Source organism: Sphaeramia orbicularis, chromosome 9 (genome assembly GCF_902148855.1).
Source record: "Sphaeramia orbicularis chromosome 9, fSphaOr1.1, whole genome shotgun sequence".
Taxonomy (NCBI): Eukaryota; Metazoa; Chordata; class Actinopteri; order Kurtiformes; family Apogonidae; genus Sphaeramia; species Sphaeramia orbicularis.
In genome coordinates, this window is record NC_043965.1 from 38144837 (window position 1) to 38201561 (window position 56725).

Genomic DNA, 56725 nt, shown 5'->3' on the forward strand with positions numbered 1-56725 from the left:
TATGTTCGATTAATATAACAAAAGCTGCAAATATGTCATTTTTACACTTAATATCAAAGCTATTATATGTGTTTTAGTGTAACTTGCCTGTGAAGCCCCCAGTTCTCAAAGAAGAAAGAGGAGCAAAGCACACTGGGATAAAACAAAACTCTAACCTACAAAACATTCACTTTCCGCAAAAGAAGCAGTTAGTGTTGAAAGACGTAAAAGGCGGTTATTAATATTATGCCTGTCACTCATCCAAATCCTAAGCCAAAGTTTGCAAAGCTTACTGAGACATGATCGATGAAATGTGTGTGTGTGTGTGTGGGTGTGTGTGTGTGTGGGGGGGGGGCAAGTGGGGGGCAGCATTTGGGATTCTGGGAACCAGATGGCGCACCAGTAACACCGCAGTGATGTAAAAGTCTGTAAAATAGCAGCATGAGCTTCAATCACTACAATTTATGAGATCAGCTGAGGCAAGAGAAGGATGAACATGGACAGAGGTTAGAGACTGACCAGTAGATAGGTCTTAAAAATGAAAGAAAAAGGCAATTAATTGGCCAATGACATTGTTCAGTCGACAAAAAAAATCAATAAATGTACTATTTGTGGCTTTATTATGAGCAAAGTAAAGTTCAGCTGAACATCTAAGCCAAAGCAATCAATATGTGAATAAATCAATCAATAATTAAATGAATTTGGATTTGAACATCAAACTTTAAAAAAAAAACTCCTCAACTCCAGGTGTATCATTCTCTCTGAGTTAGTAATTCTACTTGAGTAGTAAACTGACCATCTCCGATTTACAAAAATATAATTATTCCAGAAGTCAAGAAATAGTAGTAAGACACTGAGTGCACATATTAGTTCTAGTAAAGAGTATAATAGCTGAAAGCAGATTTTAATGGCTGTTGATAAAATTTAAAGAGATGCTATAGAAAGACCGTGCACATGCAGATATTTGGCTCAGTTTTTTTCTGCTCAATAAAAAATGTATCTCCATGGTGTAAACATTATATGAAAGCTCCTGTCATTTTAATTCAAGATCAAATGTTTCTCTAGTGTAAGGGAAGGTTTAATAAATCATCAAAAGCTTTAACATCGCTAACAGAAGCTTATTCTTGATCTGTAAAAGCTACTTCCCCTATCGGCTAAAATTTGCTTAGAGGTCTTATTTATGTCTTTGTGCATAAGAAATCAATATAAGTGAATCCCCAAATGAACTTTGTGTTGGTAAATGCAAATTATGCAAATTGACTGGATTTCAGTTCTGTTGCAACATATTGATGGTCATATGAACTTTGTTTTCAAGTCAAAAATGTCTAGTTTCACCAAAATTAATGTTATATTTTCATGTCACAAATGGCCAAGTTATATTTTAACTGAATTTACCAGAAAAACAAATATTCTATTCTTTTAGTTTCATATATATATATATATATATATATATATATATATATATATATATATATATATATATATATATATATATATATATATATATGGTGTTGATCCATCCAGCTTATGTTACGCCAATACATACATTAAGAATGTCACACATCACTTTTTAAATCAACAGTTTTCTAATAAGCATTTTTATGAAGAAATAAAAATCCTATATTGTTATTTACTCTTTAGTATGATGATAAACTATACAATAAATAATTCTGATCCTAGTTTTTGCACAGGGATCATTTGTGGAAACGGTGACATGGCTGCTGAGCATCAGTATGATGGGATCCGTAACAACCATGTCACATCCGTCCACTGCCACATTTTGTGTTTTTGTTCAGCAGTTATTGTTTTAGATCCACAATACTAACATTTATGAATAAGAGGAGAATTAGCAATAGTAAGTATATAAGTTTATTACTAACAAAGTACTGGTACTGACCAGATCATCATGGGTAATGTCACGTCCGTCCACCAGCAAAAGTTTTCACATACACGTGCTATTCAAAATCCAATATTTCTGAAAATATAGCTTCCACTGTCAAATAATATTGGTAGCCTGTGCACAAATGGATTGGCATTATTTCAACACAGTTCTATGCATTTTCTTACAACTTTTTTTTTTTTTTGACAAAAATGGCCACTCATTTGACCCCCTAAGTAAATTTTAGCTGCTATACATTGAGAACTTTTGTTCCCATTTTAGGTGCGCAACAGCAGTTGGCTGTGCCCACACAAAACAAATTTGTTGGTTCAAGGAAAGCATGAGATGTGCATTCAGTTTCACAAATTAATCATTTTAACATAATGGCACTGAGACGGCAGGGATACCTGAGAGATAAGAAAACCACTGAGTCAGGTTACCTTTATTTTGACAATTCTCAGTTCAGAGTTAAACTGATTTCTTTGAAATAGATGTGACATAAAAAAGGCTAAAACGAAGGCTAGGCAGGTTACCTACTGCAGGGAGACTCTATCACAGACCCTCACTAGACACCAACACGTGAGCACCGTATGAGAAAAAAAAACACACAATATACACTCCAAACAAAAGTAACAACTCACCCATGTAATCACCACACACACACACACACACACACACACACACACACACACACACACACACACACACACACACACACACACACACACACACACACACACACACACTCCCCAGACATCATCCTCCTGCCCAGGAGAAGATAAAACAGTGTCAGTTTTAGCTGGTCCAATAACAGTGGTGTTCAGTTTAAGACTGGACTACAGTTTGACAGTGGGTTTGGTGTAACAGTGGGATAGAACAAAATCCTGAGTTTAGCTCATACAGTATGAATGCTCACAAAGACAGAACATAAGCTCTCCTATCATGAAGCAGAGTAATCCAGTTGATCACACATGTACAAATGGCCGGCCCACTAACACAGGCCACCAACACAGATGGATTATTTCTTACTCGGCCTGATTAAAGGGTCCCTGGCAGGTCAGCGGATGCCTATTCTGGCTCAACAGGAGGGTGAATAGGCTGAATTTTCTATCAGGTTAAGCCACATGATTCCTGACAGGCCTGTACTGACACAGACAAGGTAATTGTGTATGAGGCTTGCTTTTTTTTAACATGGGCCTATAATGCAAACAGCAGGGATCAACACCATATTAAAATATGCAGCTGTCATATGAAATATCTTTTCGAGTTCCCTTACCTGCCACACACCTGACACTCACCCTTGAAAACTACCCAGACCCACCCACAGAGGGCAGGGCTCTCACCTTACCACTCTCACAAGTGGAAAGGAATAATTTGTCCTGCACAACTATATCAGTATGAATAAATCAGTATATTTCACCAAGGGTGTTAGACCTTGTTTCAGCTCCCCATGACTCTTAAATAATGAACCACATTAATCCTTCTCTTTCAGGAAGGGCAAAGGAAAGGAAACACCACCAATTACTCTTAAAATGTGACAATAATAAATCACAACTCTGCCTTGGAAAGACAGAATAAATGGCTTCTAACAACATACCAGAGGTGTCAGAAGTATCCCCATTCATTCCTCAAGTAGAAGTATAGATACTAGGGTTTAAAAAGACTTCTGTAGAAGATGAAGTATCAACTCAAGCTTTTAACTCAAGTAAAAGTGTAAAAGTACTGGTTTAAAAACTACTTAAAATATAAAAGTAAATGTAAGGAGGAAAATTGCCATTAGAACAAAAGCTTATGCGGTGCCACAGGGGCCTGTAGTGCACTACCCCACCTCCCCAAAAAACATTTTTCTAAAGGCCATAATGACTGTAATGTTATATTACAATGTTAATGTTGAAACATTTGGGATGCACTAGTCTACCTGTTTCAGCCACATATATGCCCATTGAAAATGAATGCATTTGAGTCCAATGTAAATGTATTAAAGAACCCTACATGTGTACTGCTAAGCATTAACGTGTGTTTCATGGAGCTGAAGATATGATGACTAGTTGAATGTAAGTATTGGAATGGTGCAGAAAGTCTGGTGCGGTGGATCGTGTACAAACCAACACACTTTTCACCCGTAATTTAAATGTTCAAATGAAAAAACAAAACAGAAACGACAGCAAGACCGTGAGATCTTAAGGAATCAAAAATGCAGTAGGAAAGTTCTGTTTCCTGTTGTTGTTCAGCCAATGGGTGAAGACGGCAGAAGACAGTCCACTGTCCACATGGACGTATGCTCATTACTAACCCTAACCCTGCTTTACAGAAGCTAGTTAGCATGATCCCTGAGATCAGCAATGACAAGGTAAGCTAATGTTCCTATAACTAGATAGAATTCTTTATCAATTGTGGATTTATCTACCAGTGTCCTTGCCACACCCCGTTTGAACATGTAAAATGTTAAAAAAAAAAATTAAAAAAAATGCAAGCATTCCTGCTGGGATTTGAACACTGTAAACCGTAGCGTTACTTACTGAGCTATCTGTCCATATGTACTTTGGGGCACAAATTTATGTGTGTGTGTGTGTGTGTGTGTGGGGGGGGGGGGGGGGGGGGGGGGGGGGGGGTTGGTGGTGGTGGTAATGGATTACTGTTTGAAAGTAACTTGCACAACACTAATGATAGCTGACTAATTGGTTGATATCATCTTCACCCCTTTCCCCCCAAAAATTGACATTGAAAATATACTATGCATGTCAGAAATAAACTATCTTTGACTTTAATAGAAACTAAATAACTGGTAAACTGAACATTAACCTGCCATTTTATTAGGTACGCCTCTTATAACTGTAACCGACACAAGTACAATGGAGGACCCAAAAGCAGAACCACTGCGTAAAGTCTTTAACAGTTTTATTAACAGGCAAACTAGCAACAGACAGGGGACAGGCAGCAGGTGAGTCAAAGACAGGCGGTGGGTCGGGAATCCGAATGGGACCAGGACGACGAAGGCCGGAGACGTGGTCGGGGACGGAAGGCGGGTCGATCATCTGGGGCTCAGGTGGAGAGACGTGGTAAAACAAAGGCTGGTCGTTTACCGGGGAAGAAGACAGGCAGGTGAGGTCGGACAGGCAGGCGGGGTATGTTATGACCCTGGGTCATAATTTGCCTATTTTTGTGTATATGTATATATATGTTTTCTGTTTAGTGTGTGTTCTCCCCCCATCCTGTAGGTGTGCTGTGCCCTTTTGTGTCTGTTTGTGTTACAGGAAGCTGATTGGTGGAGTGTGATTGCCCAGCCCCTTTAAAAATGGCCCTGGATCCTCCAGTTCTCTCTCTCTTGCCTCCTGCCAGCTCTCAACCGTGTGTTCTGTGTGTGGGACCATCAGCCGTCGTGGGTTCCTGTGATAATTCGATTGTATATAGTTGTAAATAGATGTTTTGTAAATTTGATCCTTTTCCTGGTAGGGGAGGCTGGCTCTTTTATTTTCCCGTTTTCTCCTGTTTTTTTGGTTAGGAAGTTTAGGTGAGTTTTCTGTATTTTATTTCTTCCATTTATTTTGGTTAGGTAATTTAGTTCTGAAGTGTAAAGAAGGTATTTTGTTTGTTGTTTTAGCCGTGCCCTCCCCTAACCCTCCTTTAGTTGTTTAAAAAATAATAATAAATATTGTGAATTTTAGTTTCGACTGACGTGTGTGCTTGGGAGCTGGGAGGGGACAAAAGTGATCAAATATTATGTTCGCCCTGGTGAACCCGTAGGCTGGGGCGTAACAGGTAGGAATACAGGCAGCAGGTGGGTCAGGTCAGAACGAGCAGGGTCAGGATCTAGGTTCAGGCTGGAGAATAATGCTGGAGAGTACTCACGAAGGTACGACAATCTGGCGAGTGACAAAGAGCAGAAGAGGTGAATATATACACCCCAGCTGATGGGCTGCAGCTGGGGAACGCAAGTGGGCGGAGTTAGGCTGATTAGCAGGTGTGGCAGAGAGATGAGGAGGTGTGGCCGAGTGAGGGAGAAAGAGAAAAAAAGAGAACAGAGCAGATAGGGATGTGACAGTAATGGCTGCGAACTCTTCGGCAAAGCGGTTTATACTGCGACTCTGTGACACATAAAAACACACTTATTTAAGTGTCTTCACAATTAGCAGCACACCTGGTTCCCCTCATCAGTATTTCACTGAACTGTGTGGGAGGAAGTCAAGCTAACAATTTATTATACACTGGCTGTAGTGTGATATTACACATGTATTACAGAGGATATAAACCTTGTGAACTCCCCAAAATGTACTTTACATATTCTGAACAAATATAAAGAATTAGAATTTTATACAATTACATTTGGCGTACAGTGGATGTGACTAATATAGTGTCTTAACAATTTGCAGCACGCCTGGCTCCCTACAAGATACAAACAGCACCGTAAAATGGCTGTTCATTGCACAGTATTAACCACGTTGTAACACAAGTGCAACAGTTAGCTTACTGCAGTTATTAGTAGACTTCACAAAATGAATAAAACGCAAAATTTGCGAAAAAGTTTGCATGAAAATAGGTCCATAACATCACAAAATGTCCTGTTATCAACAAATACTAGAGACAAACTGTAATCCATGCCTTATCACCACTCGGCTGAACTACTGTAATGCATTGTATTTGGGGTTTAGTTAGAGGGTCTTCCATCGCTTGTCTCCAAATGGTACAAAATGCTGCTGCGCGTCTTTTTGTTTTAGCACATTTCTCTGGTTTTAGCGGTGCTCTGTTGGATGCCTGTTCATTTTAGAATCCAGTTTAAAATAATTTCATTTGTTTTTAAATCCCCCCATGTTCGTGCACCACCCTACCTCTCTGAGATCCTTCACACTTTAGTTGATCAGCTGTTCTTGGTGGTGCCGAGAACAAAGCGTTAACTCCAAGGAGATGGGGCCCTAGCTCTTGCTGGTCTCAAATGGTGGTATGACCTGCTTTGCCTGTTTTTAAATCTCTCCTTAAAACCTACCTGTTCTTTTTGACACTCTTGCAATATTGACATTTTGTTTATGTGGTTATATTTTAACTTGTTTTATTTATTTGATTTTATTGTTCCTTAATACTTTGATTATTTTATCACTGTGCTTTTAGTCTTCTGTACAGCACTTTGGTCCACTGTGGTTGTTGTTAAAGTGCTTTATAATAAATACAGTTGGATTGCATTGGATTGGATTGGATTGGAAGTAATGTTCATGATTCAACAGATGTAGAACATTGGGTGAGAAACACCAGTGAGCAGGTTGGCATGACAACCACAGTTACATGACTACCATGCTCTCTTACATTGAATTCGTCAATCCTAAGCTGAGTCTCTAATAAAAGCTGGTGCTGAAGTCAACACATCCAATTAAAAGTTCTCAACTATAGGTAGAGTAAAAATCAACATGTGCTGCCAGTTAAGCACAATGTTCACTTCATTTATTCATTCATTTTATGGTCTGTGTAGTCCTCGAGGAGATCATGGGGATGCAGGAGCCTATCATGGGCTACCAACACCATCTATGTGTCATCAGTTCATCACAGCTGACATATACAGAAGAACAACCATTCACTCTCACATTCACATGTAACCCATAAAGACCTGGTCCTACTTTTGTGGTAGTTTAAAAATGATTTTTTTTCTTTATATTTAACCATATTTAAATGATTTGTCACCAGTTATTATAAAATAATCCTCTGAATTTTGCATTTTTCCAGTAAAAATCAGGTATTGTCCAGTATTTTATGTACTGATCATATAGATGTTCATAAAAGCTCATATGAAAGTTACAGGTTGTCATATCAAAAAACTGAGAAAACTGAAAAAAACCTGACATTTTCATCAAAATATATCATTAAATGAGCATAAAACAAATGTGTCTATCCACTGTCATTGATCCAACTCCATGGGTTTTACTGGTGAATCAATGCTGTAGAAGGTGACGGTGTTCCCATGGTAACTACGCAGCCTCTGAATGTCCAAACGGGTCATATCTGATGACCATGAAAAGATGACAAACCGCATTTTACACCAGTTATTTACATGTGTTGATAGGATTAGTGGATCAAAAAGTATTAAACAGTTTAGATCAGTAGATGGTTTTGGTCGCTGGTGGATGTTTGGGTCTTTATGGGTTGAAGATGATTTAGATCAGTGGTGTCAAACACATTTCAGTTCTTCAGTTTGCTCAATATTGTTCTCAGTCTCTTTCACTCATATACCTGCTTTCAATTTGGCCCAAGTCATCCTCATCATCATAAGGTGGGAAAATTAATCACTACACTAAACAATAGTAAAGCCAAAGATATACATGGGCTCGACAGTGCTTTCATAAAACACCACAAGGAACTTTAGTCCCAGTCCTCACCAAATCCATAAACCAATCCATCAAGGAAGGTGTTTTTAACTACCGACCCATAAGTATACTCCCTGCCATCTCGCAGGTCTTTGAAAAGGTAGTAGCCGAGCAGCTCAGTCAACATCTTAGTGCAAATGCTTTGTGTATGCATGCAATGTTTGAGTAGTCAAGAAGGGTTGTTGTTGTTGTACTTGCTGAATGGAAGGCTAGTAATAAGAAGATACTGGCCTTGTCAGGTCTCAGGCTTCTTCTTGTGGAAGAAGAAAGAGGTCGCAGGTGAAAACTGAGGAGAAATCGCACTATGAAAACAATGCTAACAATGTCTACTTAATGGAATGAATCAAGTCCATTGACAACACTGACTGGCACTCATTCAGATACAATATGAGCAGTGAATAGTCTATTATAGCAGACCATAATAGTGTGAAGTACCTTGGCATAGCTGTATTCACATAGAAACTTCTCGTTCACTGATTCACTAGTCAAGGGCTATCCCTCCACCAATCAGAATGGTTCGACTGAATGACTGGTAGAGGCTGATTACACATGTTGACTCGGCTGAAAAGACAGGCAACAGCATTAACGATGGCCGATCGCACAGAACACACCAACCAGACTCATGTCACCAACCTCGCCAGACTGGCTGACGACGTCCGACTGCTGAAAATCGGGTTGGTGTGTCTTTGCCTTTAGGGATGAATGTTGGCTCGAATGATAAGAATGCATGTTATGTCTTGAACCCATTGATTGTGTGTGTGTGTGTGTGTGTGTGTGTGTGTGTGTGTGTGTGTGTGTGCACGCGTGGGGGGGGGGGTAACAGAATGAGGGAGTGTGCATGGAGAATGTTAGATAGGATGTGTGAACAATTTTAGAGTAACTGTTTGATTGATGTATTGATGTGACACATATGTAACCTTGGTCTGTGGTAACTTATTAATTGGTCTTGTGATTTACATCCACCAAACTGTCATTATTTATTTGTTTTTAACCATCAACTTGTCCAGGGACTACAGGCATAAATTAGCACTTATGCTATAACCTGGCACCAAGCATCTTTCCTCTGACTCTGTCTAGGTCAGTGTATAGTTGTGCACTGTCCCTGTACAAATAAAGGCATACCATACCGTAAACTGCGAAAAGGCTCAACTTGTCAGATGTGCCACAATAAAAAAAAAGTACAATTTAAATAAACATGTTGATATTGAGATACATACTCATGCCTCATATATGCAAAGCTAACCTGTTTTTCTCATTTGTTTTAGGTGAACATACAAAGGAACAAAAGCAAAATACACACACAAAGATATCCATGTATCAGAGCAAGGACCAATGAGTCCACAAACAGTTTCTGTTCCAGCACCATTAACATTAGGTCCTTTTCCACCAAAAGCCCAGGAACTTTACCAAGAACCTATTTGGGTAAAAGAATTCCTGGTAATTGCATTTCCACTGCACCCCAAAGTTCAGGGTTTATTCAAATCAGGTTGATGATGTACGAGGGAGCAGTAAAAGAAACTGCAGTACAGTTCATGTACATTCACAAAATAAGCTCTAGTTCAATAAAATGACACAGTACTTTAAATGGACAGTTTGGGTTTAACGTTTTACTGTTTGTTAAATCACTTAATCCGTCTGGTATACATTTTAAATGAAGTTAACCATCATTATATATCCTTCATTTCTATTTAAAAATGGTAGAACATGTATTTTCAACTTCTCACTCCTTAAACTAAATCACATCTAACTTTATGTGATGGATGGTTCTGTTTCATTTCTATTGTTTTATAGATATAATCCAGGTTCAACCCTAAAGTCAGACAGATTTACTCCAATGCCTGCATTTAATTCGACTGCTTTTTACTTATAAAAGTACTTATACTCATATTTTGATGCCTTGCAAATGAACACACAGTATTAGGTTTTTTTTTTTTTATTAAAAATTGAAACAAAACTAAAGGTGCAAAAAACCAAACAAAAAAAAACAAGGCGCCTTGAGATTAAAAGGGAATAAACATGTGTGAAAGGTTTGGGCTTCTGGACCAGTGTCTGGACCAGCTAGTCCAGGACAGCTGGCTTGGAACTCCATGGTCCCGGTCCCGGTCCCTTTTTCATTTTCCTACATGAAAAGTAAAAAAATGCATAAATGAATAACAGAACACATGATGACAGATTCCTACCAGTGTGATGTGACATGTCAAATCTCTTACCTGGGCTGTTGTAAACAGGAGAAAATGGACGAGGACACAATGAGCCACAGGTTCAGATAAAGAGGCGAGCCCGTCCGGTCCATTTCAGGTGGAAATCACTAAACAAAAAAAAAAAAAAAAAAAAAAATCAGTGTTCTGCTCACGGCGACAACACAAATACATCCAGTTCTCTGATTTAGGTTTAGTGTCAAACTATTGACCAGTTAGCATTAGCATCAGGTTAACCTGACTTTTGACTAAACAGCTGATGTGCCGCTGACTACTGTTACAGCATGGAACGAACTAAACAGTGAATATTTCTGTCATATTCATACCATTGGTTTGTTCGGATCCACTGCGACCATTGTGGTCCTTCAGTTTCTTTTAATCCTGCATAAGTTTCTTCTTCTCTTGTATTTCTTTAGGCTCCTGTCTTACATTTAGCTCCGACAGCTTTTACTCGAACCTCAGTCGTTTCACGTCGGCTATTTATTGTAATTGTCAGAGTACGAAAACTGAACCCAAATGCAAGACCCAGAGACAGATGTAAAAGTTTACAGTGTTTATTAAACAGTATTTACTGACAAATCACTGATAGTGTAAATCAGCAGAATCTTGAAGACACTGAGTCCTGGATTCTCTACAGGACCTGGGAACTGGACCGGAGACGGGACAGCACAGCCCGGACCAGTAATACACGCCAGGAATCCGACTAGGGGAGGGCAGAGGGCAGTCAGTAAACAAACCAGGTCATACATGGGCAGGCAAACAGAAAGGCAACAGGACATAGGGAACAGGCAAGCTCACGTACCAGTATAACAGGCGAATAGGTCGAACACACGTAGACTCGTTGGAGGCAGAGGCACAGACAGGGGTTGGGCAAAAAGGCAGGAGTCAGAAAAGGCAATCCAGGTCAAAAACAGGCAAACAGACAGACAGGATCCAAAAACGCTGGTAAGTATCACAAAGCGGTAAACACGAACTGGCACAGGACAAAGGGAAACACAGGGCTTAAATACACAAGGGGGAGGGAAGACAATGAGACACAGGTGGAACAAATCAGGGCGGGGAAAGGTAATCACACAGGTCGGACAAATTAGAAACAGGAAGCAAAGACACCACACATGACACATGAGGAGGACTTAACAAAATAAACAGGAAATGACAGACAAAACAGACAAGACCAGACTAACGTGTGGAGGCAGATGTGACATTCATAGTCCATCTGAATTTCCTCCTCCGCAAAAATGCTCAAAAGAGCTCATCCGTCGACTTGTCGTAGATTCTCTTTTGGTCCATTTTCTGAATTATCACAATACAAAGCTTATGGAAATTAAATAAAGAATGAATTAAATAGTGGCCGGTGAACAGAATGCGGAAATGCTGCTAGTGTAGTCCACCACTCAGTGTTCTCCAGCACACAGCCTAAGAGTTCCTACTAATCTGAAAAGTACTACCTCCCTACCAGGAACTTATTCGGGGAAAGTTCGGGGCCGGGGGAAAGATATTTACCCGGGTGATTTTCCGTGCAAACGCACCAGGGCTATTGAAAGTTCAGGGTAATGCTCAAAATTCCTGCAAAAGTTCCTGCAGTGGAAAAGGGCCTATTTACAACCTTGGACACTGTTTTTCTTTCAGCATGTTTTTGTGCAGAAGGGATCGGCTATTGTTGCGACTGCAGTGACTTTTACTTCAGAACCACAAAGAAACAACTGTTAGAGTCAAAAGAAGTGAAAAAGTGACAGTAGCTTGAAGGACTGTTGTTGTTTACACCACTGCACACAGCTCTAAAGGGAAAGAATATAACCTTAAACCTCATCTTTGCAGTCTTTTTATGCACTGTTTTCAGGAGTAGGGTTGTTAAACTTTTATAAATGATTGTTCAGAGTTTAAAATGTAAAAGTACTTGTGCCAACCCTTGAATGAACCTTGGAATTTTCTTGACTTGAGTACGTCAGGTACCTAAAGCTGTCAGACAAATGTGAGGATAGAGGAAGGTCTCAAAATGAGGTGCACAATATACATTTCATTAGACTTCTTGTTTTCTAAAAGTTTCTGACAAGGCTTCAAGTAATTTACTCAGACTAAGTTTGAATAAAAGATGCAAATAAAATGTAAAATTTTCCTTTTCCTATTGACCTTACAGGAAGGCACTGACACTAACAATGCTACAACAAAATATGAAGAAAAGGGAGTGTGAATATTCCCACAAAGCCTTTAGAAATTAGTTTTAAGAAGTGGTGTCTGTGATTCTCTTGCATTGGTTTAAATATGTATAAAAGTTAAGTTGTTTTAAAGTGCTGCAGCAAAAAGTGACACTGCTGGAGAGTGGAAAAAAAAGTTTAAAATTTAACAGAAAAAAGTGCTTCAAATTTAAAGCCAAAATGTCATGCTCCTCCCTGGTGGTTGGAAGCTCAAAGTACACATCCAACAAAAGTTTAACTGAAGGTGATTTGGGACTTTTTAGGTCGTTTTCATCAGCTGGATTTGGGTTTGGATCATCATTTCTCTCATCAGTTTGTTTTTCATAGTTTATAAACCATATCTCTATCCAACCTGTGGTATGATCAGCATGTGCACAGTTGTAAATTGTATATAGCTTTTTTTAAATTTGTCTTATTTTTGATTTTGCACCTCTTCTGCTTTTGTCTTTGCTGCTGTAAACCTGGAATTTCCCCTTGTGGGACTAATAAATACATATCTTATTTGATGTTATAAAAACATCATGAATCTATCATTTGGAAATGCATCCCACAGCCAATATGGCAGCTCCTGTCACTGCTGGATTTTAGCTTCATTCTTACAGAGTGAGAGGAAACTGGGTGCTTCTATGAAACTGGGTTCATTTTGGTACCTGGCACTTTGCCGGCTTTTTTAGACACAATAATAAGAGAGAAATTTAGACATATTTTGTTCAGTGGTGTATGTTTGGGTCTTTATGGGTTAAAATATGAAATGGGGGGGCTGTATGTGGTCCCTGAACTAAAATGATTTTAACGCCCATTATTGTTAATATCTTCACTGTAATTTTTATCCCACGGGTCAGATTGGACCCTTTGTTCAGCGGTTCCTGGCCCACAGACCATATGCTTGACACCCCTGATTCAGACTGACCAATTCAACTAATAAGGCACATGTCTTTGACTGGTGGGAGGATGATGGAGTACGTAAAGAGAATATACACAGACACAGGAAAATGCAAACACCACACAGAAGTTTAAGTTAATATATTCAACCAGCCTTTTTCAACACTTATAAAGTGTTTTATTCTGATTCAGTCACTGCAGGTGTATGTGTCACTTTTTCAGCACAACAGTCATTTATAAAAACATACACAGAGGACAGGAAAATAATATTTACATGATAAAAGCCCTGTTATGCAAAGAATAGTTTCTGTTGACTGAAGCGTTATTGAGCTTTTATTTTGCAATAGAAGAAGTACATATTGGAGTATTCTCCAGGTATGGTCAGGTGATGGAAGGTACACTTTGGACTTGTCTCTGGTTGCAAACAAGACAAGTTGCAAACATAAGCAGGTGAAAGCAAGCTGTTATTTTTTAAATTTATTTATTTATTTTTTACCAATTTCAACCATTTCTACTTATTAAACAGAAGAAATTAGAAATGAAACATATATAACTTTAATTTAATATATTCAACAATAGCCTATAGTCCAGCCTTTTTCAACACTTATAAAGTGTTTTATTCTGATTCAGTCACTGCAGGTGTATGTGTCACTTTTTCAACAGAACAGTCATTTATAAGAACATACACGGAGGACAGGAAAATAATATTTACATGATAAAAGCCCTGTTAGGCAATGAATGGTTTCTGTTGACTGAAACGCTATTGAGCTTTTATTTTGTAATAGCTAAAGAAGTACATATTGGAGTAATCTCCAGGTATGGTCAGGTGATGGAAGGTAAACTTTGGACTCGTCTCTGGTTGCGAACAAGACAAGCTGGTGAAAGTAAACTGTTTTTTGTTTTGTTTCGCTTTGTTTTTTTGATGTTTTTTTTTTTTTTTATTACCAATTTCAACCATTTCTACTTATTAAACAGAAGAAATTAGAAATGAACCATATAGAAATTTAATTTAATAGATTCAGTAGCCTATAGTCCAGCCTTTTTGAACACTTATAAAGTATTTTATCCTGATTCAGTCACTGCAGGTGTTCGTGTCTTTCTTTTTCAGCAGAACAGTCATTTATAAAAACATACATGAAGGATGATTTTTTTTTCCCCCAAAATGCTTTATTCAAACACACGGTGTACAAAAAGGCACAAACATTGCACAACCACATTTTCGTTGTCCATAAAGGCACAGACAGATCGCAAACACCAGTTGAAGTGTACAAAAAAATGACAGACATATGCTCTCAACAGTTGAATAAAGAACGAAAAGACATAAATCAACATAAGAAAAATAAATAAAATAAAGAAATTCCAATTAAGTAAAAATAACATTAACTCTCTTTCTCTTTAAACCATGTATCGCAGTGGCGGCTGCTTGTCTTTCAGACACGGGAAGCTCATTGTCGGCTTACATAAAAAAAAAAAAAAAAAGTCAAGTTATTTAAACATACATTCGGCCCTCCGTTCCTTTTTAAGAAAATGGTCAGTGACCTTATCGTACCAACTAGGCGTCTTTTCCAGGGACTGGACCAGTGTCCTCTCTGCTTAGATTGCCTTGGCCCATTGTGTTGTGGGTGTAAGACTTCAGCCTTTTTAAACAAGAGATGCTCCTTTCGCTCCGACCTAGCCGACAGTATGATTGATTTAACTGTCTACAAAACGATATTAAACTCGAACAAGAAATGATTAAATTATGTAACTGAAACAAGAAAACAGTGAAATTATGTTAAATTGAAACAAGGAAGTACAATGAGTGTGTTTTATTTACAGTGCAAGAAATGAACGAGTAATTTTCTCTCTTTATTTCACAGCAGAATGTGTGACAGTATTAAACTGAACTGTGTCAGTGAAGGAGTAGATCTGAAAACAGCTGTCAATCAAACGGGATTCAGCCTTTCGACTGATCCTCCAATCAGCACGTGGGATTCTGGCGTCCAGCCCGGCCGAGCTCCGCCCACAGCTCCATTCACCACCAGAGACGCCCAGCGTCCGGGGGCGGGACAACATCGTGGCATTTATCCAATTACCGTCCGTTTTGATGGGCAATGGAAAAAAACTGTTCCACTCAGTCCCATTGAAGCCGATAGACGCCCACAGTCTACGGACAAATGCACTGAGCAGAGATGTATGAGAAAACAGAGACATGGGAATGTATGAGAAGTGAACAACACTGCGTCCGTTGATTTGTGATAAAGCTGATTTGAACGAACTCATCTTTAAGATGAACGTGTTCTAACACATTTATAGTCAATAAAATGTCAACACAACCTTACATATTTAAGCATTTAATTTTCGTAATTTTAGGGGAAGCGGGCCTCCCCTTGCCAGTCTACTAGAGAAATCGCCACTGAGTATCGTATAGCTTGACAGTTTTTATACTCTTCATTTGAATCTAAATATCTCAATGCTTTGATGTATTTCTGAATTCACAATTAAAACAAATAAAACAGGGGTTACTTTGGACACTCTACTTTTGGGTATGTGAAATTCCCAAACAAAATTAATAAATTAAAGCAAAAAATTCAATTTGGTCCTTATTGTGATCAAAATAAGTGATAATGTTTTTACATTCTATCTTCACATTTATTTTAATTTTGCACAGAATCTAACCTTTCTAATCGAGACCAGAACTCACTTGAATGTACACAGTAATAAAATAATGTTATTTTTTTCTGATTCATTGTTACAAAAGGTACTAACTTATTCTCAACGTCTAAAAACTTAGAGACATATGAGTTTGTTACATATATTGAGCAAAATTTTACATGCACGATGATATATCCTGGACATTTTCAATGTTTTGAGGTGTATGTAAGCCAAGTGGGGTTTGTGGTATCCGACGGTCAGTGAATGCAGCAGAGCCCTTTTGCAGTCCCTCATTATTAACTCCGGGGCTCAGGTGTGCTCACCTGTCAGTTCGGAGAACCTCCCACACTGATGTGTTATTGAGTTTAGACCAAACGGAGAAAATTAGCTCATAAGGGAACATTTAATCTCCTGGAGCCTAAAATGAAGGTGCCGGAGGAGGAATTAATGGGCGACATTTTGAAGCGTCTAACCGGCGAGTCTGCCCTCCCTGTTTACAGCAACATAGAGAAGTTCAAACGGGGCAGGGATGGCGTCTATGCAGTGGCCGAGGACTTTCATGAAACGGTGAAAAAACGAGAACTTGTCAACGCCAAAGAGCGACAAAGAGTGAGTGTTCTGTTGTATTATATTTATAGCTTTAATACCGGAATACAGGAAACAGGAAAGTTTTATCCCCCCCCCCCCCCCCCCCCATACTTTATTTTCAAAATATCGTATACACATAGACCAGAACATGGCATGGAGAGAAAAAACAAACAAACAAACAAACATAATACTCCAGGTGAGGCAGGAAGAAATTAAATACAATTACATAAATAGGTAAACAGGAAAGTTACACTGAAAACAAAGTAGCTCACTTTTAAAAGCTCCTAATGTTACCTTTTACCTTTCATTTGATTCTTTTATTTATGCTTAATTTGAGTATTCAGTTCAGGTCTGTTATATTGTTACAGTCTCCAAACAGTAAGAAAGTAGATCAGTTTCATGATGACGTAGGACGTATGCTGCTCGCGCACCTCGGAGGCAGAAAGCACTCTGAGTTCGTAGCAAAACACTGTCAGTGTGAATAATGCAGTCGTCTTGCTGTGCCGTGGGTTGTCAGAACAGAAAGAACACACAGAAGGATTTAATCTTCTACAGAATTCCTGCTGGCAAACATCCCTTCCAGAAAAATCGGCGAAAGTTATGGTTGCAGGCATTAAGACGCAAGAACTGGTCTGAGGAGGAACTTCAGAATGCTGGTCTGTGCAGTGCACACTTCAGATCTGGAAGTACTGGACATCTACCAGACAGAGGTCGAGTTAACAGGAAATATTCTGCCATTGACAGATTTTTTTTTTTTTTTTTTAATGACAGAAAATTCTGAAGGCCGTCCGTCATTTTGACAAATTAAAATACTGAGGGTTATCGTTGTTTAGCTAACTTTAGCCAAAACTAGATGCTACTTTGCTAGCACAAAATGTAAAGAGTCTCCTTAGTTCTTTTTAAAGCCTAGTAAATGTGATGGCACTGATAAACACAGTGAAAAACGAGGGACTGATGTGGTGAAGGATGAGCATGTTATACGCCAGTTCTTATGGCATTTGGTGTGTTATATGTACACATTTTCTACCTTTCATGTGTTATTTGATGGCATGTCAATTTATGCCCAGATCTGTGGTTCACATAACCCAAACCCTCAGTGCATGGGATTTGACACTGCGTGAACAAACACAAGGAAAGCTTAGAATGTCTACAGATAACACACCAATTAAAAGTGGCGTAAATAATTATGCGAGTCTGATATCACATTGGTATATCAGCCAGCAGCAACTACAGCTGCTGCATCATTGAGATGTTTTTGAACATTAAATACTAATAAATATATCTCATTATCAAAAAATAAAAATTTGAAATGACGAATAATAATGTGTTATGGCGGAATTTTTACGACCTTGTCCGTCAAGATGACGGAAAATAAAAATGTCTAGCGCAACCTCTGCTCCCCACCCGTCTGTGACAGTCTGCTTTTCTACTATGGGACAGTCTTCCTGATGTGGTCAAGTCAAATTATGCGACCGTGAAAGAGAAGATGGGATCGGCTTTTGGACAGAAACAGTTAATGGACAGTTTCAGAGCTAACATATTTGCTTGTTCACGAGTTCCAGAGGAGAGCCTGGAGGTGTACGCCGGCTGATGTGAGCCGGCTGGTAGCTGGTACTCCTGTTTTTGCCTCTGAGTTACGCGCGCATCACTGTTATTAGTAAACATTGAAACTCATCTGTAGGTCAGCTCAAAAGGAAAGGAGACCCCAACATGGAGAAAGGACACCATAGAAATGAAATGACTTTAAGGGTTTTATTAACCCTTTCAAGCATGAATTATGAGAACCTTAGTCAAGATATTTTTCCAGAGTGTTTTTATTCCTGTTTTGGCATGAAAAAACCCCTCGATGCAATCAGGTTTTTTTTTTATGGAGTTACAAAAATGTCCACTAAACCGGACACCTGGCATTTAATTTTTGAAGCAAAGAAACATGTATTTAAAACCTGCTATCAGAAAGTGATATGGAAAACTATGCAATAAAAACATTTCTAATGCTGCTAGTCAGATGTTTTCCCACGTTTTAACATACTCTAATGCTGTTATTATTCACTTCATGGAGATAATATGCAAAAAAAACCCTATTTTGTTTATTGATTTACACTCAAACATGTTAGTGCAGATCAGGTTTATCAAGAACATAAAGTTACCGTAATGGTCTGAATGTCAGTGTATGGGATGATGCATAAGTGTCCACTGTGTTGGCTGATATGGAACTAAAACAACAAAACCCATGAATATACAAGAGAACAGCTGGAGAAGAACTGTCCACTGGAGTGACCAGTGTGCATGAAAGGGTTAATCAAGTAGGGATGCACCGATATGAGTATCGGCATCAGCTCCGATACTCAGTGTGTGTACTCATACTCGTAAAACATATCCGATACAAATGCACCGATACCACTTCCGGCCGTGTGACATTCTCAGTTCAGTGCAGCAGGTACGAGGAGGAGGAATAAAGTGTGGGGAGTGTGGAGATTTAACCAAATAAATGACAGTGATAAAAGTAACGCTGACTGCAAGTAATGTTACAGACACAGACAGATACAGACGCAGCGTTCTGTCCGTTCTCTGCGTAAATTCCATCCATTTACCAGGTGCTGGCGGATGCGTACACAGAATGAGAATACCGGGGGGGTACAGAGTGGTGCAGACCGCCACCAACAGAAGTGAAAATGAAACTTATCACTCATTTCTCTTTTCTCTACCTGCTGAAGCTAAGCTTTTAAACCTTACCAGCGAAAACGCTGCAATATTAGTATCACATTAGTGTTACCGCTGTCATCTCCATGTTTGTTATTACTGACTTTCTTCTTCTTCTCAAAAACTTTACTCTTCTTCGTGGTATTTGTCCAGTATGGTTAATTCTGAGCGGCGCCCCCTGGTGGATTAATTGAGAAACGCTCATTCCAACACATTAAATGTCAGTAGCAGCACTTTTTTCCAGTCAGACTAATGACAGTGACAATAAAGCACATTTACAAAAGGAACTAAGAACTGGAATGGGATTATTAAGTACTCGTATCAGTACTCGGTATCGGCAAGTACTCAAATGTAAGTACTCTTACTCGGTCTGGAAAAAAAAGTGGTGTTGGTACATCCCTATAATCAAGTTAAACAAAAGTAACCTAATGAATCAACAATGAAGTCTTTTAAGAAAATAACAAACTCAAAAGGCAATACATACCCAAAAAAATGAACTCAATGAACCAAAAAGACCTGAGGCGCTGGCAAATATAAATAAAATGGAGGGGGAAGGCAGGCCACCCCCTATAGCAGGGGTGTCAAACTCATGTTAGTTCAGGGGCCACATTCAGCTCAATTTGATCTGAAGTGGGCCGAACCAGTAAAATAATAACATAATAATATATGAATAATGTCAACTCCAAAATTTTCTCTATGTATTAGAATAAGTAAAATTAAACAATGAAAATATTACAACTACAAACTATCCACAATGTGAATAACATGAACAAACTTAAAAAATAAGTGTAATTTTAACAATATTATGCTTCAGTTGATGATTTTCACGTGTTCATTATAATTTGCAGATCACAGCAGGTCTACAAATACACAAAATATTTAATAACAGGTGGAATATTGTTAAAATTGTACTTGCCTCTCATAAAACATTTCAGGTTGTTCATATTTGTTCAGGTTATTCACATTTTTTGTGAAATTATGCTTTGTTTTAGTGTAAATACATGAAAATATTTGCATTTACCAAGAAAGAAATTTGGAGTTGTGAGTATTTATAGATTTTTATGATAGTATTTTACTGGTCCTGCCCACTTGAGATTGAATTGGTCTAAATGTGGATCCTAAACTAAAATGATTGTTAATATGTTCAGTGTAATTTTTGCATTTCACAAATTCATCCTAAGGGCCAGACTGGACCCTTTGGCGGGCCGGATTTGGCCCCCGGGCCGCATGTTTCACACCTGTGCTCTATAGGGACATAGAAGCTGCTCCCCCTCCCTAACAGAAAAGAATTTATTCAACTAAACCTAAAATGAAAAGTTTGACCACCGGCCACCCCCTGGCCAAACTAAAAGAAATCAACTTAAATGTTAACCAAAAAGAAAGAAGCTTCCAAGCCTAAAGCTCAGCGAGGTCTGGAGTGGTTTGCTGCTGTGTCTGGGTCTGGAGGGATTTACATCTGACTGGCTTTTGTGGCTGGCTGACAGTCAGAGTGGCTGGTTCATCTGATCATCAGCAGGTATGTCAACTGATTGAAGGACTCAAACAGGGTTACACAGCACATGATGTCATGGGCACATGCAACAAAATGTTTATAAAGCCAGAATTCTAATGAATACTTGTGTATTCTCTTACACTTCCACCTTACTTGAAACTTCTCTCTATCCTCACATTTGTCTGACAGCTTTAGGAAGGCTATATGATGTATTCAAGTAAAGACATCTGAAGGGTTTATTGAAGGGGTGACACAATTTTCAAAAGTGTTAAACTCTAAACACTCATTTGTAAAAGTTTAATATCTCTACTTCTGAAAACAGTGCATGAAAAGACCACAAACATGTCACTTGGTTAAATAGTCTATCAGCCAGAGGGGGTCACTGGTACCAAACAGGGGGACAAATGCTATCAGTTATTTTTTTGAAAGGTGTATATATGTAGATAATAAAAATGCATGATAGCAGTGTGAGAGTGGTAGCTTTCTGTAAAATATTGGCATGTTTGATATACATGGTCAGTTCCTTTACAGCATTTTGGCTACACTCACCTGTAAGTGGTTTTCTACTAATATCATCTGGCAGGTTGAAGATATTATTACAAATATGGTCTGAATTAAAAGCCAAGATATAGGCCTTTAAGATAAATATTCATATTCAGTGCAGAAAACTTTATTGTAGGAAAACTAGCCACTGGTACTTAACCCCTACCCTTTAAATATTTGTGTTTTTTTTTTTTTTCAGAAAAATTCTAAAGAAGTTAATCTCAGAAGACAACCATGTAGTTTATGACAATATGTCTGGCTTAGCCTTAGGACATTTCTACATAATGCATATCTTACATTAGGAATTTATGCACGTTCTAGGAGAAATTATGTTAAAATAATGCAAAACAGTCTAACAGATAAAAATTTTCAGCGGCATGTGCTTTTTCATAGGTTTTTTATGACAGCATCTTTATTACTCAAGATATATCTACGAAAAGGGTATCAACCTAAAGTTGGTATTACTGGCTTTTAGGAAAGACTAGAAAATATAAATTATATCCAGTTAAACTGGCAATCTTTACTTAAATTGTTACTCCTATCCCTTAAATATTTTTAGGGACCGAGCCCACGGGGAGAGGCCCTCTCTCTCACACAGTGAGGGAGAGGGCCCTATTGTTTTTCGTTTGTTTTTATATTATTAGGGACCGAGCCCTGACGGGGAGAGGCCCTCTCTCTCACACAGTGAGAGAGAGTATTGTTTTTCGTTCGTTTTGTTATTAGGGACCAAGCCGAAAGGTAAGGCCCTCTCACACAGTGAGAGGCCTTGCCTGCAAGCAAGGCCCTATTGTTATTCGTTCGTTTTTTATTATTATTATTATTATTATTATTATTATTATACTATCGTCACTTTAAACTGGATTTTGACCCCCTGAACATGCTCAAAAACTCAGCAAATTTGGCACACATGTCAGGCCTGGCGAAAAATTTAATAAAATGAAAAAATTAACCCCATAGGTGCCAAAATGGGCTCTATAGCGCCACCGATGTGAAAAAAATGGCAAATGCCCTAGTGGCCAGTAGGAATGTCGTACAGACATAGAACCAGTACCAAAATGTTGGTTGCAAAAAGCACTAAAAATCATCCACTGACACTTATGACCTAACTCCAACAGGAAGTTCGCAATATGCCTTTCAAAATAAAATTTCTAAAACTTACTCGGATGACACCGTTTGTTGTATTGACTTCTAAATAGCACCAAAAGATAGAGTGAACCCTCCTCACAAAAGTGATCTCGTAGCTAAGTCTTAACTGTCTTATTTTTTTTTTTACAAGCCCGCAAAGTTGCCATGTTTGGAACTCATTTTTCACTTTGAAGTTTTTCCCTACATGTGACATATCTACGCGTTCACGGGACTCAGCACAACGCTCACATGCAAAAAAGTTTCAGATAGCATGTACGGTTATTGATTTATGACTATTTGTTTATTTTCATACTTTTTCCACTTTAGACTGCCATTTGACCCCCTTAACATGCTCCAAAATTCACCAAATTTGCCATGTATGTCATGGCTGGTCAACACTTTCATACAATATCAAATTTAACCCCTTGGGTGCCAAAATGGACTCTGTAGCGCCACCTATGTACTAAAAAACACACAAAATGTGCCCTAGCGGCCAGTAGGAATGTCACAGAAACATGAAACAAATGCCAAAATGTTGGTCTGATTGAGCCCGACAAATCATACACTGACACTCATGAGTTAACTCCAACAGGGAGTTGGCAATCTGCCTTTGAAAGTTACTCTACGTTTCTGCAATTACTGCTTATTCATTTCAGACTTTTGAGTAAAAACTTATACCTCATTAAATTCCCAAAAGTCTGCAGAATCCAAAACTGAAAGAATTTTTCAGATACGACCTACGGTTATGGAATTATGGCGATTTTTTGAAGACTATGTTTACTTTCACTTTTCACAATGGCAAACTCCCTATAAAAATCTTCCTGGTGCACAGCTGTATGTGTCTGTCTGTAGTGCAGTGGTTCATGTAGCTGCCTATGGAACAAGAGGACCCTGGTTCAAGTCCCAGGCATACCAAGAATTTTTTTTTTTTTTTCTTTTTCATTTTAAAACTGTTTTTTCTGCATTGTATTGTGGATATTGGACATTTTGCACACATTACAAAGTACACAGAGTAAATTTTTTTTTAAAATAAAACCTCTATTAAAAATAATACATAATGTCTATTACATAACTTCTTTTCATTTTTATGACCAAACACTCAACTGTTTGTACAATGTTTCTTCATTCAAAAGTACTCTTTCTCACAGACACACATGCTCACACAACAGGGTTTTTCCAAAATAAAAGCCTTAAATGTGACAAATCATCACTTTAATGCTCAATTATTCACACAATTTCAATTCATTTTTCTAACTGATTCTTTCTCTCACATACAAAACAAATGCACATACACACAGTAGGGTTTCCAAATTAAAAGTCTCATTTTAAAGGTGATGGTGGTTTCAGCAGAGGGTCGCTGGTGTTCTGTACAGATGTAAGGAGGACAGACACTAAAGGGTGGGAACTGGTATGGGGACGGAGAGGTGTGAGTGGAGCTGAGGTGTGGACGGTCACGGGAGGCGGATCGCGGGGGAGGCGGAGCGCCCGGTGCGAGGTCCCGCCCAATGCTGCTTGCAGCTTTAATTATTATTATTCTCCCTCCGCCACTTTAACCTGGAATTTGACCCCCTAAACATGCTCGAAAACTCACCAAATTTGGCACGCATGTCAGGTCTGGCGAAAAATTTGATAAAATGCAAAAATTCACCCCCTAGGTGCCAAAATGAGCTCTCTAGCGCCCCCTAGAATCACAAAAACGGCCCTAGCGGCCAGTAGGAACGTCGTACAAACATGAAACAAACACCAAAATTTTCGTCTCATCGAGCCCGACAAATCTCGCACTGACACTCATGACCTAACTCCAACAGGAAGTTCACAATATGCCTTTCAAAATAAATCGCTAAAATACCAACTTCTAGTAGGAATGTCGTAGACACACGAAACCAATGCCAAAACTTTTGTTTAATAGAGCCCAATAAATCACGCGCTGACACCTATGAGCTAGCTCCAACAGGAAGTTCGCAATAGGCCTTTCAAAATAAAATTTCTAAAATTAACTCCTATCACACCGTTTGTCGTAACGTCTTCTAAATAGCGCCAGAAGATAGAGTGAACCCTTTTCAAAAAAGTGATCTCGTGCTTTTGTGATAAGTGTCTTAGTTTTTTTTTAGAAGCCCTGAAAGTTGCGAAGTCTGAAACTGAAAATTCAGTTTGGACTTTTCCCCCACATAATATATATTGAAGTGATCACAAAACACAGCAGAACACTCCTGTGAAAACATTTTTGAGATACGATGTACTGTTTTCGAATTACAGCAATTTATCCGAGAAATGGTAGCTGAGGGAACTGCAGTCTGAACTCCATTAACTCACATGTGTCATCTGTAGAAGCCATGTGAGATGAACGTGCGCATGCACACACATGCTGACAGCTGATTGGCTGAAATCTTGCTGCTCAAACAGTGCAGAGGCTGTTTTGGTTTGAAAGTCTACAAACAACTCATCATAACTCTCATATTTCTGGGGTTACAGGAACAAATTCTACATCCAAATGTAGGAAAATGTCTTTTCTTTCCCAGACTGTTGACATTTGAATGTTAAAGTGTTTAGTTTTTGATCTGTGGGCCTCCAAACACAACAACTGCTGCTTTTTCCCTCCTTCCCTCCTGTGTTCCATTTGTCTCACTCACATGTTTGACTAACTCCACCTTCGTACACTCACTGCTGATTCACTTCTGACTTTGTTTCATCACATTATACATTCAAATGTTGGTCCAACCTTCCAGAAGTCTGACATGACAGAATTTTTCAGATAGGAGCTACTGTTCTGGATTGACGTCAGTTTGTCTGACAGGTGGTTTTTAGTTCATTTCTCTGAAACTCCAGTGTCTCCTCTAAGTCATTAGTGTTGATCAGGTGCACCTGCCATGTTTATGCTCCCATAGCAACCATGGAGAGTCCATAGCAACTGTGTGAGTGAGTGAGTGAGTGAGTGAGTGAGTGAGAGAGAGACAGAGACTACTGCTACTGCTATTACTGATCCAACCTGGATTATATAAAAAACTGATTATAACTGATTCTCTCTCATTCTCACAAACACACACACACACACACACACACACACACACACACACACACACACACACACACACACACTGTAGAGTCCACAGCAACCATGTGTCTGACATTACTACTACTACTGCTATTTATACTAATACTACTACTGCTATTACGAAAACTACTACTTCTATTACTACTACTACTACTACTACTACTACAACTACTGCTATTATACCTCTACTACTACTGCTATTACTACTACTAGTATTACTGATCCAACTCACTTAATTAAAAAAAATGATTATAACTGATTCTCTCTCTCTCTCTCTCTTACACACACACACATACACACACACACACACACACACACACACACACACACACAGTGTAGTGTTTTTCAAAATAAAAGCCTTATTGTAAATGGGGAGAAAAAAACCATAAATCTGCCAAAAAAAAGTAAGAATGGTTGGAGGGAGGCGTGATGGGTAACAGTTGGTAGCATGGGAGGGCGAACACGGCTAGAGCGCGAGGTCCCGACCAATGCTGCTTGCAGCTTTAATTATTATTATTATTATTCTCTCGCCACTTTAACCTGGAATTTGACCCCCTAAACATGCTCGAAAACTCACCAAATTTGGCACGTATGTCAGGTCTGGCGAAAAATTTGATAAAATGTAAAAATTAACCCCCTAGGTGCCAAAATGAGCTCTCTAGCGCCCCCTAGAATCACAAAAATGGCCCTAGCGGCCAGTAGGAATGTCGTAGAAACATGAAACAAACGCCAAAATTTTTGTCTCATCGAGCCCGACAAATCTCGCGCTGAGACTCATGGCCTAACTCCAACAGGAAGTTCGCAATATGCCTTTCAAAATAAAATGCTCGCATACTAACTTCCAGCAGGAATGTCGTAGACACACGAAACCAACACCAAAACTTTCATTTAATCTAGCCCAACAAATCACACGCTGACACCTATGAGCTAGCTCCAACAGGAAGTTCGCAATATGCAACTTAAAATTAAATTTCTAAAATTAACTCCGATCACACCGTTTGTCATATCGTCTTCTATATAGTGCTAGAAGATAGAGTGAACCCTTCTCAAAAAAGTGATTTTGCGCTTTTTTGATTACTGTCTTAGTTTTGTTTTTATGAGCCCTGAAAGTTGCGACGTCTGAAACTGAAAATTCAAATTGAACATTTCCCACACATATTATATATTGAAGCGATCACAAGCCAGAGCGCGAGGTCCCGACCAATGCTGCTTGCAGCTTTAATTTTTTTGGTTTTTTTTTACGTTGACTCTCTATTTTGACCTTCATGCTGTGAACATATGGACCCTTGGATCCTTGTTTTACTTTGGATGAAAGAGGTAATTATTTTTCATAATTAATCTTTTCCACAGGTTGGTAATAAGTGACTGTGTACATGTATGCTTTACACAGAATCTTCTGTATTTGCAGATCTGATTGGTTACTTAAATTAGAGGTAACAAAGTTGTGTGTGTCATTCTGTTAATTCAGTTTCAACTGTTATGTTTGGCTTCCTTTGCCATGTTCTTTTACCAACTTACTTATGAAATTGAAAATTGTATTTGAGTGTAAAACCTATCATTCTGGCATGACCATTATACAAACAGGAAGATATGTTTCTATTCTCCAAACAGATATCTATCATGTTTTAGCACATTAGGAGGGTTTGTATGTTTATGGTTCATTTAGTATTTAAATGCTAACAATGAAAAGAGTTCTTGTAAAGTAAATTTAAGCATAATCTTTGGATGATTCAATATTGAAGGAGCTAATCTGTACCATATTATCTCTAATAATGAGTTTAAATTGTGTTCAACAGGAAAATGGCAGACAAACAGAGTGACTGTTGATGATCAGATCCTTTGATGTGTATCGCAAAACCAGCATAAAAGGCACTGAACGTGACAACTGAGCATCTGAAACAAGTGTTCAGTGCAAGAACATTGTTTCTGGTCAGATAATCAGGCAGTGGAGGAAATTCTTGTCTAGTACAGGCAACAAAACCAGTTTGGTTGAATTTCTAGTTTACAAGTGGATGCAGCCAGCCACAAGGAGAGTGCTAAAAGAAAAACAGTTGTTTGTCACAACTGAGTGTAAGTGCTGTTTGATAACAAGGGAGAAATGTGAAGAAGAGCCAAGGCTGGAGGTAACACGTGAGGAAGCAGATACCCGCCTCTTGCTACATGTAGAACATGCAGCTCAGACTGGAATAGCGTCGGTTATTATAGTTGCTGATGATACAGACATTTTCTTGATGTATGTAGCTTTCAGTGACAAAATAAAGGTGACATTGTTCCTGAAATCTGGAACAAGAACACATACAAGATATGTTGATGTAAGTAAAGTGGCAGCTGCATGTGGTCCTAATGTTTGTAAAGGACTTTTAGCCATCCATGCCTTTATGGGATGTGACAGTGTCAGTACTTTTGCTGGAAAGGGTAAACTTGCAGTATTGAAACTTCTTAGGAAGGACCAGGCGACACAAGAAGCATTCAGTCAACTGGGCAAGGAATGGAATGTCGCAGCAGCTTTGTACGAGGCACTAGAAGTGTTCACATGCAAGTTGTATGTGTCCAACAGCAAAGTGGAGAAACTCAATGATCTGCGGTATCACTTATTTTGCATGAAAGAGGGTGAAGTGGAATCACATCAACTGCCACCATGTCAGGATTGCCTATACAAACGCATTCAACGGGCGAATTATCAAGCTGCTATATGACAACTGTTTAATGAGTCATGCTGATGTTCCAAGCCCGGTTGGCCATGGGTGGAGTATGGAAACAGTTGAATGACAAAGTAAGTTAGCTATCAACTGGATGGATGGTTCTCCAGCCCCATCTTCGGTCCTGGAATTGCTGGCATGCAGTTGTTCAAGGTCATGCAAAGCGCCTGAGTGCACATGCATTGCGAATGGACTGAAGTGCACTCAGATGTGCAAACTTAAAACTTGTGCAAACCAACCAAATGATGAGGAAGAAAGTGAAGTGGATATATCGAGTGAAGATGAAATTGATGAGCCTGATTATTAAATTATTCTCACAATCTTAAAAACTGCCACATACTTTTCATATGCAAGCACCACGTTATCTAAGAGGTTTCCACAATGTACAGAGTGGCTATTCATAAAGACAATTCCTAATCAGTGAAATACATCTATTAACCAATGGTTTCCGCCATGTTTACATATTCATATAGAATTTGTAGATAGTTTAAGAGACACAAAGAGAGATTAAATTGCAATAAACATGCTTTTCTCACACACACACACATATATACATACATACATACATACATACACTCGAGGAAAAAAGAAATGCACCACTTTCATTTTCTTGATTTTTTTTTTTTTTTTTTTTCAGAAATATGACAGTTCTTGCAAAATTGCAAACTACAATGAGTTCAGTACTATTCTGAGTCAAAATGAAATGATTGTTTTCCTGGTTCTGGTTGATTGATTTTGATTAGCAATAAGAACTGTATTTTTGTATTCCTCACCCATGTCTGCTCATGAGTCAGACTCAGATGAATTGGACCTCTCCTCAATTGTGCAAAAACCATCCCCTATAAAAAGACACCAAATGGAGCAAAAACACATTTGTCCACAATGCCACAACTACTGCAACCGGAGAGAGATCGGGCCATTGGCATACTTCAAGCTGGACGGAACAGACGGGCCATAGCCAGGGTGTTTGGAGTCCAACACTCTACCGTTGTACGGCTTGCTGAGCGTTACCACACCACCGACCGTGTGTTACAACCGCTGCACAGGACCATCCCGATTGGCTGTCACATCTCTGTGACAGGTTTCGGCCGGCAATGGCCCGATCTCTCTCCGGTTGCTGTAGTCATGGCAATTTTGGGGTCGGGCTGATAGACTCAAAGTTCTGTTGAAAGCTGTTAATCTGTGTCATTCACTGAAAAAATTATTAAGCTAAAACTAATATGGTCCAAAATAACACTGTTGTATAATCTTCACATGATGTGCAAGCTGATAGTTTACATTGTAGCTCGGTTTTTAGACATCCACAATAAACCACAAAACCACCTCGGTTTTCTGTACAGTTTGTGTTGTCAATAGCTGAACCAAAGATCTGTTTGGAATCCAACAAAGAAGGTTAAAAAAAAAAAGTCAGTTTAGTCTGAACTGCATATCAACAAGCAGCAACTTAACAAAGATTACATCACATGGTAACTTCGGGCTATGGCTGCACGATATTGGAAAAAACTGACATTGCGGATAGTTTTTTTTTGAACCCTGCGATACATACTGTGATATGAAAAACTATCAGGAGGATATAATAGCTGTGTGGTGCTGACGTAAATAGTCAAACATATTAGTTGTTACCTCTCATTAGTTGCATTTCCACACTATCAACACAGAACACGTGTTTCGGTATCATCCTTCTTGTACCCGAAATATTTCCAGATAACTGACGTTTGCTTTACTTTTTGGCACCAAGTCTTCATTTTTGGTGATTTTCTCTTGTTTGTTGCTCATTTTTCAATGTTATTACCAGTGACTCACTCTATGTGAAGGGCGTGATCCGCTTTGGCAAACTGATTAAGAACGATTGTAATTGGTGGATCGCTGTGTGCAGTGTGTGTCAGGTACCCAGGTTCAACTTGGATGTGAACAAGTTGAGTTCATGTGCCTCGTACATTACAGGACCTGCGATGTGACTATTGCGCACATGTACATCGTGATGACAATGCTCAAACAATATATTGTGCAGCTCTACTTCAGGCTATACCCTCATAAGTCAGGGGTGTCAAACATGTGGCCTGGGGGCCAGAATCGGCCCGCCAAGGGTCCAATCCGGCCCGCAGGATGATTAGTGAAATACAAAAATTACACTGAAGATATTAACAATCAAGGATGTTAAAATAATTTTGGGCCAATTTGATTTTAAGTGTGTCAGACAAGTAAATACTCTATAGTAAACTATAAACAATGAAAACCACACATTTTTCTTTTTGTTTTAGTGTCAAAAAGTAAAATTGCACAAAAAAATGTACATTTACAGACTCTCCTTTACAAAAAATGGTGAACAACCTGAAATGTCTTAAGAGAATTATTGTGTAATTGTACCAATCTTCTGCCTGTTATCAAATGTTTGTGTATTTGTAGATCCACTGTGATCTGTATAGTTGTAGTGAACATGTGAAAATGAGAAACTGAGGCCAAATAATGGTATACATTGTTAAAATTGCACTTTTTTTTCTTAATAAATTTCATTTTGTTCATGGTTGTTCATGTTTTTCATATTTTTTTTTAAAGGATAGTTGGTAGATGTAAACATTTTGATATTATAATTATACTTTTTTCACTTTAAAAATAGATGTTAGACATACAAATTTTGGAATTGATATTATTTATATATCATTGTTATTTTTTTAATGAGCCGGCCCACTTCAGGTCATACTGGGCTGTATGCGGCCCCTGAACTAACATGAGTTTGACACCACTGTCATAAGTGTTACGATCAAACTCACCCGTGTAGAAAAAACACTGCCATTTCATCATCAAACTCCACTGTTTTCATTTACAGCTGTGTCCAGTGGTGGAAATAACAACAGTGCTTCTAGTTTTTATCACGTTCTTTGACTCTAACAGTTGTTTTTTAGTGGTTCTCATCCCATCTGGTCACTTTCTGACATTTTGGTCAAAGGCCCTATAGTTAGGGTGACCAGGTGTCCCACTTTGTGCAGGACTGCACAGCATTATGGGCATTTTTTCCACGTCCCGCAAATTGAGATGATGTCCCACATTTGATTGGCTCTGGCTCCGAAGTGCAGGACAGTCGCCTTTCTCCAAATATGACTTTCATTTTACAGCGGAGACAGCACTATCACCATATGCTGTGTCCGCTGTCAGTCAACCAACATGCATGTGGGGTCAGGAGTCCATCAACCTGTCACCTGCCCTCCTGAGCTCCGCCCACTGATGCACAAAACAAAGGGAAAAGCCTCAGACATCGACATGCAAGTATTGGCGGAAATCATGAAAACTACAGAAAGAATGGGAAAATGTTTATACAATGGGTGAAAACGGTGGGGATGATTCACAGAGGGTACTCTGCGAACTATGTCCAACTTATTTCTCTATTGCGCATGGAGGCGAGTATGACACTCATTGTATGTATGTGATGTTTGGTCAGATTTGATCCATATTCCCTTTTACCTACTTTAAAGTTTGTAGTTTAAAATGAGAGACTTGAGGCGACAAAATATGCTTTTATTAAGTGTGTGGATATTTATTTTTTGACAAAATTCCACAGGATATTTACTTGATCTTACTCTATTTTTATTACTGTGTTAGAATGCTAAATGTTGGACTGTTCTGTGTTTGGATGCACAAAGGTTTTTGGTCCAAGTAATTTTAGGTTGGCTGGAAGTGGATACAGCTTTATAATGTTGCCAGTTATGCCTTTTGTTTTATTGCACACACATTAGTTTACCTTGAGGGGTGAGAACATGTACTCAAATTTTTTAAAAAAGCTGATTTTCTAAAAATATTTAATTACAATGTTTGAAACTTGAGGTTTCTTTTTTGAGTTTTTACAAGTAGATTTTTTATTTTGTTTTACAAGCAAAAAAATTGTTGAAACCTGTGCAAAAAAAAAAGCAAAAAATGAATGCCCTGTGCGAAAATATGCATACTGTGTGCAACCAGATCAAATTGTTGTTATTCATATTTATAAGCTTGACAATAAAATGCACATTGTTTAAAAATCTAGACTTTGTTCCAGCATTACAGTTACGTGTCCCACATTGTCCCACACAAACACACTCCTTGTCCCATATGTGGCTCGTAAGCACCTGCTCACCCTACCTGTGGTTAGTTTTCCTCACTATGGGAGACCACCTGAGTGACTCACTACTCCCTCTAGTGGTCACATAAATCCACAGCGCTGTCATTATGAATTTATTGAGGTTATATCAGCAAACGGCAGTAACAGTCAAGTTTGAAAAACCTTCCTGAATCTCTCTGAAGTTTTTTCTTTTACTTGAAGTGGTTTTTGCCATTTTTCACCAGTGAGTAAATGTGCATTTAGGAAATTCGTTTAAAACTCATCTATTAAATTATTCTGACATAATGAACATTTAACTCGTGACTGATCAGCTGACTGATCAGTGTTCACAGATATTCCTATGACGTTGACACTACATTTGTAGTAGTGCTGACCTATGAGGACACTGAGTTATCCTCTTCCTTATCCACGGAAGAGGACGTCATAGACATTTTAGAAAATAACAACAGATGGCTCTGCCTCTTCTGTTTTAGTTCATTGTATCCTTCAGTGCTACCTGCTGGCAACATAACACAGCCTAGATAATTTGCTCTAAACTGACCTCATGACATTGTGTTGTATGTCACGCCAGTTTGTATGCATTTTTGACCTTTCACATGTTATTCAACGCCATTTGATCACGTGTCAATTTACATCAAGATCTGTGATTCACATAACTCTAACCCCTAACCTTAAACCTTACCCTCAGTGCGAGGTATTTGGCGCGGCATGAACATGCATACGGAAAGCTTATAATGCGTACAGATAACACACCAATTAAAAGGACCGTGTATATTTATGTGAGCCATAATATCACATTGAGAAATGTGTATATTTTTTAATTCCATTTTGCAAATTTTTCAAATGTTCACTTAAAGTTTTCTTGACATTTTCAGATTCAGAAAAATGTATTGATCCCTGAAAGGCTTTTCAGTTTCAGCGGTGTCAGAGGAGACCAAATTAATACTGCAGTGTTCAAAACAAAAAGTATGATAGAGCAGATGGGCTAAAACCCTAGAATAAATATACATTACTAATAAAATCACCTAACAAATACAATCATCATTTCAGGGATTGCAGCTAGTGTCATTGCTTCACACACCTTTTAAATCGGTTTCCTTTCTGGCTCTTTTCTATGTAGATCAAGAACCTGAACATGATGTTTTCCCGCCTGAAACGCATAGTTCCACTTATGCGTCCAGACCGTAAGCCCAGCAAAGTGGATACGCTGAAAGCAGCGACGGAGTATATTCGATTGCTTGTAGCAGTTTTGCAGGACACTGACAGTGTGAGTACAGCTTTCATCAGGTCTTTATCAAAAAGCAAGTGTCCTCTGCTGTTGTCACAATCTTGACTGCCACTTACCGTATAATGTTGATTAGTGTTATTTTCTGTTTGTCAGGATGATGGCAGCTGGGACTGATTTCCTAAGCATGCAATCACTCACGGTCAGACTGAAGGCTTGGGCAGGTGACCTATGGAGAGTTGATGATGTGAGTCCTGTTTGTTCTTTTCCTAAATACAGCTACGACTGATGATTTGAGTGCATCTTGTTTGATTAAACTACTGGTACACAAGGGCATCTAAAAATTAGAATACTTGAAAAAGTTCAATATTGCAGAAAGTGCAAATATTTAATATATTGTGAACACATTACTTGTAAACTAAATGTGTCAAACAGTTTTTTTCAGTTTTGATAACTACAACCAACAGTTCAAAATATAGAAAATATGTCTCTCAATAGAATATTCATTTGAGTTAATCTGTATTTATTTATTCTATTATTTTACCCCATCCTGTTCAGCAATTTGGCCTCCAATATAAGTGTACTGGGGCTACAAGATGTCTGACAGTTTTGATCTGAAAGGGTTTTGAACCTTATATCAATTTCCCTATTGGATGGATTTAATTATTTTATTACTGTAAGGATTTTACTGATGGGAGAACAGGACAGGGGTTATACACAACAACACTGATACAGACCCTGAAACAGAAAGAAACAACAGACAAAAACAGAACAGTAACAATTACAATGAACAGTGACAATATATTCTGAACTTATTTCATCTAAACTAATATGTTTCAAGCAGTTTTGTTTTCAATCTTGATAACTACAACCTACAGCTTAAAAATATAGAAAATGTGTCTCTCCTCGTATAATATTTCATTTTGAGTTTGAGTAAATCAGTTTTTATGCAATTTATTTAAATACCATGATTTTACAAGTCTAAAATGATTCAATTTGAAAGTTGTTCAGAGGACACTCATTTACGTCTTTTACAAGGAGAGTAGGCCACAGAAGGTGACTGCTGAAAGAGCTGGCTGTTCAGAATGCTGTGAACTGTGGGTGAACATGAATGGTCACAGGTAAAGCAGATTCAAGAACTTGGTGGAGCTTCACAGTGGACTGAGGCTGGAGTCGGAGCATCAAGAGCCAAACGCAAGGACATGTTCAGAAAATGAGCTACAAGCATCACATCCCTAGTTCAGGCATTCCTGCCAGTGTTAGGACAGACCAATACTCAGTAGTCCAACATCCACTTCTCCACTTCTCTTTGGATTTCATTTAGAATAGATTAGAATCTTCTTATTTTGTCAGTAGGGGTTCACACATATAAACATGCACCACACACACTGAAATTTGTCTTCTTTAACCCATCACTAGATCATACATCACACACACTGCATGCTAGGAGCAGTGGGCTTGCCATATCAGGTGCCTGGGAAGCAAATGGGGGGATTGAGTGCCTTGCTCAAGGGCACATCAGCCAACAACTCTCCGCCAGTCCAGGGAATCGAACCTGCGACCCTTCGGTCACAAACCGACTCTCCAGCTGACTCCCCAGCCCTCTAGGCCACATCTGCCCCCAGACCCATTTGTAAGTTAGGGTCTGGAGGCAGAGTGGAGAGGCACAGAATCCAAGTGGAATCAAGTCCTTTGTGACGTTACCACCGTCAGTAATGATTTGTTGTGCTTTGCCATCTGCTGATGATTCCATCAGGGATGATTCCCCTGAGTTTTATCATGTCCAAGGTCAACACAGCCGTCAAGATTTAAGAGCACTTGCCTCTCTCTGTGGAATGGCTTTACGGAAATGCTAATTTTCTCGCCTCACCTGAACTCTGTAGAGAGTCTATGTGGTATCATCAAGAGGATGATGAGAGATACTTGAGCAGTTCCACAGGCTGATCAATTCCACACCACACCACCACATTGCCTTAGGGCTTCTTTCAACATTCATTTATGCAAAAGGAGCCCTGACCAACTACTGAGTGCATAAATGACTACACTTGTAGGAAGTGTGACATTACCACATTATAAATCCTTCTTTTTTGATTGAAATTGTCTAATGCTTCTGTATATTGAGTTTGGGTTGTGTATGAGCTACAAGCCATAAGTATCAAAATTACTACAAAAAAGCCATGACATTTTTAAATATATATGTAATGAATCTAAAACATATGAATGTTTAATGTTTGAATTGAATTTTGGAATGAAATCTTTTTTTTTTTTTAGGATATTCTCATTTTTTGAGATGCGTCTATAGATATGTACTCGTAGAGTATAGCCATCATAAACATATTCATGACTACAAACTAGGAATGTAACGATTACCGGTATACCGATAAACTGCGGTAAAATTCCTGACGGTTAATATTATCGTTTAAATTCTAATTATCACGATAACCGTGTTCGATTACCGCACTTTGAAAGACAAACTTGATCTGAAAAATGGTCAAACAGTGTCCATAAGGTGTCATCTTTAATGCACATTTGTAGGTTTGATGTTTACATGTTAATATTTGAATGTTTCTGCAACAGGAAGTACATTGTGCCTATTATTTTCTTTTCTTTTTTTTTTTTTTTTTCAAATACAAATTGGTTAAATTATTTCAGGCTGTGTATAAGACAAATACTTTTTGAACATTTCAAGCACATTTCAACAATACCGTGATAATATTGATAGCCATGATAATTTTGGTCACAATAACTGTGTTATGAAATTTTCATATCGTTACATCCCAACTACAAACCAAATGTGACTCGCATAATTTAATTTTAACTGTTCAACTTGTATAAATACACTGAAAAAACACTTTCCCTTGTTCAAAGCAAGTATTATGGTGAATTTATTTAATGTATTATGTACCTTGACAGTTTCTGAACATGACAGATGAGCACATGGAAGATGGATTCCACATGATGGCGGAACCAGGATCAGAGGATGGAGATGTGACCAGACTAGTGCTGCAGCACTGTGTGATGCCTGCATACCAGTTCATCATCAAAGTATCGCCAGATCAGACTTCGGTAACTCATTTAACTTGTACAATATAAACACAGCAGGTGCTAAAATCAGAGGGGGAAAATGCAATATTTTGAAACTACATGCCATCCATCTGCAGCTCTACTGTCTCGATCCGAATCAAAAAACCGAATATAATCATTGATGACCATACATCATTTTAGGTCATTTGCTAAAATGAAGCCAGTTTTTCAATTTTCTGTAACAACACATGATCACGTACAGGTCACATTTTATCAGTGATTGGTGATTTTAGCCATCAATCACATATTTAACCCCACACCTGTCTGAAAACACTAGTGATTTGTCAAAATGAGGACATCACAAGGTATTTTGTCCACAACCTGAAAACACAAAGAGTGAGGAGATACAGAAATCTCATATCCTCTCAGAACAATTGACATACAATATGCTCAAATGTAATTATGGAATATTTCTACAATGATGTTAAAAACTACCAGACACTGCAGTATGAAGCACAATTTTATGCTTCTTTTTGTCTGCTATGATTGGAATGAAAGTACACAATGATGAAAGGTGAAACATTTTCCTTAGAAAATGGTGTATACTCAGTAATAATCCAGTTCAGTAATGTCTTCCGACTTTCTCTTAGCATGTAGTGGTGCATTTACCGGTTGTGAAATCTAGATACTTTATGGTCATCCATCTCATTGTCTTCGGAGATGTTGCTTTTACAAAGGAATAAAGTTTGGTCTTTCTGTGATTATCCATGTTATATCATGACGGAGTCTCCAGTGCAGCCTCCATAGACATTAACCAGCAAATAGACTGAATAAATGCACGACAGAGACAAAAGAAAACATGTTGCAAATCCTCAGAATTGGAGATCTTGATTAGCATGGGACTAGTTATCACATGACCTTTGTGTTAAACCAAATAGAGTAGGTAGTTTAATACAAAATACAGACATGGCAGATTTGCAAGGTTTAATATAATTATAAATGATCTATTGCCATTTGACACAGCTGTGGAAAAGAGAAACCACTTTCCTAAGCTTCCACATTGTGGCATGGAGTAAAACAGTCATGTCTCTCAGAATCTCAAAAGGGATCAGTAATTATGGCTGTAAATCATGTTTTCAATACCTGTCATTATAAATCTGCATCATGGTGTAGATTTCTACAACCTGAAAATGGAGTCTGGAAGGTGGGTACAATCCCATCTTCTTCTCAGACCACTTGAATTGAAATAAGTTGAAAGATTAGTATGATGTTTTTTTTTCTAATGACAACAAACATATGTGAAGCACTTCAGCTTTAATTTGGTACTGAACAGATCTTTTATTTAATTTTCATCAAATTGATTGTTCTACCCCTTTTTCTCTGAAATGTTTTGAAAATACAAAAGTTGAAAAACATTAGTGAGTTGCCTTTTATCATGCTAAATATCAACTGATGAGAATATTTTAATCATCATTTTTTGTCCACACTGCTCACATCTAATGTTTAAGTACCCTTAATATTACTTATTTTATTAACCTTTAATAAACCAGGTAAATCCCATCAAGATTAAGAACCTCTTTACAACCTTTGCAAGTCCTGGCCAAGATAGGCAGCAGCAAGTACAAATTAAAGCCGCAAGTGGCATTGAAAGGCCCTCACCATGGGCACGTCCAGTACAAGTATGTCCATCGTTCAGCAGGTGTACCAGCTCAGTCAAATTTGAGCCAAATCGGTGTTCGTATGTCCGAACTGATGCAATTTTTGTGAAGGTAAATTTGTAGGGGGCACTATTGTGTGAATTTTAAATGTCTTCTGACAAATGGGTGTAGGCTTGGGAGATTGGCAACTGGTTGAAATTTGAGCTAAATAGGTGATCATATGTCTAAGCTAAAACAATTTTAGTAAAATTAAATTTGTAGGGGGCGCTATGGAACCAAATATTAATTTCTTCCAATAAATGGCTGTAGGCCTGGGAAATAGAAGTCTGAGTCAAATTTGAGCCAAATCAGTGTTCATATGTCCGAACTGATGTCATTTTTGTAAATGTACATTTGTAGGGAGTGCTATAGTGCGAAATTGCAATTTCTTTCAACAAATGGGTATAGGCCTGGGAAATAGACATCCGAGTCAAATTTTAACCAAATCGGTGTTTGTATGTCAGAACTGATGTCATTTTCGTAAATGTACATTTGTAGGGGGTGCTATAGTGTGAAATTGCAATTTCTTTCAACAGATGGGTATAGGCCTGGGAAGTAGACATCTGAGTCAAATTTTAGCCAAATCGGTGTTCGTATGTCCGAGCTGAAGCAATTTTTGTAATGGTAAATTTTTGAACAAACTTTGCAAAGTTTGCAACCTCGTCGCACAAAAACGGAAACATCAGTCCCAAAAATTTGGCTGACTTTTGATGCCCATGAAAAAATGAAGGAAGGTCCCCACAACCTATGAGCTCCCAAAACATTTATTCAGTCTGATGAAGGGCCTCGGCCCGAAATATCACGTTGCTGAATAAATGTTTTGGGAACTCACAGGTTGTGCGGACCTTCCTTTATTTTTTCATGGTCAGTTTTTGGATCCTGCACACCTCCTATTGTTTGGACGTGCGTGTCGTTTACCTCTTTTCATAACTTTTGATGCCCCATTTCTGTAGATACTGTACACCAATTTTGAGCTAATTTGGCCAAATGCCCAAGGAGGAGATTGTTAAAATACGACGTCAGCGAAAACGCTGACTCAGCATTTTGGAAATTTCAATCCAATATGGCCGACTAAGGGTTGGTTTAGGGGCGTAGCCATATTAATATTTTTTGTTTGTCTCCTGACAAAGAATCTGTGTATCAGTTTTCATGGCTCTACGACAAACTTTATGTTGGATGTGGTACCATTGGCGTAATGTATTTCCACTTCTCAAGGGGACGCAGTCGCAACATTACTTTACCAACATCTACGAAACCTATATGTAAATTCAGTTTTTCACACTTCTGAATTTTGGGCAAAATTTGGTGAGTTTTCGTAAATGTTTAGGGGGTCAAATTTGAGCTCAAAGCACAGGAGAAGGAAAAATAAATAAATAAATAAATACATACATACATACATACATAAAAATAATAATAATCTGAGCAAGAACAATATAGCCGTTGCCGTGGCAACCACGTATTTGGCCTTACTTGAAAGCTGTCGAGGTCCCCCACATGCCTGTGGGGTCAGATGTCATGTGTCGTGCACTTACACACACGTGACTGACCCCAACTGGACGTGTCCCATTGACTCCCATTCATTCTAAGCAGGTGTAAATATGCGGTTTGTGTACATGACATGTACATGTTCGGAAAGGTCTGATGGCTGTGAATGTGAATATGAGTGAGAGTGGCGCCAGTGGAGAAAGGCGACTGCGTCACTGGTGATTTCGTCCCCATGCGCCCACTGCAGACTCAATAGGCCCTGCGCTGGCTTTACTCGGCTCGGGTCTAAACACAGTTACAAGATTACACAGGTAAAACACAGATAAACACATTTAACAATAAATAATAGTAATAATAATGTTTGCAAGGAGATGAAGACAAACAAGTGCAAGTTATGGGTCCAATGTCAACCCCCCCCCCCCCCCCCCCCCCCCATACATACATACATACACACACATACACACACACACACACTTCTTCCCCTACCCCTTGGCCCTTGCACATGGCTCTACTCCTTGACACGGAGTTGCAAGGGGTAGGGGTTGAAATGTTTCCTTATGAAATGGGACAACCCTTCCAGACCTGTTACATCATCGTCATTGATGCTGCTATTAACAAATGCAACAACTTTGTTTGCGAACGAATTCACCATGCCATCAGCAGCTGTAACCATCTTGATTGCATGGGCTTTGGGCATCTTTTTGTGGCTATCAACAGCAAACCACAGAAATGCGATCTATAAGATATTGAAACAGCCTTAAATGGGCAATCAAATGATTAAGTTATTTACAAAGAAATGCGAACATTTGTGTGTTTCTTTTGTCGCACTGCTGCACTTCTTTGCTGTGTTTTGCTTCCATCTTGCCAATGATTTGAGTAGTATTATAAATTTCTCATACCCCTCCATTTGTAGTGTGGTCCTCTCCCTTACCCATCTCCCTCCGAGTCATCGAGAATTGAGACAGCCCAACCCCTTTACATGAATGCATTGAAGGGCTGAGTGGGAGGGCCAAAGGGTGAAATGGGATTGGACCATGGAGTCAGCCTTCATCGGCATTAATGTGCAAATGTAGAGAGGCAGGAGGCTTTGAATATATGATTCAAGAAAGACAGAGGCTACAAACAATAGACAATCAGACAGGTCTGATTATTAGTCTGACAGCAAGGTGATGTAAACGCAGATGTCGAACAATACACAGCATTTGTTTTTTTCCCCCTTTTTTCCAGTGAGTTGAATGTTTCATTCTTTCATAACATCCAAAGTGCCCTCAGAAGTGTCATTCAATTATTCAAGGTATAGAAGCTTCAAAAAGACATTTCTGGAGTATTCGTACTATTAAATCCCTTCACCAGTTGATGTGATATGCTCTTAAGCATTCAAAGACTGCTCGTCTCCAGCCCCAAACAACCTTGTGTTTTTGAGAAAGTGTGAATGAGAATTTTTTTTTAGCTTTCAATAAAAATATATATATATAATGCAGTTTATACTTTGCCTAAACATTAGGAACATCCAAATAGCAATGAAAACAAAGTTCTTACAGAATTAAAGATTGACTCTGTTTTTAAATATACAGAGCCTGACCATGGAAGTTCATCTGGATTTAAATAGAGGTAAAGAGGAAAACATTTTTCACCTGCAACAAGTTCTTTAACCCCAACTTTAATGAGTATCCTCCCATTTCTTTAACAGTTATGCCAGAGGGCATGCTGTGATTGTGGAAAAGATGCAACTGCAAAGGAAACGACTAAGGAGATGCTTAAACTGTTAGAAATTGGGTTGAAACTCTCCAATGTATTATTTAAACCTGGAAGGATAATGGTATCAAGTATCATTTTTAAGGAATTATAGATCACATTTATGTTTCATGAAATCAGCAGTTGAAGTCACAGCTATGTTTAATTGTGTCTGTGGAAATATTCCTAATCCTCATTAACAATGTGAGGAGATCCCCCAGGATTAGGTCTAAACAGTTGAGCACCCTTAATAAAACCACTTGTCAGTGAGACTGATCAGGAAACAAAGGCGCTGATTTGCTACAGGGCATAAGGTGTTTGCTCTGGGGGGATTCTGTTGGGTGTCTGTGAATTGGCTTCACAGTCTGGTCCGATCAGCTCTAAATGTAAAGTGTTATGAGATAACTTTTGTAATGATGTGGCGCTAAATAAATAAAATGTAATTGATTAATTGAAATATCAACCTTGTTTCAGAGTGATGGGTGCATCAGTTAGAATTGATAGGCATGTGGGAAGACAAATGCTTTCATCCTGGATGGTAAAAATGTCTGTTTTGGGCAAATCTAAGCTCTACTCAGTGTCTTCTTCTTATTTGTAGCTAAATGCTGCTTTGCCATGTTTAGTCTGGACTCTGTGGTCAATCAATATTTTGATTGTATTGTCGTGGCATATTGCTTCACTGTAATATTTATGCTTAATTTGACATTGAACAATTATTTAATCATTTAATTGTTTTGAAAGTTCTACCTATAGATTTCTGAAACGTTCTGAACTTGGAAAAAACCTGACAATCACTAGGAACTGGTATTTTCAGACCGTTGGCTTGTACTCAGAACCAGAAATCGGCCTTTTGAATGGGACTGAACCAGTGATTGGACATTGAATATGCTAATAATCAACATGCACTGACATGACCTGATCCTCAAACAATAGGCAATCGGGCATCTTTGATTGTCAATCTGACTAGAAGGTGGTTTAATTGATAATGACCATCAACACAAAGCATTTTTACCCTCGGCCCTCGCCGCAGGGTATTGTCATCAGTTTGTTGTCCGTCCGTCTGTCTGTCCGTATATGCAAATACTTTGGCATGAACTGAAGGCCGAGGGTTTTCAAGTGCATCTACATCATATTTTCTTCTCCAGTGAGTCCAGTGTTTAGTCTATTCAAGACATTCCCTCCATCCCCACAAATTGTATGTACCATCTTGGCTGATTGCTTATTCAAAGTGAAGAGGCTTAGATCAGACATCTTCTGAGGTAAGCCTCTCTCCTACTGGGCTTTTTCTATCTGTTCTCACATCACGAGAAAATTTATGAAATGAATCTAGCAGGGCTAAGATCCGAAGTGGGGTCGTAAAGGACCATGTAGCAACAGTGTTCCAGACACAAGAAGCCCATTGCTGCCCCCTGAAATCAGTTTAACACGGATAGAAAGTGAATATTTTGACTTTATTAGAAATTAAACAAACTGCTAAAATGGACATCTGAGGCAAAGTAATGAATACAGAAACGATTCAGTAATTAAATAAACCTGGATCTGACCATAAAAGATAATTGCAAAAAACCAAGGCAGTTTAATTAACCCAAAAAAAAAAAACCTTTCATCTACTGTTTACTGTTCAATGAGCATCTCCTCCAGCATTTGTACAACTTGTATCACTCATACAACCTCCACATACGATGGAGTTGATGCCACAGTGGGCATAAAGATCAACTATTTGATACTGGATGATTTAATTTCTATTAAAGCTATACCTACCAATCAAGCATGGCTCACAGCACTTAGTAAAAATTTTAACATGAACAACCCGCCTCCCTCCAAAGCCCCGCCCGCTTCCCCCTGCCTGAGCTTAGAGCCCTATAAAGAGTTACACCACAATTTGATGTCGTTGCTCCGGTGATCACTTGGTTCCTGCAAGGTTATAATAGTTTTGGATTTTTCATTATAATTTAGTTTTATTTAGTTTTGTCTTTTTTCCCCTCTAATTCAGTTAGTTTTAATTAGTTTTTAGAGCACATTTGCTAGTTTTTATTAGTTTTCATTTTTTTCTCAATGCTTAGTTTTAGTTTAGTTTTAGTATTAATTTTTGTTTTGTTGTATCTTTTAGCTTCTTCGCCGTTGTATTCAAATAAATCTCGTACAGGACTCTGCTTTCTCCAAACTTTAGTCTCCATGTTTCCAGGTAGAGTGGGGACCAGAAGATGACTCTAAACCACAAGTGAAGAGAAGTGACAGACCGTAAAGTGCTGTATGGTGCTGCTAGCTAAAATTGCTAAAGTGAAATAAATCGCTTTCGTATCAATCTGACATTAACAAAGACAAAAACGAAGGGAATTTTTATCCATAATTTTTATACGGTTTAGTTAGTTTTATAAACGCACAATACAGTTTTCAGTTAGTTATTGTTTTTTTCTTTTGATTATAGTTTTCATTTATTTCAGTTAACGAAAATGTTTTTTCAATTCTAGTTTTCGTCATTTTGTTAGTTTTCATTAACGATAATAACCTTGGGTTCATGTCAGCCCGAACCATTCCAAATGAACTCAGTGCTCTCATGTTATTAAATGGGAGAAATAGCAGTTAGCATTAGGTTAAATCTCAAAATAAACCACATACAACTGTTGTGTCACTACTGTATATATTGTTGTATGTATTATACTTAAGGTTAGAAACCCAGTACTGTGTGTGTAAATGCATATATTTTTGTTCATTGTTCACTAACTATTGTTGATTTGTAATGTGTTGTTTTGTTGAGTGATTTAAATTAACGTGTTCAAAACAAAGCATTCATTCAAAAAGTGATGATATTCAATATTTGTAGTGATATTTATATATATCTAAGGAAGACTGCTCCTATAAACAATTCCCAGTCTATCTTAGTCTGTAGGGCTAACTGTTAATAATAATAATAATAATAATAATAATAATAATAATAATAATAATAATAATAATTTATTTGTAAAGCGCTTTCAATCAAAGTGCTGTACAGATATAAAATCAATCCCAATAAAACAATAAAACATAAAAGCTAAAAACATTAACAATAAAAGCACATCACGACTTATAACACAAAGTGAACAAGTGGGTCTTGAGCTTTGCTTTAAAAACATCCACAGAGCATGCCTGCCTTATGTCCAGAGGAAGACTGTTCCAGAGTGTTGGCGCACGGAAGGAAAAGGCTCGCTCACCGACAGTCTTTTTCCTGACTTTCGGCACAGTCAGGAGGCCAGATCCTTGAGAGCGAAGGGCACGAGAAGGTGCATATAGTCTAACCAGCTCTGTCAAGTAAGAAGGTGCCGCTCCATTTAAAATTTTATAAGTCAATAAAAGCACCTTAAAATCAGCGCGAACCTGACATGGAAGCCAGTGCAGAGAGGCCAGCACTGGGGTAATGTGATCAAATTTCCCAGCTCCAATCAGGACCTGAGCTGCAGCATTTTGCATTTATTAACTGGGGGGATATTAAATCATGCTTATGAAAACTGACTTGTTTTTATGGTCTTGGTCTCAATTCAGTCTCGACTCCTGAAAGACTCGGTCTTGACGCTTCAAAAACTTGGTCTTGACTCTGTCTTGACCTAGGCGGTCTTGTCCCCATCACTGCCTGCAGCACTTCAGAGGAAGTGGAGAGATTTATTGAAAGAATCTTGTATAAGACACAAGAGTGTACTTTAATCTTTCATTCATTTTCCTTGTCCTCCTTTGTCCTGTACTACTCATACCTCAATGGAACATTGCATTACTCAGCCTTGTAATCCTCTATAAAGCTGTGAAGTACAAGATGTTCTTGGAAGAGACCACTGCCATTAGAACCGAATGTCTCACTGTTGGGTATATGTGATCTCTCAAGCTCCTTTGCATTGATTTAAAGCAGCAATTCCCTATGGGCAAATGACTCAATGTGTTGATAATGCAAAGAGACTTGTCCTCGGACCATTATGCATCCTCATTTCCATAGACAAGGGCAGATGTTTTCTAAGAAGGACCACTTCAATCCACATTCATTCGTGTAAAGAGACATTAAATAATGCAGCCGTTCTACAGCACCCTTTGTGGAACAGTGTTATCTCTGAACAAACAGATGAATTCTCAACAACCTGAGGAGTTCTTTCCTGTTTTTCTTAACATTGCACTAATGCACCACTAACACACCATAAATGTGCACACTCGACCACAAAGTTTTAATCACAGATGTTCTTTCCATCCAGATGAACTGTTTCCTGCCACCGGGGCACCAATTATAGACCCTCTTTCAAAGTCGCACAAAGCTATTCCACTATCCATCTAGATCCAAATTGAAAATCAGTAAATTTATAGATGCCACAGAGCAGGATTAGATGTTAATTGCTCAACTGTGCAATGCAGTGCACCTGCGAACAAGTGTCTGCATTTGCTCCGTCTATAAGCTAATTTATTCAGGTTTTTCTTTGTCTTCATCTGAGTGCAGATGTCAGCTTAGTCTAATGTTCACTGATGCTGTTGATGAGAGTGGTAAACTGATGCTGTGTGCAATATACATCTTAATGTTTCAAGAGAAAAAGGTGTCACACCACCAGTTAAAAAAAAACAAAAACAATAAAACAGAACAAAAAAAACAATACTATGCAACAAGTAAAACATCATTTAATAAGTACAAACTCAGCAGGTCATCCTCATCATTGGAGAATATCAGTGTGTGTATTAGATGAGGAGTTGCGCAATATGATGGAATATTAGGGCCAAATTAAGGACAAAATTGCATTGAATAAAGTCCAAATCAGAGTTGGGTCATTTTCCGGTTACGTGTAGTGTATAAGTTTAACATGGGTTAGATAGACATTTATTATAACCACAGGTTGGGATAAATTAACTCATATCCTACATTAACAACCTTAGGGTGACCGTCATGTTGTCAAATAGTTTTTATTTATACTAACATAATTTTCTCATGAATATTAGTATGTTATATTTTTATGAACAGATTGACAGAGCTGCCAGTGCTGTGAGTAATGACTGATTTACTGATGAGTCAAAGCCAGTAACATGGAGAATCATATTTCAGCAGGAAGAGGGGGAAAATGTCTGCGGTGCATGTGGTTGTTTACTATAAAGTTCATGTACTTTTTGGGGCAACATGAGAGGACACACAAGGGGCTAAAATTGTACCTATAAAGGGGAAAAACATCAGCAATACAACATGAAAAAATTCAAGACAAATCTCATCATGGTGGTGCTTGAGTCACATACAGTCAGCCGTCTCAAATGTGATGAGGTGATGCTTATTATTTAGCATTCACTGGTTGTCTAACTACCTTAAAGGAGCATTACTGTCACCCATTGGACTGGAGGTGCTTCACATGTCAGTCATGGGTTTTAGTAGTCATTTTTTTTTCCTTCTGCTGAGCGGAAGTGTGACACCTAGTCATTAAAGCTATACTGTATGATGTGGCATTTTTACACTTTTGTAATCTTAAAATGCTCCTAATAAGTGTGTAGCAAACTAAAATGTAAAGGAAATCCACCAGGATTTGAAACTCAAAAATGTTTAATTCTCATATATTTCTGATAAAAGTCTGACCAATCATTTTATCCAGTCCGAATAAAATAATTGGCTGAGAATCCTGTCTGTCAGTCATCTGTTACCGCCATCCCGCATCCGATACCGGTGTCTCTGAATCTGACGTTTCATTCGCACTGCTCCTCCTGTCAAGGGGTGTGAATGGATAGAACTCAAATGCATGGTGCTGAAGGGGAAAAAATCATTTCTTAACAGAAACAACAACCAAGGGAAACAAACAGCAAAACCCAATTGCAGCAGTCAGTCAGGTGAATGAAGGATGGTGATAAAAGTCTGGGAGTCGGGTGTACTTGACTCCACAGACATGCCTGTGCAGAGCTCAATTTTTACAATCGCATGGACTCCGAGTACACATACTTAGCATCACACAATGTAGGATGATGTAGGATAATAAATGTGTGGGCTAGGAAACCTCAAATGTCCACGGACAGTGGGTGAAGTTCGTGAGCTCACAGTACGTCACAGTCTGCCCGACTGTGGTAGCCTTTATTATAGGTGATGAGGTGCAGTGAACACAATGATCCACAGACCAGACCATTAAATACAGGGTAACCTAATGATAAAGGAGCAGCAGGTGAATGATGGTGTGTCTGATTGCTGAGGGAGGGGTTCGTGGCCACGCTGGAGCGGACCACACCTCCGTCTCTGCTCCCACCGTGTTCGTTATAGGTGAGGAGGGGAGCACCAGAGCTCAGGCAGTCTTTAATATATATATATGTATGTGTGTGTGTGTGTGTGTATATATATATATATATATATATATATATACATATATATATATATAGCGTGGGGAAGCAAAATTTACAATATTTTGAGGCAGGGACTGAAAGACAGTGTATGACCAATTAGTTTATTGAAAGCCATGAGAATTTATTTGCCACAAGAAAATTTACATAATAGAAAATGTTTTTATTCTATGTGTCCTCCTCCTTTCTCAATAACTGCCTTCACACGCTTATATGTGTGTGTGTGTGTATATGTATATATATATATATATATATATATACGAGGGCTGTTCAATAAGTTCATAGCCTCACCCAGAAGTACTGGTTGTTATAATACAGGATGTTACATCCTTTCGTGATGGGATAGTGATGCTTGAACATCGATGGACCAAGTGCATTGCTGTAAATGGAGATTATGTTGAAAAATAAAATATAAATTATCAGTCTGTGTTGTTCTGTTCTGGGTGAGGCCATGAACTTATTGAACGGCCCTCGTATATACAGGGTGGGGAAGCAAAACTTACAATGAACATTTAGTTGTTTTTTCTCAGCAGGCACTACGTCAATTTTTTTGAAACCAAACATATATTGATGTCATAATCATACCTAACACTATTATCCATACCTTTTCAGAAACTTTTGCCCATATGAGTAATCAGGAAAGCAAACGTCAAAGAGTGTGTGATTTGCTGAATGCACTCGTCACACCGAAGGAGATTTCAAAAATAGTTGGAGTGTCCATAAAGACTGTTTATAATGTAAAGAAGAGAATGACTATGAGCAAAACTATGACGAGAAAGTCTGGAAGTGGAGGAAGCAACAAAAAACTTTTATTAAAGCTCTCAAATCCAAAATCCTAAAGGATCCAACCAAATCCATGAGAAAAATGGCAATTGAACTTGAGGTAGACAACAAGACCCTTAGAAATGCAGTAAATTATGATTTGAAGTTAAAATCTTACACAAGAACACCAAAACACTTGTTGACAACAGCAACAAATCCAACTTTAGCAATTTTTGGGAATCATGTTTATGGCCGCCTTCTAGCCCAGATCTAAACCCTCTGGATTATGCTATTTGGGGCGTTTTAGAACATGCTACCAATAGAACATCACACAGCAATGTCGACTTTCTTAAAAAAACTATTAAAGAAGAATGGGAGAAGTTGTCACCCGAATATTTGAGGAACACTTGCGCAAGTTTCAGGAAGCGTGTGAAGGCAGTTATTGAGAAAGAAGGAGGACACATAGAATAAAAACATTTGCTATTATGTAAATTTTCTTGTGGCAAATAAATTCTCATGACTTTCAATGAACTAATTGGTCATACACTGTCTTTCAGTCCCTGCCTCAAAATATTGTAAATTTTGCTTCCCCACCCTGTATATGTGTATGTGTATATATATATATATATATATATATATATATATATATATATATATATATATACACACAGTACAGGCCAAAAGTTTGGACACACCTTCTCATTCTTTGCATTTTCTTTATTTTCATGACTATTTACATTGTAGATTCTCACTGAAGGCATCAAAACTATGAATGAACACATGTGGAATTATGTACTTAACAAAAAAGTGTGAAATAACTGAAAACATCTCTTATATTCTAGTTTCTTCAAAGTAGCCACCCTTAGCTCTGATGACTGTTTTGCACACTCTTGGCATTCTCTTGATGAGCTTCAAGAGGTAGTCACCTGAAATGGTTTCCTAACAGTCTTGAAGAAGTTCCCAGAGATGCTAAGCACTTGTTGGCCCTTTTGCCTTCACTCTGCGGTCCAGCTCACCCCAAACCATCTCGATTGGGTTCAGGTCCGGTGACTGTGGAGGCCAGGTCATCTGGCGCAGCACTCCATCACTCTCCTTCTTGGTCAAATATCCCTCACACAGCCTGGAGGTGTGTTTGGGGTCATTGTCCTGTTGAAACATAAATGATGGTCCAACTAAACGCAAACCGGATGGAATGGCTTGTCACTTCAGGATGCTGTGGTAGCCATGCTGATTCAGGTTGCCTTCAATCTTGAATAAATCCCCAACAGCGTCACCAGCAAAGCACCCCCACACCATCACACCTCCCCCTCCATGCTTCACGGTGGGAACCAGGCATGTAGCATCCATCCGTTCACCTTTTCTGCGTCGCACAAAGACACGGCGGTTGGATCCAAAGATCTGAAATTTGGACTCATCAGACCAAAGCACAGATTTCCACTGGTCTAATGTCCATTCCTTGGGTTTCTTGGCCCAAATAAATCTCTTCTGTTTGTCGCCTCTCCTGAGCAGTGGTTTCCTAGTAGCTATTTGACCATGAAGGCCTGATTCACGCAGTCTCCTCTTAACAGTTGTTGTAGAGATGTGTCTGCTGCTAGAGCTCTGTGTGGTTTCATCTGGTCTCTAATCTGAGCTGCTGTTAATTTGCGATTTCTGAGGCTGGTGACTCAGATGAACTTATCTTCAGCATCAGAGGTGACTCTTGGTCTTCCTTTCCTGGGGCGGTCCTCATGTGAGCCAGTTTCGTTGGAGCGCTTGATGGTTTTTGCGACTGCACTTGGGGACACATTCAAAGTTTTTGAAATTTTCTGGACTGACTGACCTTCATTTCTTAAAGTAATGATGGCCACTCGTTTGTCTTTACTTAGCTGATTGGTTCTCGCCATAATATGTATTCTAACAGTTGTCCAATAGGGCTGTCAGCTGTGCATCAACCTGACTTCTGTACAACACAACTGGTGGTCCCAACCCCATCAATAAGGCAAGAAATTCCACTAAGTAACCCTGACAAGGCACAGCTATGAAGTGAAAACCATTTCAGGTGACTACCTCTTGATGCTCATCAAGAGAATGCCAAGGGTGTGCAAGGCAGTCATCAGAGCTAAGGGTGGCTACTTTGAAGAAACCAGAATATAAGAGATGTTTTCAGTTATTTCACACTTTTTTGTTAAGTACATAATTCCACATGTGTTCATTCATAGTTTTGATGCCTTCAGTGAGAATCTACAATGTAAATAGTCATGAAAATAAAGAAAATGCGAAGAATGAGAAGGTGTGTCCAAACTTTTGGCCTGTACTGTGTGTATATATATATATATATATATATATATATGTCAATCAGAGTAGCAACACTTCCATAGACTCCCGCTGTAAAAAATGGTGGATGAAATATGGACCTACTTCTGGGTTCTGGAAAGGCTGACAGTTCCTACATTGAGTGTAACGCCATCGAAATGCATTAATTTCTATTGGAGCTGATCTAGCAAATCCAGCACTAAGTTAATAAGATATCGTCTTTCAAATTATCGAGTGTATTTCCTGTACTAGTGGACATTCATGTTGTAAATTCTGTTTTCTTTGGTGTGTGTTAGTGTTTATATAGATTTATATCGTAAACAACTGCTATGTTGGATTTGTAGCTGCAACCCTATAGTTAGCTAGCTGTTGAGATTTAACCACTATAACCACAGATTATGGAGTTTTTAAGATAAGGTAACGTTAGTACAAATGTTACTGGTGGGTTTTATTTTAGTTGTTTTGCTGAACCTGGTGGTGTTTGGTTCAGTTTGTCAGCTGAGGTAATGTGCTAATTAGGAGGAGAGTTAGTGTAGAGTGGAGCTCTGCCAATAAAAGTTCATTAAAGTTATTATTCACGAGTTAAAGGAAACAAACAAACTTCTGTCACTTGGTGTTCGTAAGATCTGACTCATCCTATAAGGATTCTGTTGAGTTTTGAGTTTGCTAATGTTGAGTTTTTAATGAGTTTAGCATCCGTGCTAACACTAATGTGCTATGTTAGCCACTCTGCTCTCTGCTGGTTAATGTCTATTGTGTGTGTTACCAGAGCAGAGCTTGGCAGACACACACTGTTCACAGCTAACCACTGTGTTCTGCTTGTACCACAGTCCGATAATAGTAAAACTTAAAATGGTAAATTGTCCATCTCCTTACAAATACAGCACAACTGCAGAATGAATGAGCTTGTAAAGTTAGCACCACTCATGTAAGTAGCCTACTCAAGTTAACATGAACCTTTCCCCTCAAAATTTAAGTTTCCAAAATAATAAGTCAGTCTTTTCATTGGTCAACCCCACTGCTCAAAAGTATAACACACACAACAATACCTACAGCAGTGACACAATGATTGTGTGTGGTTTATTTTGATATTTACCATGCTCACTGCTGTTTCTCCCATAAAAGGACATGACAGTTCTGAGTTCATTTGGAACTATTCGGGCTTACATGAACCACATGATCCCCAGAGCGGTGACATCAAAGCATCTCGTAACTCTCTTTATAGGGCTCTTGCACTGGCACCTGAGGTGTCCAGTCAGGTTCCAGAGCAATATTAGCAATATTTTCCTCGGCATGACCCGCCCTATTCTGCCTCTGAGTGGCTCATCAGTCCTCATGCCTAAAGTTAACCAATCTAATCAGTGATGGTAGTGAGTACTAGCCAGCTAGAGGGAGAGTAATGTGGGCCATGGCTTCACTGTCCTAGGGGAAAAAATGGTCAATTTCACTTGTAGATACTACTGAATGGTGCACATCAGGGGAGATTTAGAATGGGTTACACTCAATGCTCTTTGAAGAATAAGTAGGTATACCCTGGACTACACCTGCGGCTGAAATGAATCATGAGTGCAATGAGTGTGTTTCAGGTCCAGTACCTGGTTAATCAGTAATCCTGGTTCCACTTACACCATTATACAGAGCAGAACTGAAGAGGCGGAAGCCTCAGATCCACAGTGCCCATCAGCGGTCAGAGGACAGCACGACTCCAGGGTTCATTGGCATGCATGGATTGGAACATTCTCACTGGTGACAGTCTGAATGAGAGGGTGGAGGTCATCACAGCTTGCATCCAATTTTGTATAGACACTACAATCCCAGTCAAACTCATCAAGAAATATCCCAACTCTAAAGCCTGGATTACTCTGCACATCATCCATAGCCTGAGGGAAAAACAGAAAGTGTTCCAACACCAGGACTGGGTCTCCCTCAAATCCATAACCCAGCAAATCAAAAATGACATCTTCAAAACCAAACTCGGATACAAAAAAAAAATTGGAACAGGGGCAGCACCACCTCCTCACCCTCCATCACCAACACAGATGCCCCACAAGGGTGTGTCCTAAGCCCTTTCCTGTTTACCCTTTACTCTAATGACTGCATCAGCCCCTCACCCATCACCACCTACATGAAACACTCAGATGACACTGCAGTAGTTGCACTGCTCAGCCACAACACCTCTGTAATACACCATCACTGTTCCATCTCCCATCTCCCAACAACAGTGGTGCACAGACAATCACCTGAAGATAAGTCTCAAAAACAAAGGAACTGGTTTTTAACTCCTTCAGCAGAGCAGCCCCTAACACCACCCATAACCCTGTTAACATATCTGGTGAAGCAGTTAAGATGGTTGAGCCACAAGTACCTAGAACTCACCTAGGACAATGAACTGAGCTTTGAACAACACACCACTGACATTCATAAACTCTGCCAACAAAGGCTCTCCACCATCCGTACACTCAGAGCACTTGCAGTTGTGTGCCCCCCACCCCCACACTGCTGCTACTGCATTGTCCAGCCCATCCTCCTTTACTGCTCTCCCTGCTTCTTCACCATGCTGTTAGCCCCCAAGAAGAACAGACTCATCCAGATCACACATTAAGTTCCTAAAATCATTGGACTCCCCACTCCCAACCTCTCAGACCTCAGTAGCCCAGCCACTGCACACAGAGCACACACCATTGCACTTGACCCCAGCCATTCTCTTAATCTGTATTTCATACTGCTTCCTTTTGGTCTCCGCTACAGGTCAATAAACTGGAAAAAAGTTAAATTCAGCAAAAATTTCATTCCAAATGCAATAATACAACTGATCAAATCATTAAAGAGACTATAATGTCTTAATTGGATATGTGTGGTGATGGGTATATGGGAGTGGAATTATTGTTTTGCTGTTTTGGGTGGGTATATGGCGGGGAATTGCTGTTTTTGCATTTGTGTTATATGTTTTTTGTGAGTGTAACAGTCTCTCACATTTAATATTTTATTGAGTTGTTTGTCCAGCTTTTATGCTTCAATGCTATCTGGTGGTAAACTGTAAACGGAACAATTGTGTATAGTTTTAAGTAGGGATGCACCGATCTAATACCAGTATTGGGCATCAGCTCCAATACTCAGTTTGTGTACTCATATTCGTACTCTAAAACTACTCTAAACTACTAAAAGTAATCCAATACACTGCACCGATACCACTTATGGCCGTGTGACATTCACAGTTCGGTGCAGCAGGTACGCGGCAGTGGAATAATGTGTGGGTAGTGTGAAGAGTGTGGAGATTTTTCAAATTTAATGACAGTGATAAAAGTAACGCTGACTGCAAGTAACGTTAAAGACACAGACAGATACGGGCGCAGCGTTCTGTCCGTCCTCTGCGTACATTCCATCCATTTTCCAGGTGCTGGCGGATGCATACCCAGAATGAAATACCAGTGGGAACCGTGGAGGTAGAGGATCTGTTCAAAGAGCGACTGTGTGAGTTACAGAATAACTACTGACAGATTTATGACAACTACCCAGGGCTGGACCAGTTTCCATCCTACTTATAATACTATGGAGGTACAGAGTGGTGCGGACCACCGCCAGCGGAAGTGAAAACGAAACTTATCACTCATTTGTCTTTTCTCTACCTCCTGAAGGTAAGCGTTTAAACCTTACCAGTAGAAACGCTGCAATATTAGTATCACACTCGTGTTGCCTCTGTTGTCTCCATGTTTGTTATTACTGACTTTCTTTTTCTTCTCAAAAACTGTACTCTTCTTCGTGGTTTTTGTCCAGTATGGTTAATTACAAGTAGCACCCCCTGGTGGATTGATTGAGAAACGCTCATTCCAACACATTAAATGCCAGTACCAGCACCTTTTTACAGTCAAACTAATGACTACGACAATAAAGCACATTTACCAAGTTTCAAGGCACTTCACTAAATGACCATCTCCTGACTGGTCCAGAGCTAACACCCTGCTCAGATTCATGTGTTGCTTCCGACAGGCCCAGTGGCTTTCATATGTGATATTGAACATGTTCCATCAGTGACGTGTGTGCTTGCAACCAAGATTATGTACCGTTCTTGTGGTGGGAGAATGGCAACCTTGAAACTCCATTTGTTGTCTACTGGATGAAAGTACATCTATTTGGTGCAGCTTCCTCCCCAGGTCATGCCAACTATGGCCTCAAGTACCTTGCAACTTAAGGAGAAGGAAGTTTCAATGAGGAAACCATCAAGTTCATCAAAACAAACTTCTAAATTTGACAATGGATGAGCAAGAGTCAACACCGAAGGTCAAGCAAGACAGCTCGTCAACGAAGCACACAAGCTCTGCACTACAGGCAAACTTTGGTTGTTCATCTCCAACAGCACCCAAGTTCTAGCCTTATTTTCAAAAGAAGAATGCACTGCAGCTGCCAAAGATGTGGATATGGCACTCGGTGAAGTACATATGGAGAGAGCACTTGGCGTACAATGGTGTGTGGCATCAGATCAATTCCATTTCAGAGTGGTTGTCAAGGAAAATCCACTCACCTGAAGAGGAGTATTGTCCACAGTCATCTCTGTGTTTGATCCACTTGGATTTGTTTCGCCTTTCAGCTTGCTGGGAAAACAGATCTTGCAACAGATGCATCAAGAAAAACTCAGCTGGGACACCTTACCTGACAGTCTTCGACCTCAGTGGGAATTGTGGCTGCTTGACCTGAGAACCCCTGCAGATGTAAAGATTCAGAGATACTGCATTCCTTCAAACTTCAAGGCACAGCACTACAAACGTCATAATTTATATCAACAATCAAATCAAATTTAATATCAACAGTACAAACAATAAAAACCATGGTGATGATTACAATGGTAACAATAACTAGAACCACAACTTAGTAAACTGGGCAGAAGAGAAAACAAACAAATAAAATTACAATAAAATAAAATACGGAAGACCTATTAAATGAGGAATATAAGAAAAGAAAGCATGAACAGAGTATCATAAACAATGACCGCTCAAATAATACCAGCAACAAATCTACACAGCATCAGTTGTTCACATTAATCTGCTTTGACAGAGTGACTGCATCAGAGTAAAGAAAGAGAACAAGGCAAAGAGATGGAGGTGAAGAACACGGACATGCAACCGCACCCCCTCCAAGGACCAGGGGCCAACAAAGAGGGCCCCAAGGCCCGGCCAACCAGCAGACACCACAGAGAGGGGGGATCCAACCTGCCTCTCCGAGAGGCGACAGTGTGCCCACCCCAAAGATGGTCAAGGGAGGCCCCAGCCGGAGCCCCCACAGCAGCCAAGTACCGGCCCCAGGGAGCCAGGGACGCCAGCTGCCAAACCCCCGCCAGGGGCCGGCCACCCAGGGGTCACCCTAATGCCATGGCCAAGTGCCCCAGGGGCCCAGAGGCCTGCCCACCTCATCCCTGCCCCCCATCCCATCCCACCAACCCAACCCCAAAACCCCACACCCCCTGCAGTCCCCCATACACCCACACAAGCATATGCACACACACCCACTGACACCCAGACACACACCCCACCCACCCCACATGTTCGCCCATTCACACACACCCACACGCACAAACAAACACCTCCACTCATGCCCATACACCCACCCCTAATTATAATTCATAATTCATAGTTCATAAATCATTAATTCATAAGGTGTTCATTAGTTCATAAACGATACTTTGCTCTTTAAAATCACAAGTGATTGGTGGGAGTGTAATAGTCTCTCACATTTAATGTTTTATTCTATTGTTAGTCCAAATTTTACGATCTTACACCATCTGGTCGTAAACTGTAGATGGAAT

General features: G+C 39.1%; 1 pseudogene; it reads left to right on the plus strand.

The window, feature by feature from the left end:
• Nucleotides 1-16537: 16537 nt before the first annotated feature.
• LOC115426222 (twist-related protein 2-like) lies at nt 16538-45153 on the plus strand (annotated as a pseudogene).
• Nucleotides 45154-56725: the final 11572 nt, after the last annotated feature.